This window comes from Rutidosis leptorrhynchoides, chromosome 3 (assembly GCF_046630445.1).
Source record: "Rutidosis leptorrhynchoides isolate AG116_Rl617_1_P2 chromosome 3, CSIRO_AGI_Rlap_v1, whole genome shotgun sequence".
NCBI lineage: Eukaryota > Viridiplantae > Streptophyta > Magnoliopsida > Asterales > Asteraceae > Rutidosis > Rutidosis leptorrhynchoides.
Window position 1 is genome coordinate 568,254,517 of NC_092335.1, and position 72,089 is coordinate 568,326,605.

General features: G+C 33.9%; 1 long non-coding RNA gene across 1 annotated transcript; it reads right to left on the reverse strand.

Moving 5' to 3' along the window:
* Nucleotides 1-26,779: 26,779 nt before the first annotated feature.
* On the reverse strand, nt 26,780-28,410 carry LOC139898626 (uncharacterized). The gene is made up of 3 exons (XR_011777080.1): nt 27,994-28,410; nt 27,498-27,596; nt 26,780-27,104 (listed from the first exon to the last, which is right to left on the reverse strand). It is a non-coding gene; the product is annotated as an uncharacterized lncRNA (long non-coding RNA).
* Between the last annotated feature and the right edge of the window lie 43,679 nt (nt 28,411-72,089).

Below are 72,089 nucleotides of genomic sequence, written 5' to 3' on the forward strand. Positions count from 1 at the left end.
CAAATAAAAAGTGACATTTATATAAATAGTAAAACAATTGAGAACTAAATAAAAAATAAATACAAGTCATGAATTAGTAAAAAGAAAATAATACTTATCATGTAGTAAATGTAAAAAAAATATAATAATAATAATAATAATAATAATAATAATAATAATAATAATAATAATAATAATAATAATAATGAGATTAAAGAATCTTAAACAAATACATCCTTATGTTGACTAAAAATAAAATATATATAAAAAAAGTATAAACTAATACCACCTATTGTTGACTAAAAGAATTATAAAATAAAATAAAATCATAAATTAGAACATCCTTATGTTGACTAACACTCTAATACTTGCACTATATAAACACCCCTAGACTCCTAGTTTCTCATTCACAAATCACGCTAAAATTCCATCTCTAAAAACTTTAAGAACTCTTGAGGTAATATTTCCTTTTCATTTTCTTATTTATTTTTATTCATTTTATTTATTTCTTGTATTTTTACCCAATTATTATTTTAAATTGTTAATAAATATTCACATCAGTAATATTTGTTTGGAAATTATTTAGAACAGTAGTAGTACTTATAAAAATAATTACGATAAGTTTTGGAATATTATTTGTAGTTAATTACGAATTAAATACTAATTAAACACGAAAACCATATAAAATTTGTAATAAAAATATACACAGTAAATAAAAATAAATAAATAATTTTTATGGGTTCATAAAATTTTTCTAGGTCTAAGAAAATTATAAAAATTAATTTATGGGTCAAATCAATAATTATTACATAATTAAACACTATTATTATGTAAACAGGAGTTAAATAAGGAAATAATTGTAAAAATAAAGAAATATTTTTCTACAGGTTATTTAACTGTAAGAAACTTATAAAAAATTTAAAAATAATTATTTATGTTTATTTGGTATTTTATGTAGAATTAAACTTGTTTTATGATTAAATTAAGAATAAAAAAATATAAATACAAAATTTTAATAAAATACTTTCTTAAATTTTTCTACTGATTTTTATAATTAACTAAGACTATAAAAATTATGTATATGATTATTAGGTATTTAATTAATTATTTACATATTTATGGATAATATTGGGTTAATAAAGTACTATATTATTAAGTATCTTGTAAATTAAATAACAAATAGTATAACCAATTATGTTATATATTGTATGTGTTAGTAATTAGTATATTATAAATATTAAATTAATCTAAGTCTATATATTAATTATAGCTTGAATAATAATGCGTATATAATTATAAAACTATTAATAATTATGTAATACTAATAGTAATATATATATATATATATATATATATATATATATATATATATATATATATATATATATATATATATATATATATATATATATATATATATAATTAACTTAATTATATAATAAAAGTTTATACACATATAATATGGGAAAGTTATAATCAAGATAACGTGCACTATATACGAACCTCACCGCTACATATGGACTAGGGTGGTCCTTGTTGCCTTATGGGAACTGCTTGTGGATTTTGAATGCCATGACATAGATTCTGGTCAAGAATCCTGGGCGTCCGGAAACAACTGATCATTCAAGTGACTTGTATGATAGCAACGAGATTTGAGATAGTCGTATAACGTCTTGTTAAAGATTATAACCCGAACTTTCTATAATTGGAAAGTTACTAAAAGTGGGAACTTTCCATAGATAGTAACCTTTCCGAAAATGGAATTTCTTTTAGAAAACCATTGTCATTAGTATAGTTACTATACTTATATATATTAGACAACATCTGATCGTACATTCTATCTCTAGGTTGAGATTTCCGATCTAATTCAATTACAGCTACTTCCTAGTAAAATCTTTGTTGTGTTATTGTTAGGTGAGTTTCATTTGATCCTTTTTACTCTTTATATTTTTAGGCTGAGAATACATGCAATGCTTTTATAACTGTTTTACTAAATGGATACAAATACTAAAACTGATTTTGATTGAGTTTTCATAGCTCTCTTTTTATCTATATTTTTGGGCTGACAATACATGCACTGTTTTATAACTGTTTTATGTAATGAATACAAATACTAAAACTGATTTTGCGTGAGTTTCATTTGCTCCCTTTTTATCTACATTTTTGGGCTGAGAATACATTTACTATTTTATAATTGATAGACACAAGTACAAACTATTATGCGACCAACATGTGTATTTTTATTGTGTTCATTTGAAACATGCAAATCTCTGCTTTGTAATATCATTAATTGCTAGATGAACTAAAGAGGCAAAAGGAATTATTATAAATAGCGCTATTGGGAGTAACGTCCTGCACTATTGACCTCAGGTTAATTGGTGATATAATAATGATCTCGACAATTACATGTATTGTTACGGGGTAAAATCGTTTAGTTTTGAAATTATACGCTCTTGGCATACTTTTGATATATATGATATATCGTCTTTTATTATATTAAATCTTGTGATCTAAACTGAAATTATTATTTATGATAAACCTATGAACTCACTCAACCTAGTGTTGACTTTTTAAGCATGTTTATTCCCAGGTACTTAAATAATGCTTCCGCTGTATATCTGCTTTGATGATGATTGCTTGTAATGCTTGAAGTCTTCATGCATTACTTACCAATTCATTTAAAAACATTTAATGCTCTAAATACAATGTAATCTATTTATCTTCCGCTGCAAAAACTCAATAAAACGTCTCATATAGAGTCGTTCTCGTTTATACAACTGTGATTTGGTATAATTAGTCACAAATACCCCAGGCCCTATTTGGGGGTATGACAGAAATGGTATCAGAGCAGTTTGTTATAGAGAACCAGGATTGCATTTTATGTGTGCCTTATACAATTAGGTACCTTAGTAATGTTGGACTACAACGTTCCTTGACCATAGTGCATTTAATTGTTGCCTTTAATTGATAAATGCTACACTATACCTTAGAAACTATGCTTATTAAATTCTTTATTCTTCCTTAGAATGCCAAGCCAATCTAAGAACTCTGCTCACTCTCCTAAGTACTATCCAATTCCGCCACCACATTTAAATGCGACACCAAGATTTCTGAAATTCTTGACATTCCTATGTCATCTATCATGGTTTTGTGTATTACATATGTATTACATGAAATATTATCCATGATTTTTGAAACTCCTATGTTTGTTACTACTCATACTCAAACGTATATAACCTTCCTGTTATATCACGTACCTATATGCCTTATGCCCTTATGCATCAGTTTGCAAACCGGAAAATGTCATTGAGTTATCGAGAATCTCAAAGACATTATAATGTCATCACTATTCCTATTCATTACTTTCAAAATCTTTGCTTTCTCGTTATTTTGATCATTGAATTTTCTTGACGAGTGGCGTTTACAAAACTCTAGAATGTAAGAGTTTGGATTACCGATCTAAAGGATCCTATAGCTCAAGCCCCTAGACCTGAATAGGCCATTACGAATTGAAAGTCTTTAATCGAAAGATTATCATATTACATACTTATCATTTTATTATCTCGACACGTCATACTGCCATTATTGCATAAATGGAGTATAGACACATCATATCTTATCATATCTTATCATATCTATTCCAATAGACTTTGTCTAATACTTTTCCTAAATTTTCTCCGTAAATTACGAAAATCTTTTTGCTATATATACTTATTCAAGGAGACGAATATATCATTCAATATTCAACACCCATTTTATATCAAAAACCCTATTCCAAATCACATAATATGGATTACTCACTTGATTCCTCAAGTTCCACAAGCAGCGTAACTGGAACGAACGAACCAATCATTCATCATCAATTCTGGATGGATTGGGGATGGGTTTGTAGCCGACTCAATCAATGGAGAAGTGAAGAAGGTGATCCTTTTCACCCACCACATTGCCCTATTGGCGAAGAACCTGAAGCGCTTACTGCCGAACCAGTCCAAAACACTATTTTCTCTCTTATTTCCAGGGTATCCCGTCACGACTATATAATATCGAAAATTCTAGACCTTAATCATCCGCTTGTCTGAACCGCCAATCATCCCGGAATAATAGCAGAAGTCAACGAGCTCCGCGCTCGAGTGGTGGCTCTAGAGAATATGGTGCAAAACCTAAGAGCATCAGCAGCATAACCAACACCGACAGCACCACCAGTATCAACAACAGCAACACCACAGCCACCAAGGAATATTATTAATAATGAGTTAAGATGTATTGACTCATTCTTCCTGAAGAATTATATATATATATATATATATATATATATATATATATATATATATATATGGTTTGGAACAATAATAAATCTTTTCGTACTAAGCTATTACGTGTGAATCTTAACTGATATGTACTACTTGGTTAATTCATATCACTAATATGCTATGATGTACATCTTTCGTTAATGACTTAGCAATCGTTAATCACTACTTCAACACAATAAACTCCATTTCATAATAAACCAAGTGTATTATTCGAATACATGTTTGATTGTATACTTCCATTTTTGATGCACTCGAAACTTTCTAGAGAACATTATTTGTGCCGTGCGAAGTTCACATGGACTCCACGAGCATTAACATCATATACCGAGGTATATCAATAACAATGAACGATGAAGTACTGATTCATAACTTCATTAAAGAAATATTTCGCGACAATTATGTAATCTCTAAAGTTTTGGAGATTATTTATTCTCGTTTCAACAGTAAATTAAATGAGTTTAATATTATATTAACTCATAAAATCCATAATTACATCCGAAGGAAGATATATATGTATGTATATTTTCATAAAGATTGTAATTAAAAATTCTTTTGCACAAACTGTTGATTGAGAAAATATTTTAACGGGTAGGTAAAACCCGAGAAATATTTATATCTCACATTAATATGTTACCATGTACATTCTTCAAAATTCTTGAAAATATCTCGGATTGATAACCAATGATTCAGACTCGTTAACCTTAATAATGCTGATGAAGCAGCAAAAGCTATAGATAGTCTTAATAGCCAAAAGCTTGATAATAAAGAATTGTGTGTTGGAAAAGCTCAAAAGAAAATCTGGTATTGAGAAATGGATTGAGCAAAATATGAAGGAAGCTGTGGACAAATCCCAAGGACTAAACCTGTAGTGACCCGAACTTTTCCATGTTTATATATATATATATATATATATATATATATATATATATATATATATATATATATATATATATATATATATTAAATGAAATTGTTATTTACATGATTAAGTGTATCCAACATGTTAAGCAATCAAACTTGTTAAGACTTGATTAATTGAAATAGGTTTCATATAGACAATTGACCACCCAAGTCGACCGGTGATTCACGAACGTTAAAACTTGTAAAAACTATACGATGACATATATATGGTTATATATATAGTTAACATGATTTTATTATAAGTATGTATCTCATTAGGTATTTTAACAATGAGTTATATACATAAAAATGAGACTATTAATTTAAGAAACTCGAAAACGATATATATAACGATTATCGTTATAACAACGTCTTACTAGGTACATATGAATCATATTAAGATATTGATACACTTGGTTAATTATGTTAAATGATAAGTAAATATATTATTAAGTGTATTAACAATGAAATACATATGTAAAAATAAGACTACTAACTTAATGATTTCGAAACAAGACATATATTTAACGATTATCGTTGTAACGACATTTAACTGTATATATATCATACTAAGATATATTATATATCATAATATCATGATAATATAACAATTTAACATCTCATTTGTTATAATAAACAATGGGTTAACAACATTCAACAAGATCGTTAACCTAAGGGTTTCAAAACAACATTTACATGTAACGACTAACGATGACTTAACGACTCAGTTAAAATGTATATACATGTAGTGTTTTAATATGTATTCATACACTTTTGAAAGACTTCAAGATACTTATCAAAATACTTCTACTTAACAAAAATGCTTACAATTACATCCTCGTTCAGTTTCATCAACAATTCTACTCGTATGCACCCGTATTCGTACTCGTACAATACACAGCTTTTAGATGTATGTACTATTGGTTTATACACTCCAATTATCAGCTCTTAGCAGCCCATGTGAGTCACTTAACACATGTGGGAACCATCATTTGGCAACTAGCATGAAATATCTCATAAAATTACAAAAATATGAGTAATCATTCGTGACTTATTTACATGAAAACAAAATTACATATCCTTTATATCTAATCCATACACCAACGACCAAAAACACCTACAAACACTTTCATTCTTCAATTTTCTTCATCTAATTGATCTCTCTCAAGTTCTATCTTCAAGTTCTAAGTGTTCTTCATAAATTCCAAAAGTTCTAGTTTCATAAAATCAAGAATACTTCCAAGATTGCAAGTTTACTCCAAGTTTTCTAAATCCATTCCAAGTAATCATCCAAGATCAAGAAACTTTTGTTACTTACAGTAGGTTATCTTTCTAATACAAAATAATATTCATATTCAAACTTTAATTCAATTTCTATAACTATAACAATCTTATTTCGAGTGGAAATCTTACTTGAAATTGTTTTCGTGTCATGATTCTGCTTCAAGAACTTTCAAGCCATCCAAGGATCCTTTGAAGCTAGATCCATTTTTCTCATTACCAGTAGGTTTATCCAAGGAACTTGAGGTAGTAATGATGTTCATAACATCATTCGATTCATACATAAAAAGCTGTCTTATTCAACGTTATAAACTTGTAATCACTAGAACATAGTTTAGTTAATTCTAAACTTGTTCGCAAATAAAAGTTAATCCTTCTAACTTGACTTTTAAAATCAACTAAACACATGTTATATATCTATTTGATATGCTAACTTAATGATTTAAAACCTGAAAATACGAAAAACACCGTAAAATCGGATTTACGCCGTCGTAGTAACACCGCGGGCTGTTTTTGGTTAGTTAATTAAAAACTATGATAAACTTTGATTTAAAAGTTGTTATTCTGGGAAAATGATTTTTATTATGAACATGAAACTATATCCAAAAATTATGGTTAAACTCAAAGTGGAAGTATGTTTTCTAAAATGGTCATCTAGACGTCGTTCTTTCGACTGAAATGACTACCTTTACAAAAATGACTTGTAACTTATTTTTCCGACTATAAACCTATACTTTTTCTGTTTAGATTCATAAAATAGAGTTCAATATGAAACCATAGCAATTTGATTCACTCAAAACGAATTTAAAATGAAGAAGTTATGGGTAAAACAAGATTGGATAATTTTTCTCATTTTAGCTACGTGAAAATTGGTAACAAATCTATTCCAACCATAACTTAATCAACTTGTATTGTATATTATGTAATCTTGAGATACCATAGACACGAATACAATGTTTCGACCTATCATGTCGACACATCTATATATATTTCGGAACAACCATAGACACTCTATATGTGAATGTTGGAGTTAGCTATACAGGGTTGAGGTTGATTCCAAAATATATATAGTTTGAGTTGTGATCAATACTGACATACGTATACACTGGGTCGTGGATTGATTCAAGATAATATTTATCGATTTATTTCTGTACATCTAACTGTGGACAACTAGTTGTAGGTTACTAACGAGGACAGCTGACTTAATAAACTTAAAATATCAAAATATATTAAAAGTGTTGTAAATATATTTTGAACATACTTTGATATATATGTATATATTGTTATAGGTTCGTGAATCAACCAGTGGCCAAGTCTTACTTCCCGACGAAGTAAAAATCTGTGAAAGTGAGTTATAGTCCCACTTTTAAAATCTAATATTTTTGGGATGAGAATACATGCAGGTTTTATAAATGATTTACAAAATAGACACAAGTACGTGAAACTACATTCTATGGTTGAATTATCAAAATCGAATATGCCCCTTTTTATTAAGTATGGTAATCTAAGAATTAGGGAACAGACACCCTAATTGACGCGAATCCTAAAGATAGATCTATTGGGCCTAACAAACCCCATCCAAAGTACCGGATGCTTTAGTACTTCGAAATTTATATCATATCCGAAGGGTGTCCCGGAATGATGGGGATATTTTTATATATGCATCTTGTTAATGTCGGTTACCAGGTGTTCACCATATGAATGATTTTTATCTCTATGTATGGGATGTGTATTGAAATATGAAATCTTGTGGTCTATTGTTACGATTTGATATATATAGGTTAAACCTATAACTCACCAACATTTTTGTTGACGTTTAAAGCATGTTTATTCTCAGGTGAATACTAAGAGCTTCCGCTGTTGCATACTAAAATAAGGACAATATTTGGAGTCCATGTTTGTATGATATTGTGTAAAAACTGCATTCAAGAAACTGATATCGATGTAACATATTTGTATTGTAAACCATTATGTAATGGTCGTGTGTAAACAGGATATTTTATATTATCATTATTTGATAATCTACGTAAAGCTTTTTAAACCTTTATTTATGAAATAAAGGTTATGGTTTGTTTTAAAAATGAATGCAGTCTTTGAAAAACGTCTCATATAGAGGTCAAAACCTCGCAACGAAATCAATTAATATGGAACGTTTTTAATCAATAAGAACGGGACATATCAGTTGGTATCCGAGCGTTGGTCTTAGAGAACCAGAAAATTTGCATTAGTGTGTCTTATCGAGTTTGTTAGGATGCATTAGTGAGTCTGGACTTCGACCGTGTTTTCTTTAAAAATGATTGCTTAACATTTTTGTTGGAAACTATATATTATTAACATGTATATATTATGTGATATATTAATCTCTTAACATGTTTGATATTGTGTGATAGATGTCTACCTCTAGCACAAATCCCATTGACTCACCTAATAATAACGAAGAGTCAAATATATATTGGACTGATTCACAAGTTCCCGAAGAAGAACCGGAAGAAGAATCAGAACCGGAAGAAGAATCAGAACCGGAAGAGGAGGAACCGGAGGAGGAAATAGAACCGGTGGGGGAAATAATAAAACGGTTAAGTAAAAGAAAATCCTCAACCAACCGACCAAGGTTAATTATGGTCAATGGTGTTTCCGCCAATGAAGCAAAATATTGGGAGGATTACCAATTCTCCGATGAATCGGATTCCGACGAGAATTCCGATGATGTTATAGAAATTTCCCCAACTGTATTTAAAAAGGCAAAAGAAAATAATAAGGGAAAGGGCATAAAAATAGAGAAATCTAATTCCAACCCCGATGAACTTTATATGTATCGTCAACCCCCGAAGCCCTTAAGTTGTAACAATGACCCGGGAACCTCTAAACCACCAGGTTTTTCTAAACCATTGTGGAAAACGACAGCTTGTATTAGGGGAACATCATATATCCCTAGAAACTTGGCAAAACGAACCAAAACTGAAGAAGAAGAAACGAGCGAGTTAGAATAAGATAGTTGTATTCGTGTGGTGTAATATATGTAATATAGTGTGCTTATGCTTTATGATATATGTAAAAATTGCTTGTATTAATAAGTATTTTTTTTTATGAATCTAACTCTTGTCTATTTTACAGTATAAAAACACAAAATGGATAGACAACCCAATATTTTAAGAGACCTACCCGGAGACATGATTGATGAAATCTTGTCTAGAGTCGGTCAGAATTCCTCGGCACAACTATTTAAGGCGAGATCAGTTTGTAAGACATTCGAAGAACGTTCCAAGAATTCCTTGGTTTATAAAAGGCTTTCGTTCGAAAGATGGGGGATATCACATTGGGAAATCCATAAGTTACGATGTGTTTACTTTCACGCATATATTGCGGGGAACCCAAATGTTATTTTACGCAACGGGTTAAGAAATTATTTTGACTCAATATATCCGAATATAGGACTTCGTGATTTAGAAAAAGTGGCTAACATGCAACATAAAGAAGCATGTTATGCTTACGGCTTAGTAATGTTCGCTTCTCTCCAAAGTGAGAACAAGAACATCGGGCTACAACTATTAAACAAAACGTTCCCACAAGTGACGGAGTCGGTAATTGGGGTAAGAAATGAGGTTTTTAGATTGTTAAGGGACTGTTGGATATTACGTAACCCTCGTCCCTTTGACGACGTTACAACACGCTGTCTTATCAACGGCCATAACGGTTATGTTCCACAAGACCAAGGATGGGAAGTAGTCCTAGTAAAACCAGAATGCATGACTTGTTTCTGGACGTATGAATTACGTGTCTTTATTGCCTTTGCTGAACGACTTGTGTACTAGCTAGAATTATCTTGACAACTATCATGTATGAAAGTTATTGTGTGCTATATTTCATGCTTTATGTAAAATAAGCGGTATTGTAAGTTTGTAAAATATTGTATAAAAGTTTGAACGCGAAATATTATTATAATCAGTTTTTCATATAGAATTGTAGTAGTTGAATTGTATATTAGCTACTAAGTATGAACTTAACGGGTAGGTACTACCCGAATTTAAACTTATAAAACGCTAATATGAAGAAAAAGCTTTTATAAATGAGTTCATATTATGCTACGAAATACTATTAACTACATATTCTGTATGATTAACTTGTTCCATTTAACTATTTTGAAGGAAATGGCACCGACTACTCGACACACCGTGAATATGAATGAAGAGGAATTCCGTACTTTTCTAGCTTCAAACATAGCCGCAGTACAGGCTACGCTACATACCAACAATAACCTTGGATCTAGCAGTATAGGAAATCGTGTAGGATGCACCTACAAAGAATTCACTGCCTGCAAACCTTTGGAATTTGATGGAACCGAAGGACTGATCGGATTGTAACGGTGGACCGAGAAGGTCGAATCAGTGTTTTCCATAAGTAAGTGTACTGAAGAGGACAAAGTGAAGTACGCTACGCATACCTTCACAGGTTCTGCGTTAACATGGTGGAATACCTATCTAGAGCAAGTGGGACAAGATGATGCGTACGCACTACCGTGGTCAGCATTCAAGCACTTGATGAACGAGAAGTACCGTCCCAGAACCGAGGTCAATAAGCTCAAGACAGAACTTAGAGGGTTACGAACCCAAGGATTTGATATTACCACGTACGAAAGACGATTCACAGAATTGTGCCTATTGTGTCCGGGAGCGTTTGAAGATGAGGAAGAGAAGATCGACGCGTTTGTGAAAGGATTACCTGAAAGAATCCAAGAAGATATAAGTTCACACGAGCCCGCCTCCATACAACAGGCATGTAGAATGGCTCACAAACTAGTGAACCAGATTGAGGAAAGAATTAAAGAACAGACGGCTGAAGAGGCCAATTTGAAGCAAGTCAAAAGAAAGTGGGAGGAAAACAGTGATAAGAATCACCAATACAACAACAACAGCAATTACAATAATAATCGCAACAATTATCCCAACAATCGCAACATCAATCGCAACTACAACAAACGGCCCAACAACAACAACAACAACAACAACAACAACAACAACAACAACAACAACAACAACAACAACAACAAAAACAACAACAGCAACTACAACAATCATCCGAACAACAATAACAACCGCAACAACAACAACAATCAGAAGCAGCTATGCCAAAGGTGTGAAAAGTATCACTCGGGGTTCTGCACCAAATTTTGCAACAAGTGTAAAAGAAATGGTCATAGCGCGGCGAAGTGTGAGGTCTACGGACCAGGGGTTAATAGAACGAAAGGAACAAATGGTGTCGGAACGAGTAATGGCAGAGCAAGTAGTGTCGGAGCAAGTTATGCCAATGTAGTTTGTTATAAATGTGGAAAACCGGGCCACATTATTAGAAATTGCCCGAACCAGGAGAACACGAATGGACAAGGCCGCGGAAGAGTTTTCAATATTAATGCGGCAGAGGCACAGGAAGACCCGGAGCTTGTTACGGGTATGTTTCTTATTGACAATAAATCTGCTTACGTTTTATTTGATTCGGGTGCAGATAGAAGCTATATGAGTAGAGATTTTTGTGCTAAATTAAGTTGTCCATTGAAGCCGTTGGATAGTAAATTTTTACTCGAATTAGCAAACGGTAAATTAATTTCAGCAGATAATATATGCCGGAATCGAGAAATTAAACTGGGTAGCGAAATATTTAAGATTGATTTGATACCAGTAGAGTTAGGGAGTTTTGATGTAATAGTTGGCATGGACTGGCTGAAGAAGGTGAAAGCAGAGATCGTATGTTATAAAAATGCAATTCGCATTGTAAGAAGGAGAACCCTTAATAGTGTACGGAGAAAAGGGCAACATGAAGCTACATCTTATTAGTAATTTGAAGGCACAAAAACTAATAAGAAAAGGTTGCTATGCTGTTCTAGCACACGTCGAGAAAGTACAAACTGAAGAAAAGAGCATCAATGATGTTCCCGTCACAAAAGAATTTCCCGATGTATTTCCGAAAGAATTACCGGGACTACCTCCACATCGATCTGTTGAATTTCAAATAGATCTTGTACCAGGAGCTGCACCAATAGCTCGTGCTCCTTATAGACTCGCACCCAGCGAGATGAAAGAACTGCAAAGCCAACTGCAAGAACAATTAGAACGTGGTTTCATTCGACCAAGCACATCACCATGGGGAGCCCCTGTTTTGTTTGTCAAGAAGAAGGATGGTACATTTAGGTTGTGTATTGACTACAGAGAGTTGAACAAACTTACCATCAAAAACCGTTATCCACTGCCGAGAATTAACGACTTATTTGATCAACTACAAGGCTCGTCGGTTTATTCGAAGATCGATTTACATTCTGGATATCATCAAATGCGAGTAAAGGAGGATGATATTCCAAAAACTGCTTTTAGGATGCGTTATGGTCATTACGAGTTTATGGTTATGCCGTTTGGATTGACTAACGCACCAGCTGTGTTCATGGACCTTATGAACCGAGTGTGTGGACCATACCTTGACAAGTTTGTCATTGTTTTCATTGATGACATACTTATTTACTCAAAGAATGACCAAGAATACAGTGAACATTTAAGAAAGGTGTTAGAAGTATTGAGGAAGGAAGAATTGTACGCTAAATTTTCAAAGTGTGCATTTTGGTTGGAAGAAGTTCAATTCCTCGGTCACATAGTGAACAAAGAAGGTATCCAGGTGGACCCGGCAAAGATCGAAACCGTTGAAAAGTGGGAAACCCCAAAAACTCCGAAGCATTTACGTCAATTTTTAGGACTAGCTGGTTACTACTTTTCCAGAATAGCAAAACCCTTGACTGCATTAACGCATAAAGGGAAGAAATTTGAATGGAAGGATGAACAAGATAAAGCGTTTCAGTTATTGAAGAAAAAGCTAACTACGGCACATATATTGTCATTGCCTGAAGGGAATGATGATTTTGTGATTTATTGTGATGCATCAAAGCAAGGTCTCGGTTGTGTATTAATGCAACGAACGAAGGTGATTGCTTATGCGTCTAGACAATTGAAGATTCACGAACAAAATTATACGACGTATGATTTGGAATTAGGCGCGGTTGTTTTTGCATTAAAGACTTGGAGGCACTACTTATATGGGGTCAAACGTATTATATATACCGACCACAAAAGTCTTCAACACATATTTAATCAAAAACAACTGAATATGAGGCAGCGTAGGTGTATTGAATTGTTGAATGATTACGACTTTGAGATTCGTTACCACCCGGGGAAGGCAAATGTGGTAGCCGACGCCTTGAGCAGGAAGGATAGAGAACCCATTCGAGTAAAATCTATGAATATAATGATTCACAATAACCTTACTACTCAAATAAAGGAGGCGCAACAAGGAGTTTTAAAAGAGGGAAATTTAAAGGATGAAATACCCAAAGGATCGGAGAAGCATCTTAATATTCGGGAAGACGGAACCCGGTATAGGGCTGAAAGAATTCGGGTACCAAAATTTGGAGATATGAGAGAAATGGTACTTAGAGAAGCTCATAAAACCAGATACTCAATACATCCTGGAACGGGGAAGATGTACAAGGATCTTAAGAAACATTTTTGGTGGCCAGGTATGAAAGCCGATATTGCTAAATATGTAGGAGAATGTTTGACGTGTTCTAAGGTCAAAGCTGAACATCAGAAACCATCAGGTCTACTACAACAACCTGACATCCTAGAATGGAAATGGGAAAACATTACCATGGATTTCATTACTAAATTGCCAAGGACTGCAAGTGGTTATGATACTATTTGGGTAATAGTTGATCGTCTCACCAAGTCAGCACACTTCCTGCCAATAAGAGAAGATGACAAGATGGAGAAGTTAGCACAACTATATTTGAAGGAAGTCGTCTCCCGACATGGAATACCAATCTCTATTATCTCTGATAGGGATGACATATTTATTTCAAGATTCTGGCAGACATTACAGCAAGCATTGGGAACTCGTCTAGACATGAGTACTGCCTATCATCCACAAACTGATGGGCAGAGCGAAAGGACGATACAAACGCTTGAAGACATGCTACGAGCTTGTGTTATTGATTTCGGAAATAGTTGGGATCGACATCTACCGTTAGCAGAATTTTCCTACAACAACAGCTACCATTCAAGCATTGAGATGGCGCCGTTTGAAGCACTTTATGGTAGAAAGTGCAGGTCTCCGATTTGTTGGAGTGAAGTGGGGGATAGACAGATTACGGGTCCGGAGATAATACAAGAAACTACCGAGAAAATCATCCAAATTTAACAAAGATTGAAAACCGCCCAGAGTCGACAAAAGAGCTACGCGGACAGTAAAAGAAAAGATATAGAGTTTGAAATTGGAGAAATGGTCATGCTTAAGGTTTTACCTTGGAAAGGCGTTGTTCGATTTGGTAAACGGGGGAAACTAAATCCAAGGTACATTGGACCATTCAAGATTATAGATCGTGTCGGACCAGTAGCTTACCAACTGGAGCTACCTCAACAACTCGCGGCTGTACATAACACTTTCCACGTCTCAAATTTGAAGAAATGTTTTGCTAAAGAAGATCTCACTATTCCGTTGGACGAAATCCAAATCAATGAAAAACTTCAATTCATTGAAGAACCCGTCGAGATAATGGATCGTGAGGTTAAGAGACTTAAACAAAACAAGATACCGATTATTAAGGTTCGATGGAATGCTCGTAGAGGACCCGAGTTCACCTGGGAGTGTGAAGATCAAATGAAGAAGAAATACCCGCATTTATTTCCAGAAGATACGTCAGCACCTCCAACTGCTTAAAATTTCGGGACGAAATTTATTTAACGGGTAGGTACTGTAGTGACCCGAACTTTTCCATGTTTATATATATATATATATATATATATATATATATATATATATATATATATATATATATATATATATTAAATGAAATTGTTATTTACATGATTAAGTGTTTCCAACATGTTAAGCAATCAAACTTGTTAAGACTTGATTAATTGAAATAGGTTTCATATAGACAATTGACCACCCAAGTTGACCGGTGATTCACGAACGTTAAAACTTGTAAAAACTATACGATGACATATATATGGTTATATATATAGTTAAAATGATTTTATTATAAGTATGTATCTCATTAGGTATTTTAACAATGAGTTATATACATAAAAATGAGACTATTAACTTAAGAAACTCGAAAATGATATATATAACGATTATCGTTATAACAACGTCTTACTAGGTACATATGAATCATATTAAGATATTGATACACTTGGTTAATTATGTTAAATGATAAGTAAATATATTATTAAGTGTATTAACAATGAAATACATATGTAAAAATAAGACTACTAACTTAATGATTTCGAAACGAGACATATATTTAACGATTATCGTTTTAACGACATGTATATATATCATACTAAGATATATTATATATCATAATATCAATATAATATAACAATTTAATATCTAATTTGTTATAATAAACAATGGGTTAACAACATTCAACAAGATCGTTAACCTAAGGGTTTCAAAACAACATTTACATGTAACGACTAACGATGACTTAACGACTCAGTTAAAATGTATATACATGTAGTGTTTTAATATGTATTCATACACTTTTGAAAGACTTCAAGACACTTATCAAAATACTTCTACTTAACAAAAATGCTTACAATTACATCCTCGTTCAGTTTCATCGACAATTCTACTCGTATGCACCCGTATTCGTACTCGTACAATACACAGCTTTTAGATATATGTACTATTGGTTTATACACTCCAATGATCAGCTCTTAGCAGCCCATGTGAGTCACCTAACACATGTGGGAACCATCATTTGGCAACTAGCATGAAATATCTCATAAAATTACAAAAATATGAGTAATCATTCATGACTTATTTACATGAAAACAAAATTACATATCCTTTATATCTAATCCATACACCAACGACCAAAAACACCTACAAACACTTTCATTCTTCAATTTTCTTCATCTAATTGATCTCTCTCAAGTTCTATCTTCAAGTTCTAAGTGTTCTTCATAAATTCCAAAAGTTCTAGTTTCATAAAATCAAGAATACTTCCAAGATTGCAAGTTTACTCCAAGTTTTCTAAATCCATTCCAAGTAATCATCCAAGATCAAGAAACCTTTGTTACTTACAGTAGGTTATCTTTCTAATACAAAATAATATTCATATTCAAACTTTAATTCAATTTCTATAACTATAACAATCTTATTTCGAGTGGAAATCTTACTTGAAATTGTTTTCGTGTCATGATTTTGCTTCAAGAACTTTCAAGCCATCCAAGGATCCTTTGAAGCTAGATCCATTTTTCTCATTACTAGTAGGTTTATCCAAGGAACTTGAGGTAGTAATGATGTTCATAACATCATTCGATTCATACATAAAAAGCTGTCTTATTCAACGTTATAAACTTGTAATCACTAGAACATAGTTTAGTTAATTCTAAACTTGTTCGCAAATAAAAGTTAATCCTTCTAACTTGAATTTAAAAATCAACTAAACACATGTTCTATATCTATATGATATGCTAACTTAATGATTTAAAACCTGGAAACACGAAAACACCGTAAAATCGGATTTACGCCGTCGTAGTAACACCGCGGGCTGTTTTGGGTTAGTTAATTAAAAACTATGATAAACTTTGATTTAAAAGTTGTTATTCTGAGAAAATGATTTTAATTATGAACATGAAACTATATCCAAAAATTATGGTTAAACTCAAAGTGGAAGTATGTTTTCTAAAATGGTCATCTAGACGTCGTTCTTTCGACTGAAATGACTACCTTTACAAAAACGACTTGTAACTTATTTTTCCGACTATAAACCTATACTTTTTCTATTTAGATTCATAAAATAGAGTTCAATATGAAACCATAGCAATTTGATTCACTCAAAACGGATTTAAAATGAAGAAGTTATGGGTAAAACAAGATTGGATAATTTTTCTCATTTTAGCTACGTGAAAATTGGTAACAAATATATTCCAACCATAACTTAATCAACTTGTATTGTATATTATGTAATCTTGAGATACCATAGACACGTATACAATGTTTCAACCTATCATGTCGACACATCTATATATATTTCGGAACAACCATAGACACTCTATATGTGAATGTTGGAGTTAGCTAGGTCGTGGATTGATTCAAGATAATATTTATCGATTTATTTCTGTACATCTAACTGTGGACAACTAGTTGTAGGTTACTAACGAGGACAGCTGACTTAATAAACTTAAAACATCAAAATATATTAAAAGTGTTGTAAATATATTTTGAACATACTTTGATATATATGTATATATTGTTATAGGTTCGTGAATCAACCAGTGGCCAAGTTTTACTTCCCGACGAAGTAAAAATCTGTGAAAGTGAGTTATGGTCCCACTTTTAAAATCTAATATTTTTGGGATGAGAATACATGCAGGTTTTATAAATGATTTACAAAATAGACACAAGTACGCGAAACTACATTCTATGGTTGAATTATCGAAATCGAATATGCCCCTTTTTATTAAGTCTGGTAATCTAAGAATTAGGGAACAGACACCCTAATTGACGCGAAAGATAGATCTATTGGGCCTAACAAACCCTATCCAAAGTACCGGATGCTTTAGTACTTCGAAATTTATATCATATCCGAAGGGTGTCCCGGAATGATGGGGATATTCTTATATATGCATCTTGTTAATGTCGGTTACCAGGTGTTCACCATATGAATGATTTTTATCTCTATGTATGGGATGTGTATTGAAATATGAAATCTTGTGGTCTATTGTTACGATTTGATATATATAGGTTAAACCTATAACTCACCAACATTTTTGTTGACGTTTAAAGCATGTTTATTCTCAGGTGAATACTAAGAGCTTCCGCTGTTGCATACTAAAATAAGGACAATATTTAGAGTCCATGTTTGTATGATATTGTGTAAAAACTGCATTCAAGAAACTGATTTCGATGTAACATACTTGTATTGTAAACCATTATGTAATGGTCGTGTGTAAACAGGATATTTTATATTATCATTATTTGATAATCTACGTAAAGCTTTTTAAACCTTTATTTATGAAATAAAGGTTATGGTTTGTTTTAAAAATGAATGCAGTCTTTGAAAAACGTCTCATATAGAGGTCAAAACCTCGCAACGAAATCAATTAATATGGAACGTTTTTAATCAATAAGAACGGGACATTTCAAAACCTATAACCAAAGAATCTAGATGATTCGATTTCTGAAGGAAATCATAGAAGATCTTTTTACGCATTCTAAATCTTTATAGAAAAATTCCCATCATTATCCTTCGATTTTAAATATTTTCGTATTCTTCGTTATAAATATCCTCAATATTTCTGAAGATATCTTCATAACGATTCTTGTCCGCAATTAATTATCTCTTTGTGATATCTTTATTACATCATAAAGGAAACTGTTTTAGTTTCTATATTCTTTAAAATTCAAGTTTAAATTATAAATGTTTTGAAGTGGTGTTGGGAATTGAAACATGAGTTAGTATAATATAATGACGTCGGGCCAACATGGTTATATTACAGTAAGTCATGCTAAATTTTTAATGGAATATGAAGATTCACAGACTTTATAATCAACATTTACCATGTTACACGACTCTTACATTCTACTTAACCTCGAACATATCAAGAAAATATATTCTTGATAGTTCTATCCTCAGTAATTCTGGTAATTTAACAAATCAAATCATGATATTATGTTTCTTTCCACTTAGAACATTATGTTCATTTAAAACTTCATACCTACGAATTCTGGACCATTATTCGCTTTACTTAAAGTCGAGAAGAGAAAACAAGAGCAAAGAGCTCCGACATATAAGGGAAAATATAAAGCCTGATAATAACACGGAAATTACAAATTGTGTATATCAATACGTATTACAATAAAGACACGGGAGAATTAAAAACATTATAACCCCAAGGGAATAGTAGAAGAAAACAAATTTCTCTGGTGGTAAATAAAAAAGAAGAATGACTGTATATATGGTCAATATAATAACAAGGATCAATACGGGATTGAGCATATTAACAAATCTTTTGGAAGTATCAATTGAGGAAGAAAGTATAGAAGTGGTGAAGATAATGAAACGGAAGAAGTTAATTTATAGCGAAATTCTAGACACGAAAATCAAGGCAATTCACCGCATTTAATCAAAGAAAATCCTAATTTCCTTAATTACCGGAGAATCAAATCTTATAAAGATTTTGAAGATTTCTTTAAATCCCTTGAATTCCGAAAATCAACTTTAGCTATGTCAAAAGTTAAGGTGAACATTTAATTTTCTCATTTCACACTTTTACGATAGCTTCGTTTATACTCTTCCTGTAATCGAATCGTTTTATCTATATTACTCAATAGTGATAAAACTCTATTTATCAACTCATATTCGTCACGAGAACATTTTTATTGTTAGCCATGATGACCACAAACAAATTTCGGGACAAAATTTCTTTTAACGGGTAGGTACTATAACAACCCAGAAATTTTCGACTAAATTTAAACCTAACTTTTATATGATTCTGACGATTCACGAACAGTTATTCGTAAATAATTATGCATTTCTGTAATATTATAACTATTAATCTATAAGTAATAAATAAAAAGTGACATTTATATAAATAATAAAACAATTGGGAACTAAATAAAAAATAAATACAAGTCATGAATTAGTAAAAAGAAAATAATACTTATCATGTAGTAAATGTAAAAAATATATATAATAATAATAATAATAATAATAATAATAATAATAATAATAATAATAATAATAATAATAATAATAATAATAATAATAATAATAATAATAATAATAATAATAATAATAATAATAATGAGATTAAAGAATCTTAAACAAATATATCCTTATGTTGACTAAAAATAAAATATATATAAAAAAAGTATAAACTAGTACCACCTATTGTTGACTAAAAGAATTATAAAATAAAATAAAATCATAAATTAGAACATCCTTATATTGACTAACACTCTAATACTTGCACTATATAAACACCCTTAGACTCCTAGTTTCTCATTCACAAATCACACCAAAATCCCCTCTCTAAAAACTTGAAGAACTCTTGAGGTAATATTTCATTTTCATTTTCTTATTTATTTTTATTCATTTTATTTATTTCTTATATTTTTACCCAATTATTATTTTAAATTGTTAATAAATATTCACATCAGTAGTATTTGTTTAGAAATTATTTAGAACAGTAGTAGTACTTATAAAAATAATTATGATAAGTTTTGGAATATTATTTGTAGTTAATTACGAATTAAATACTAATTAAACACGAAAACCATATAAAATTCGTAATAACAATATACACAGTAAATAAAAATAAATAAATAATTTTTATGGGTTCATAAACTTTATCTAGGTCTGATAAAATTATAAAAATTAATTTATGGGTCGAATCAATAATTATTACATAATTAAACACTATTATTATGTAAACAGGAGTTAAATAAGGAAATAATTGTAAAAATGGAGAAATATTTTTATAAATATTTTTCTACAAGTTATTTAACTGTAAGAAACTTATAAAAATTTTAAAAATAATTATTTATGTTTATTTGGTATTTTATGTAGAATTAAACTTGTTTTGTATTTAAATTAAGAATAAAAGAAATATAAATACAAAATTTTAATAAAATACTTTCTTTAATTTTTCTACTGATTTTTATAATTAACTAAGACTATAAAAATTATGTATATGATTATTAGGTATTTAATTAATTATTTAGGTATTTATGGATAATATTGGGTTAATAAAGTACTATATTATTAAGTATCTTGTAAATTAAATAACAAATAGTATAACCAATTATGTTATATATTGTATGTGTTAGTAATTAGTATATTATAAATATTAAATTAATCTAAATCAATATAGTAATTACAGCTTGAATAATAATGCGTATATAATTATAAAACTATTAATAATTATGTAATACTAATAGTGTATATATATATATATATATATATATATATATATATATATATATATATATATATATAACTTAACTATATAATAAAAGTTTATACACCTATAATATGTGAAGGTTATAATCAAGATAACGTGCACTATATACGAACTTCACCGCTACATATGGCCTAGGGTGGTCCTTGTTGCCTTATGGGAACTGTTTGTGGATTTCGAATGCCATGACATAGATTCTGGTCAAGAATCCTGGGCGCCCGGTAACAACTGATCATTCAAGTGACTTGTATGATAGCAACGAGATTTGAGATAGTCGTACAACGTTATGTTAAAGATTATAACCTGAACTTTCTATAATTGGAAAGTTACTAAAAGTGGGAACTTTCCATAGATAGTAACCTTTTCGAAAATGAAATTTCTTTTAGAAAACCATTATCATTAGTAGAGTTACTATACTTATATCTATTAGACAACATCTGATCGTACATTCTATCTCTAGGTTGAGATTTCCAGTCTACTTCAATTACAGCTACTTCCTAGTAAAATCTTTGTTGTGTTATTTTAAGGTGAGTTTCATTTGATCCCTTTTACTCTTTACATTTTTGGGCTGAGAATACATGCAATGCTTTTATAACTGTTTTACTAAATGGATACAAATACTAAAACTGATTGTGCGTGAGTTTTCATTGCTCCCTTTTTATCTATATTTTTGGGCTGAGAATACATGCGCTGTTTTATAACTGTTTTATGTAATGAATACAAATACTAAAACTGATTTTGCGTGAGTTTCATTTGCTCCATTTTTATCTACATTTTTGGGCTGAGAATACATTTACTATTTTTATAATTGATAGACACAAGTACAAACTATTATGCGACCAACATGAGTATTTTTATTGTGTTCATTTGAAACATGCAAATCCCTGCTTTATAATATCATTAATTGCTAGATGAACTAAAGAGGCAAATGGAATTATTATAAATAGTGCTATTGGGAGTAACGTCCCGCACTGTTGACCTCAGGTCAATTGGTGGTATAATAATGATCTCGACAATTACATGTATTGTTACGGGGTAAAATCGTTTAGTTTTGATATTATACACTCTTGGCATACTTTTGATATATATGATATATCGTCTTTTATTATATTAAATCTTGTGATCTATTACTGAAATTATTATTTATGATAAACCTATGAACTCACTCAACCTAGTGTTGACTTTTTAAGCATGTTTATTCCCAGGTACTTAAATAATGCTTCCGCTGTATATCTGCTGCTTTGATGATGATTGATTGCCATGCTTGAAGTCTTCATGCATTACTTACCAATTCATTTAAAAACATTTAATGCTCTAAATACAATGTAATCTATTTATCTTCCGCTGCAAAAACTCAATAAAACGTCTCATATAGTGTCGTTCTCGTTTATACAACTGTGATTTGATATAATTAGTCACAAATACCACATGCCCTATTTGGGGGTGTGACACTAGGCACCTATCTTAAGTCGCCTAAATCCATTTGACCATGCTCTGATACCACTTGTAACGACCCAACTTCGTTTTACCAAAAATACGCCAATTTTTTTTAACAGTTCAGTTCATTTGGACAGCGTCCAGTTTCAAAGGCCAGGACGGCTTCCCAAATATTAGACGACGTCCAGTTGTTCTAAAAAGCTCTGTGACAAAAACTCACCCAGCCCAGGCTAGACGGCGTCCAGATGTCTGATCAGTCCTAAAACCTTAACATTTTATATCAACACTTCCAAAGCAACACCAAAGTGATTTATAACCAACGCCCCAAGTTTAATTACATCCAATACATAAATTAGAAATGTTTAGACATCAAAATGGGCAAGACGACCCTTGGGACTCCAACGACCCATTAAGTACATTAGTGTAGCAATTTTGACCCAAAAGTGTTTAGTTTCCAAACAAACGATGAGCATGGTGTTTGGGATTACACTACCCAAACCTAAGTCGAAATCCAAAAGCTATCAACCACAACAACAATGGGGAAATCCTCTAGTCCCCTAGCTTACACTTGCCCTTCTCCGCACATGCAACTAAAAATATAAACAACGAGAGGGGTAAGCATAAGCTTAGTGCATGCAATAATTATACACATACATATATAATATACCTACTAGCAAACACTTACTCATATACAGCATACGTGCTAGCAATAATTAGCATACTAACTCCAAGTATAAAGCTAATAACCTCAAATACCGCAACTACCATACACAATAGCATATACGCCAAATAATATAATATACTACACTATAATACGTGCACAAATTATATGGTTAACCATAAACGCTATGGTGCTACCGGCTCATGGTTTACACCATACGAAATGCTATGACGCTACCGGATTCTTGGTTCACGCCACTACGCATTTGAGTCACACTCCTTTATAGTGTTACCGGCTCATTGGTTCACACTTCATTTTATAGTGCTACTGGCTCGTGGCTCACACTTTAGTGTTACCGGCTCGTGGTTCACACCTCATTTTATAGTGCTACCGGCTCATGGTTCACACCTCGATGCTACTGGCTCGTGGTGCTCGCATCAACTCAAGATACCAAGATGCTACCGGCTCGCGATTTACATCATGACACCCGTACATACTATGGCACTTCCGGCTACGTGGATCATGCCATAGCATACAAGTAAATACACTATAGACGTACGTACATAATTATTCCACTCACCTTAACGCCTTCGGTGAAATGATGAATCAAGCTCGCAAACTTCAAGATAACGTACCTATTATATTATGTACATATATCAATCATACATTCAAGTTGGTGAACCAACTCACTCACCACCCCATTGTCATTTTGACCCGTAGTGCAAATGTGACCCATTTGCACCATTAACTCTATCACTAGGTCGGGATTATGCCAAACCCCTAACATTAATTCGATTATGGTCTTAATACACTTTTTAACACAAGGTTATCGCATTTTCACACTCATTAGACAACTTAGGTCACCCAAGACTCATTTGACCCATTTCAAAGTCAAGACACCCATTTGGGTCACCAACATACCCAAATAACACCCATTCATTTAATATCTAGGTGTGCTAGTAATTAACTAACCAATTAAGACTCAATAACCTCAATTATCACTTGAAACCCTAGGTTAGTCATTCTTGAGTCCTCATGACTCAATCTTACCCAAAACCCCCAAATCGCTAACAAATGGGTTTTATGTTCATCACTAACCCAAACCCTAACCCTTAAGGAACTTAAAATAAGGAAATCAAGGTTAAGACTTACCACCACAATCACTACGTAGCTAGAGACTAGATGAACAACTTTAACACTCGAGCTTTGGTGAGAATCTCACTCCTTCTTCTCCAATCAAGTTCTCTCTCACTAAAACCAAGGTTTCTCTCACTAAAAAGGGTTGAGAGTATTTGGAGAGGTGGAAGATAAGATCCAAATGAGTTTGGATCAGCTTTTGTGGCCTCAAAATGTTTGACAAGTGAATTTACCATAATATCCCTTTAATAAAGCAAAATCCCAAAGCTGGCCCGTCAGTACGTTTGGACGGCGTCCAGAATATGAGACGGCGTCCAGCTTCAAAAGACAGGACGACATCCAGTAACTGGGATGGCGTCCCGATACACTGAAACAGAAAACAGGGTCTTACACGGTTGAAACACTACAATAAAAATGTCACCGTCGTTGATAAACAAAAAAGCAACTACGTTCAGGAATATATAAGAAAAAGCAGAATTATAAAATTGGCAAAAAAAAAAAAAAGATAGAATACTCACTCTCAATTTATCATGAAATGCACAGCTAGCCATAGTCGTATACACACACCTTCAGGTAGGCATCGAGCATCAGGAAATTCAATAAGATAATATAACATTAAACCAAATTAGTAAGCAATATTAAATAGCCACCAACTAAAAAAATTAAATTACTTTGAAAATCAAACTTGGCAACAGAATTAGAAAATTTCGCATTTATTCATCATATAACATTGGACCTAAAATTCAGTTAATCAAATATAGGCTCAAATAAGTGGGTGAAATCAAACAAAATAGTGGGAATTGTACCGGTTGCAAACTGTAAGTTGCCATGCCAAGGTACAAAACCATTCTAACCCATTTGTTGACCCAATTCCTACCAATTAATCACCAAAACCTTTTTTAGTAACCTTCTTTCTAGAAAAACCATAAGTTTCTATTCGGAGTTGTGAGAGTCATCAGGCACAATCATTAATACAATTGTGCCATATGACTAAAGAGAACCACTCAAAAAGTGTGTTACTAATCTTCGTGGTCCCCTTAGTGGCTCAGACATATACATTAACGAAGCAACCGAAAGTAAATCGACATGGTTGCAATCCAGAGATTGCCCTGCTAAGATACGAAAACATTTATTCAAGTTGCTCAGCTCTTGGGCAATATGTTTACCATCACAGCCTACTTCTTAGCAACAAATTTGTTGGCTGCAACCCATAGGTTATGATGCCAATATATGTTCCTTCTTTTTCGATGTTAACTCTTAAGTTAGGCCTTGCGTATAGTTCTGCAAACAAATGACACATATCAATAGTAGCCCTGGAACATATATTGCTAATAAATATGCATGAAAAACAGAAAGTCATACGCGATGCAAGTTTAGAACTTTATCTATTCATTCAATTCCATTTTTATTTAGTTACTTTTCATCTTTTTGAAAAAGAGTAGCCTTTCTAGATTTAACTTTTAAATATCTATAGATGATAACTTAAGTCTTTAAGCTCATTTCTAATTGTAAAGTACACAATGCAATGCTACACACACCAAAATCATCTTATGTTGTAGCTCGCAGTGACCAAGATCGTGTCTATATTTTTGTAACTAAATTTATGATGTAGCTAGATAAGCCAAGTAGATAGCTTTGCTATGTAGCGACAATCAACAATTGAAAACAGAGACAGAACAAATCGATAGCCATCATATAAAATGTAAGCGAAACAAACGAAAAAAAATCGTAAAGAGAGCCATACCAAAGTGTTTAAGCCGTCGTTAAACATCAAGTATAAGCAGGAAATTATAATAATCAGATATTTCAGCAAAATTAATCAGCATGTGAACTGACCATAAACAGCGAATTAATAACAAATATGAATGGAGCATCTCCCAAAAGGAAGAAACTGTGAACAAAATTGTTAATACAGATCTATCTTCCAATTGAACAATAACCACGACTGATATATACAATAATGGCCAACAAAAAAACAATTTCGCATCACAATTGCAAAGCCATGACCACAACGAAAGCCTATCCCAGAAAATAATTAATAAAGACACTGAATAAAAATCCATAAAAACTTACAGTTTAAACAATGAAGATATATGCGGCGTTGGCCATAAGGCTTATAACAACAACAACCGGAAACAACCTGTCAGGTAAAATGTGTGCACATGGCTCACACCAATAATTGTATACATTTGGGAGAAGACTGCAGTCACTCACTCAAAATCAAATGAAATAAAAAAGTACAAAAACCTACATAATGAATGTATAAATGTAGACCATACTAGTGTTGCCATAGTGATAGACAATTTGAACTCATTAAAGCGCCAACGTAGATGTATGACCATGTATGTTCATTTTGTCCCACGGAGATGGGTTATCGGGTAGTAAACACTGCAATCAACCAAAAAAGTCACACACATTGAAACTCAAATACATGAAGTAATCGTAAATAAACTAAATTCTTCTATGATGAAGCAACAATTCAGTAATTACCAATGAAGTCAATAATTAATGATAACTATAAAAAATAATATAGCAATCGAAAACAGTGCAATAGAACAGTACATTGGTGTTTTTATCAAACAATTGTTTTTAATATTTCGAAAAAGGGACAAAAGAAGATTTGATGGGTCTATCCAAAACCTCATTAAGATCTAAGTTGGTTTACTTAGATCATCAGACACATACATAGTTTATGACCCATTGTGTCCAGTGTTTTCATCACATCTATCTTTGTTAGTAAAGCAGAGTAAACAACATGGAATAAAGGGAAAGCGTCAACACCATAATTGAAGTCTTGTTCAGGAAATTTCAGAATTTGTCGAATGCACTGGTACAAAGATGGCCATACTCTACCATTAGAGTTGCTGGCACCATACAAAACTGCAAGTGTGCAAAATAAACGCAATAATTATTTTAAAAGGTAAATAAACATTATAAAAGTTAAAAATAATCAGAATTTAAAAACTGAAAGCATGGTAGAAATCAACTGATGCATGGAAACAAATTTCCTAATTAAAAAATATCGCAGTTTGATTTTATGAAATCAAAAGCCTTAATTTAAATGTTTAAAAATTTAAACGCATTATAAGCCAAAAGATCACAATTAAAACAAAATTCGAGTATAAAAATAAAGTAGGATAACAGATTTAAAGTGTTTACAACAAAATTAGAATTCCTAACAAAAATTACACTGTGGCATGATTTCGGAAAGTAAAAACCGAGGAATTTGTGGAGCGATTGCATAAAAATCGAACATAATAATAATTTTGAAACTTACAGATCTATTGGATGAGAAACCCATCAAGAATTTCGTTGATGTCAACATTTTTCTTGATAATCGGAAGATAGTTTCACCGCCCGGTACTCGAATGATTAAACGGCGATTCAGTATTGTGAAAGTATTTCATACCCTATAAATTGAATCAATTGAGTTTAGGATGGGTTTGATTGCGGAAACGTTGTTAGAGAGATCACCACATCAACGACGACAGTTGTAGCTTTATCGCTAGGAACCCTAACTTTTACCCCAAATAAACAATTGATTGTGGGTGATTTTTCCAAATCAACAATTGATTGTGGGTGGCGGTGGAGTGGAAGCGCTATTGTTGGCGTACTGTATGATGAAGATGAATAGATGATTATGATGATGAAGATGAACGATGATGATGGTTGAAAACAAACTATTGAAGGAAAAATCGATTGTACAAAATTTAAGAAAACAATTGGAGAATGAAAGAGAAAGAGATAGGTTTTTTTTGAATTGATAGCACCAATAAGAGAGCGACAGATGGCGTGCTGTCAGGACATAAACTGATTAACCAATCTGTAAATGACACGTGGCATAATGGAATGGACTAATAAGGCTGCTGTTGACACGTAGGAAAAGCCATCTGCTTTATAAAATGTTATAGATAGATAGATAGATATATAGATTTAAATTCTATACAACAGTTACGAAGTATTATTATAAAAAATTAATATTTAATATAAGAATCTAATATATGACGTCAATTGGAATCAACCATACAAATTACCTTATACCTATTTATGCCCGGAAAACAGGCCTCCCATTGGCCCAATTTTACAGTTCAACTTTGTCAAAAAAAATTTCCTTTTTCTTTTTTAAAAGGTTAATTCTTTGGAAAACCCATTGGCCCAATTTTACTGTTCAACTTTGACAATTTTTTTTCTTTTTCTTTTTTAAAAGGTTAATTCTTTGAAAAAAATTGTAGCCGACTATGTTATTGTTTTCTACAACAGCCAAGGATCAATTTTTTGGTCAAGAATTGTACACGATTATATTATTGATTCGGAGTATATATTTTTTTGTAGCTCTAAGGGTGAATTCTTTGGTCAAAAATTGTAGGCGACTATATTATTGGTTTTCGCAAACTCTAAGGGTGAACTTTTTGATCAAAAAATGTATACGATTATATTATTGATTTCAGAGTATATACCACGTATATATTACTTATTTGAGGTTAAAATTTTTTGTTGTCAGAACATTAGAAAACATGCATAGCAAATATGTTTGATATTTGATACTTCATTTTTATTTTGCAACTAAATAATTTTTTTCTTAATTTTAATGAGTAACATTTTAACAAGTTATATGTTAATTATTTATGAAAATTTAATTTAATACATTGAAAAATGTTACTCCATACATTTTAAATATGAATATCGAACGATTTGATAATTTTTGCCCAGCGTAGCGGGCACACTATTCTCTTGTAACAGCTAAAGGTGCAATATATTAGAATTTGAACCGATTAAACTTGGTGATGTCAGTATTATCACCAAATTATATATAAGTAAGAATTTTTTTTTTCCCGAACAGTAGAAGCAATTTTATTAAAAAGAGCTAAAAGCTTGCACAATTTTTGAGATGCCAATTGCCGAGCATGGACCCAATCAAAATCAGGCTTAAACTAAGCCCAAAATTTCTCTGCATTTAAAGTAACTAATAAAAAAGCTTCACTTTTTCACAAATTTTTTGTAAGCCTTTTTAATGTGACAATGAAATTTTTTAGGCACTAGCTAAATTTTATTTTTAACAAAAATTTTATTGTTTTTGAGGTTTAAATTCAAACAAAATTTTTTTATTAGAACTTCTAAGAAAAAACATTACTGCATTTTTAAAGTTGTATTAATGCTTAACTAGCTCCTGGGTCAATTGCCCAACAAATCTGCTAGTCTGTTACAAATATTATAAGACCGATTGTATCGGTTGTATGGCCACACCATTGCAGCCTATGTGGCAAGCAACCAACGCAAGTTTGTTTCGTATCGATGCGTGGGATGGGCTAAAATTTGAGCTGTGTGTTGCCAAACAACGGATCAAGCAACGGTGTTGCTTTTACTTTTTTAATTTTTTATTAATTTTAAAATATTATTTTATCCCCTTTTTAATACTTACTCAATTATATTTTAACACATCATCACAATACTCATAATCAACACTAAAAATCAACACCATCAATACTTCACACAAAAAACTAACACATCTTAATCATCAAAAAGTGCAAAAAAACGACTCACACTAATAATTCACGCCCTCAACCACTGTAAATAGTGAGATTGGTAGTCATTATGTCCATACAAATATTGCGGATGGATATAGAAAAGGTTAAAAGTGGATTGACACTTGACAGAGTGTATAAAGCTAATATATAAAACTAGTTTGATGCTCAACGACATCAAAGTAACACATAAAACTAGTGGGATCTATTTTAATTCTAAATCTAGTGGATCTCTCAAAATTTCAAGTGAAAATATTAACTCCCTAAAAAATTGCGTTCTAGGCAGTATTTGTAAATCTCGTTATTTCTCCTTGAGATCTCGTTTTGAGAAGGCAGCCGAGATGAGATGTCTATTTCTTGAGATTTCTCGGTCAACGGGGTCAAACTTGGTTAAAGCCACGATTTCTCGGATTTTATCGCTCATTTCTCGATTTTTTTCGTAAAATCTCGGATTTTCACTTTCATTTTCTCAGATTTTCTTGTAAAATCTCGTAAAAATGTATATAACTATACATATATTTAGTTATTTTTATATATTTATATTAAAAGAACTAAAAAGTCATCGTAAGTCAACGTCGGATATCTCCCCGAGAATTTCTCGAAATGCCGAGATCTCCCAAAAAATGTCCAAACGGGATCTTCCCGAGATCTGAGTTCTCCAACCTTTATTCTAGGTATACACGATATACACAGTCACCACTTACTATATATATCCCATATCATTGAGTTTTGTTTTTATTTTTGAGTCAACGGCAAACTTCGATTTATTGGCGTGTTGACTGGCGTTTAGAGCCTAAATTGAATTCCAGGAAGGATTTTAAAACTCTTAGAAATTTACTTTTTTTAATTTTTTCATAGCTTCTCAATTTTATTTTTAATTTTATTTTACTATTTTAAAAAAAAAAACATTTCCTACTTATTGGTCGGATGTTCACTCGGAAGCAATCTCTTTATCCATCGAATAAAGAGAGGAATAACGTTCTCTACTTTTGAGAGTTTTTCACTGTGTGTAGAGAAATGACTTGTTTTTATTCTCGAATAGGACAAGGATTGTCTATATCTCACATCCCCATACACCACTCATGTGGTATTGAGTTTTGTTGTTATTGTATTGAGTTTTGTTTCTGATTTTGAGACATTTTCTTTTTAAAAGCGTATCTACAGTTTATATTAAAATCCTACAATGATGATGTCATTATTAGGCTAATTCATTTGTTAATAAAAAATTAAAAATAAAAAGAAAAAAATCTAGATAACTTAGATGATGTCATTAATCTTAAGTATTTTATTATTAAAAAAGTTCTACTTATAGTAACTAATTATTTAATAACTTAAATAATGATGTCATTATTAATTTATATATTAATTACTTAATTAAAAATTAGAAAAAAACAACATAAAAACAAATAATATTTTTTAATTCTGTTGAAGTATTTTTAATCGAAATATTAAAGTTATATTTTTATTCTAATTCATCTTTAATTATTTTTTAATTAAAGATATGTAATATATTATACGGAGTGTATATATATTAGATATAAATAAATAAACCCCACGGATTTTCTTGATGTGTGAGGTGTAAAAGATGAGCAAAAATAAAAGGTCAAGTTTTAGTATTTTTTTTTTCGTTCGATAAAGATAAGATATACGGAGTATCTGTTTTTGTACAAAAAAAGGTACTGTAATAAGTTTTACTTCGATTTTCAAAGTTACAAACAATATTGGATATTGTTTTCGGTTTATATACGGACTAACATCCGAATAGTGTTGTGGTTCATTTATTCTTACTAAGTTAAGTACATCAATATGTTTGTAAAAACAACGACCAGTTTCTTAGTTGGAATCCGTGATTCCATGGGTCATTAAACTAAATGACTTTAACATTTACATTTACTTAATAGAGGAATATTCATTTGAGTCCATAAATTAAGTTGAGATTCAAGGGACCAATGAGAAAGCGACATATGTCGCGAAAATCACATGTGATTGGAAAAAAAAATTCAAAAATTTTATTTTGAAAAAAAAAAATTTAATTTTGTTTCAAAATTTTTTAAAAAAAATTTTTTTTTAATTTTTTTACAATCACATGTGATTGAAAAAAAAATTTAATTTTTTTTTAAAATTAAAAAAAAAAAATTTAAATTTTTTTTTTTTACAATCACATGTGATTTACCTGCACAATCACATGTGATTGAATTGTACAATCACATGTGATTGAATTTGCCATGCATAATCACATGTGATTGGGTTTACAATCACATGTGATTGACATGCATAATCACATATGATTTTTTAAAAAAAAAATTCGAAAAAAAATTTCGGAAAAAAAATTCGAAAAAAAAAATTTTTAAAAAAAAATTAAAAAAAAAAAAAAATTTCGAATTTTTTTTTTTCCAATCACATGTGATTTTCGCGCCACATGTCGCGTTTTCATTGGTCCCTTTGTTTTCAAGCAAATTTATGGATTCAAGTGATTACAACTCTTACTTAATAACTAAAATACATTGAACTATTTCGTTTAAACAAACCCGTTATATCACGGGTCATTTAACTAGTTTAATATAAAAGCGTTCACTTTTTTTTATAAAAAAAAACAGACAAAACTATATCGTCAATATACATATCCACGTACTCTTCCTCTAATCAATGTGTATATATATATCAATTGATCGGAACATGTAGATGCCCAAAATACCTGAAAAAGTCCATTAAAGTAACTTGTAATCTAAAAGCAATCTTTGAAAAAGTCGTCAAGGACAAAAACCGGATAGGTACAAATGTACAATTGTCCGCTAGGTCTTACATACCTAGTCCATGAATTACTAGCACCAAATGATAAAATTGATGATGTTGGTTATTGGCTGCATATCAAAAAAGAATATTATTATTATTATTATTATTATTATTATTATTATTATTATTATTATTATTATTATTATTTTTTTTATTATTATTATTATAATAATAAAAAAACTTAAAAGTTTTAAAACTTACAAAAAATTAGTGGGAAGCCTAGAGACAATCTGGGCCCCCACACCTCTAGCAATAGCAAAACATATCCTAGTAAAAATATTAGCAGCAGCACCGGCACTAATATCTAGCGCCATCGAACTCTTCTGAACCCGCTTTAGCAAAGAAACAGCCTCCTTCTCTAATTCCCCCAGGGAAGAAAATGAGAAAGGAATGAAACCATAACCAATCGCCTGACAGCTAGATTCGTACTTGACCCGCTTCCGACGAGCCGCATCAACCACAGCACGTCCAGGGACAAAGTCAGAAAGCCCAGACTGCGTCAAAGGAGAAGACCCTGTCAAGTCAACACAAACATCGCGACCACAATCCCAGGAATAAAGTAACACATCTGCAGGTCTGAGGGCCCTGTCGTTCCCTCCAGACAACCCAATGTCAACCTCCTTTCTCGCTGAAATCCCAGAGCGATAACAAACATCAACAAGGGAATCCCGAACAATATTATGTCGATGCTTAATACCCACCATACCAGCACAAGACACGGCGTGATCCCCGAAAATATCCTCAGTAAAAACCCTTGAACAGGCAGAGCATGCCGTCGAGATAGAGAACAATGGAACACCTAACCGGTAGCACAACACACATCGGTAAGTCTTTGCGTTCATCATCTGACCCAACCCCAAAATAGGGACTGCCCTTAGCCAAGCAGATGTGTGATCACCCTGCTGTGATTTCCATAAGGCCGATTGTCGGGGAGATAACGAAAAAGTGGACTCTGCAGAAGCGGTAACCTTTGTGAAATAAACATCTGCCAATTTCTTCATGAGTATTGGGGCAGCGACCTCACTCGGATTACCTAAAATATCAAACCCAACCGTATTATTAAACAGACCCAATGCATCTTCAAAAGCACGACCAAGACCAACAATACCCGTATGACGTAAGAGCTTGGTCTGCAACCCAGCAGACTGTAATCGAGAAGCCAGAAAAGCATAATGACGAACATCTCCCGCAGAATAAACACCAAGCCCTCCAAATGCAAATGGCAAGGTGGCAAGCCGCCACTGCCAATCACCAAACTCAGGCCCTGAAGCAGTAACAATACGCTCCAAGGAAGATCGAAGGGCTCCATCGAAAGCGCGTTGAGCAGCCTCAAATATACTAGGAGGACAAGTACGCAAGGTAAAGTAGAGTTTAGAAACTCCCGTACATGCCCTAAGCAACAACAACTCACACTGAGGATCATCAAGCTTAGCAACCTTATCCATAAGCGCAATGGACTTGGTCACCCTTTGCATCACCAGTTCACTACTAAAACCAAGATCGGAAGTTGCGGGGGCCCCTAGCAACTTAACACCATTTAAAGGCCGAGCAATATTAGGAGGAAAGACACCTACTTTCCTGCTGCGAGGGTCCTCCGTAGGCCAGAAAATTTCTGTTTTTTCAACGTTGAGATGTAGCCCAAAACGAGGCCCATCCTCCATAATCAAATGCAAAACCTTCCCCACCACCAAAGTGTCCCCAATAATAGTGCCATCATCCAAATACCACGCCTGAAGACAAACCTCAAAATTATCTCTGATTTTAGAAACCAAGGGTTGTAAGACCAAAGCAAAAAGCAGCGGACCAAGGGGATAACCCTGTTGCACCCCCTGAGAAGACCATAAGGTGTGGTTCTCATAATACAATCTGGCTGGATTAGAGTAGAAAAATTCAACCCACCGAGAAATGCTCGGACAAAGGCGGCGAACTTCACGTAACATGACCGTACGATCAACTAGATTGAAGGCATTTTGAAAATCAACTAATAACATAGAGAGGCCAACATCAGAGCCACGATCCTCAATCAACCGATTCACAGCATGAAGAATTTCCTCACCACCTGAAGAAACACCACTACCAAATTGAAGACCATCGAAGTAACTTCCCAAAGACTGGCCAACCATAGCAGCGCCAACCTTCGAAACAAGACGTCGCCAAACAGTACCCACAGCTATTGGACGAAGACCACCGCCGGGCTTGACAAACGGTGTGAGGGGATCACTAGCTATATACTCTCCTAATTCCATAGGGCACCTACCAGCTAGAAAGAGATTAACGACCCCGGTAATAGAGCCAACCAACTCATCCGAGACTGCCACAGCAGCACCACCCAAGCAATCCATAAGGTTTTGTGCACGTAAACCATCCCTACCACATGAAGTGCCCCGAGGAAAACTTTTAATCTGGCCCAAAATAACAGCAGAAGTCGTAACGAGGTGAAAGTGATCAACCGTCATATCAGGCAAGGATGGAGCTATAGAAGAAGGGTGCTTAGACAGCAATTGAATTAAATTAAATCATGAGGTACATACATTTGTGTACATTTGGGCCAAGATAGCCCATCAAACTATCGCTAATAACCTGTACACAGACTAACAGAAAGCATTCCATGAGAATTAAGGAAAACAGTAGCAATGCAGTTGAAAACATTTAGCCTGCATTGCCACAGACCTGAACACGATCAGTATCTATCTTAGAAATAGTTACCCGACCCCTGTTTGGGTTGATGTAAAACCACACAAACTAGGATCAGTCAGCCACTGTTGCCATACGAACTTGCATCTCTTCGACCTCTTCGTGACCCAAAAAAACTCTTACTTTGGATTTCATTTAAGATTACCGAACTAGGAGATAAATTCCTACCGAATACTTTATGATTACGATTTTTCCATATCATGTATCCGCTAACCCACTTAACCGCTTGCCAAAGACCACCATTACCTTTCGATCGTGGATATGGAGCATCATCTATGAACATGTCATTGATGGGGAGGGTGGAAACATTACCCAAACCCCACCACTGAAAAACACGCGACCATACATTCATAGCACATTTGCAAAATACAATTGCATGTTCAACCGTCTCTAAGTCTTCATCGCACATCGGACACCTCACCGAGTTGAGATCGATACCTTTTTTTATCAAGCTCCACCCGGGTTGGAATCCTTTTGTGAATCGCTCTCCACACAAATATTTCGATTTTTCTAGGAATTAGACTATTATAAACAGTTTCCTGGCCATGAAATGAGTTATGTAATAATTTTTCATCAACAAGTGCAGACATGATACTGCTTTTAAACAGCCTGCTGCCATCCAAGTGCCACCTCCAACAGTCCTTTTCGTTGGGCCCGAAGGAGGTTGAGTTTAATGTGTTTTGAAGCTCTTGTAGATCAGATTGAACTCGACCAAATAGCTCCCGCGACCATTCCCATGAACACTTTATTCCAGAATCCAGTTTTTTGACCCTATCACCTACACACACATCCTTCCTTGACTCGAGTTGATAAAGTCTTGGAAATTTTTCTGTGAGTCGTTGTTCACCGAGCCAGAGATCGTCCCAAAACAATGTGGCCCTACCACTTCCAATAATCCTTACAAAAGATTGATTAAGATCCAGACCAAGATTAGAAAACAAGGGACCAACACGAATAATGTATGACCAAACGGAGTTCGAATTAGAATTGTACGAGAGTCCCAACCCACCTGTAACACCGGCAATTTTTTTTTTTTTTTAAAACACAGCGGAAGACTTTATTAACAAACACACTATAAGTCGCGTCATTACATTAATCTGAGTAATTAAGTTTAAGTTTACACAACGGTGTTACGTTATCACAAAAAATTATTTATACAAAAGTCCACATCAGAGTTGGGTTGTCAAACATGTCTTTTGCAACAGCACCCATCCCGACTAGCAGTACGTAAACCTGCAAGGGAAGAATATGTGGGGGATTAGCGCACCGCTAAGTGAATGGAATCTATCTAACAGATATAGCTTAAGTCACACACAAGCTATATACTAACAACAACACATGCTAACTATCAACTAGCATACAATAAGACAATACGAGGATCGACGGCTTGTACGAGCACACGACTCCTAGCTGATCGGACTTGAGTCTACCGATAGTCCCTGCTACTCAATTCACAGTATAGTTATCCAGATGCAGGGGATGCATCATTCACACTATACTCTACAATCAGTAGCCTATGGACCCAACCTCCCCTAGGCATGGTTGACCTCATACGGACTCTAACCTCTCCTAGGCACGGTCTCGAGTCCCCAGTCTCCCTAGGTCCGACTGGTGCCATTCACACAGTGTACACATAATTCACATACAACATCAGGCATACTATATTATTCTAACATGACAATTTCTACACTATTCATGGTAAAAGAGTCAACCACAGTAGCATGATATGCTACTTAAACTCTATCCGGAGATAGACCCACTCACCAATTACCAGCAACTGCTCAGTTATTATTTCTGAGCTTCCTCCTTGTCCTTATAACCTGAGAACAACACAAACAAAGTTAATGTACATATCCAATAAATAATATAATCATTTCATACAATTAACTAGGTCATAACACCATATATTCATAATTTTATGAGTCTACATCATGACTCCATTCAATAATGGCATACAGGTGCGTGCAAAACATGACATACACACTAAAACTCCTTTTCCGGCCTAAAAACAGTTTGATCTAGTTTCTTAAAAGTTCACCATTGAAAAGTATTCTTTATTACGATTCTAACGATAGTTTATTCATCAAAAACGGAGATACGTTTTGAAAGTTACGTCCGTTTCAATTTCATTAAAGTACTGTAGCAAATAGCGACACTGCAGCAACTCGGTACTGTAGCAAATAGTGACACTGTAGCAACTCGGGGGCACTGTAGCAACTCGGATACTGTAGCAAATAGTGACACTGTAGCAAATAGTGACACTGTAGCAAATAGTGACACTGTAGCAAATAGTGACAATGTAGCACTCGGTACTGTTGCAAATAGTCACACTGTAGCAACTCGGGAACTGTAGCAACTCGGGCACTGTAGCAACTCGGGCACTGTAGCAAAATACTGTAGCAACTGGTTCGAACACATTCGCTGATTTCGTGATTTTTTCCCCAAAAACTCGATTTTTGAGCGATTTTGATCAAATTTTAAGCACATGGAAGCTACTAAACATATATACAACCTATTTCTAATATCAATTAACACATACAAACACATAATATGAAGATTCAAGCTCAAAATTCATCAAAAACCCATTTACACCCAAAACCCAATTTCTATGAATTAAAGCACGAATTCAAGCTAACAAACCTGGATAAATGATCACAAGGATGATATGAATAAATCCTTAAAGCCTCATAATCCAATTTAAGACTTAGATCAATTAGGGTTTGAGTGAGAAAAGTCTAGAAATGAGAAAATAGAAGCAGTTTACACTCTTAAGTGGGTATTAAAACCCATACCCCACAACACACGGGTATTTACCAGTTATCTTATCTGATAACCTTTCGTATCTCCTTAGGCGGTCCTAACGGAGTCCAAATTAAATAAACCAACATGTTCTGGGACCCTTGTCACAAACTGGTCACAACACAATTATAATAAAACACTAATAAAATAATTAAAATAAAAGCACTTAAGACTAAGCACAAACCCTAAGGGCAAAATAGGCAACTTACAACTAGCCCGGGTTTCAGTCTGTTACAAATCCACCCCCCTTAAGAAGATTCCGTCCTCGGAATCCGGTCTTGGTCAAACAAATGAGGGTAACGTTTTCTCATCAACTCTTCCGTTTCCCACGTAAGATTAGAACCCAAACTGTGTTTCCACTCAATCAACACCATCGGAATCTCTTTCTTTCTCAGCTTAGTCACCTTTTGGTCAACCACACGGACCGGCTCTTCCACCAATTTCTTATTCAAATCGACCCTTAAATCTTCTAAAGGAAGAAGTTGTGTTTCATCGTCGACTTTACACTTACGAAGATAACATACGTTGAATGTATTATGAATACCAGCTAACTCTGGCGGAAGATCTAACACCACAGTCTGATCATTCAACACTTCACTGATCGGAAACGGACCAATAAATCTCGGTGCTAACTTACCACGTTTACCGAATCTGATAACCCCTTTCCACGGCGAAACTTTCAGATACACTCGTTCACCCACATTAAAGGTTACCGGACGTCTACGCGGATCAACATACATTTTCTGCCTATCTCTAGCGGCTTTCAACTTTTCTCTCGCAATTGCAACTTTTTCGGCTGTCATTTGAACAATTTCGGGACCTGCAAACAGTTTCTCCCCGGCTTCTAACCAACAAGTCGGAGTTCTGCAATGACGACCGTATAACATTTCATAGGGCGGCATCCCTATACTCGAATGATATGAATTATTATACGCAAATTCGACCAACGGCAAATGTGTATCCCACGAACCACCGTATTCTAACACACAAGCCCTTAACATATCCTCCAAAGTCTGTATCGTTCTTTCACTCTGACCGTCTGTCTGAGGATGATAAGCTGTACTTAAATTCACACGTGTACCCAAATTCTGTTGAAGACTATTCCAAAAATTCGACACAAATCTGGAATCTCTGTCTGAAACGATCGATAATGGCACACCATGTCGACTAACTATCTCGTTTATATACAATTCGGCTAACTCACTTAACGAAGCTGTTTCACGAGTAGCAAGAAAATGAGCACTTTTAGTTAGGCGATCCACTATTACCCAAATCATATCATGTCTTTTCTGAGTTCGAGGTAATTTGGTCACAAAATCCATCGTTATATGTTCCCATTTCCACTCTGGAATCTGTAACTGACGTAACGAACCATAAGGTTTCTGATATTCGGCCTTCACTTGAGCACATATATGACACTTTTCGACATAACGGGCGATATCTGATTTCATTGTTGGCCACCAATACACTGTTTTCAAATCATGATACATCTTATTACTACCCGGATGTACTGTCAATCTGGATTTGTGAGCTTTCGTCATGATTAAATCCCTCAAATCTCCAAGCTTAGGCACCCAAACACGATTGTTTAAGGTCTTTAGTCCACAGTGAGTCATCAATTAAGTCCACTTTTCGTTTGGTCATTTGTTCAGATTTAATATGTTCGTCCTCTAAAGCACAGGCCTGAATGGTTTTTAAGCTGTTAATCAAATCTGAAGTTATATTCAAACGAAGAAATTTCACATTTTCACTTGAATTTTTACGACTTAGCGCATCTGCAACCACATTTGCCTTACCCGGATGGTATTTAATTTCACAATCGTAATCTTTGATCAACTCTTGCCATCGTCTCTGACGCATATTCAATTCTTTCTGTGAGAAGATATACTGCAAACTCTTGTGATCTGTACATATAACACAATGGGTTCCATACAAATAGTGTCTCCACAGTTTCAAAGCAAACACTACTGCAGCCATTTCAAGATCATGCACTGGATAATTCTTCTCATGAACTTTCAACTGTCGCGAGGCGTAGGCGATTACTTTATCTCTTTGCATTAATACACAACCCAACCCGGCATATGATGCATCACAGTATACCACGAAGTCGTCTGAACCTTTTGGTAAAGCTAACACTGGTGCCTGACACAGTAGCTGTTTCAAAATCTGAAAAGCCTTTTCCTGTTCATCAGTCCATCGAAAGGCTACATCTTTACGAGTCAACTTAGTCAACGGACCCGCTATTTTCGAGAAATCCTTGATAAATCTGCGATAATAACCGGCTAATCCCAGAAAACTCTTAATCTCAGTCGGAGTCTTCGGAGAATTCCAATTCATTACCGCTTCTATCTTTGTCGGATCAACTTTTATACCCTCGGCACAAATCACATGACCCAAAAACTGCACTTCACGTAACCAAAATTCACACTTTGAAAATTTTGCAAATAGTTGTTCACGTTTCAACATGTTCAAAACCTGTCTCAGATGTTCAGCATGTTCACTTTCGGTCTTTGAATACACTAGTATATCATCTATAAACACAATCACAAACTTATCTAAGAACGGGCGACACACTCTATTCATTAGATCCATGAAGATTGCTGGCGCATTTGTCAACCCAAACGGCATGACAAGAAATTCATAATGACCATACCTAGTTCTGAACGCTGTTTTCGGTATATCTGATTCAGCAACACGAACCTGATGATACCCGGATCGTAAATCTATCTTGGAAAAGAATGAAGCACCCTGTAACTGATCGAACAAATCGTCTATTCGAGGTAATGGATACTTATTTTTCACTGTTCTTTTGTTCAATTCACGATAATCAATACACATACGCATTGACCCATCTTTCTTTTTAACAAACAATACCGGAGCACCCCACGGTGAAGAACTCGGTCGGATAAACCCACGATCTAATAACTCTTGAATCTGTGACATCATTTCATGAATTTCAGATGGCGCTAATCGGTATGGAGCTTTTGCAACTGGAGTTGTTCCAGGAACCAACTCAATCTTATATTCGACTTCCCTTACCGGCGGTAGACCTGGTAACTCATCTGGGAATACTTCGGGAAATTTTGATACTATCGGAATATCGGCCACTGTTTTCTTTTCTTTCTTCGCATCAATCACATATGCAAGAAATGATTCACAACCCTTTGCCATCGACTTTTTCGCTTTCATCATGGTTATCAACGAAAAATTATACCCACCCCGCTCCCCTCGGGCCACAACACGGGTTCCATCGGTCGAACGAAAGGTAATCATTTTCCTATCACACTTAATATTAGCCCTAAGCGAGCTCAACCAATCCATTCCTAGTACTACATCAAAGCTAGGAATAGGTAACACTAAACAAGTCACCGGGAAAGACTTCCCTTCGATCTCTATACAAACCCCAGTCACATAGGTTGTGACGGGTGTGGTCTTACCATCGGCTACTTCTACACTAACCGGCTTAGGTAACACAGTAGCTGGTAAATTCAACTTAGCACAGAAATCTAGGGACATAAAACACCTATTGGCACCACAATCAAACAATACGCGAGCAGGTATTGAGTTGATTAGAAACATACCGGTGATCACTTCGTCGGTTGTCACAGCATTCTCAACCGACATCTGAAAAGCTCTAGCCTCTTCTGTTGAAGGGTTCTTCCTCTTCTGCCCACGCGAGGCAGTTGACCCTCCAGCTGATGCTGAACGCACCCCTGACCCTACCCCGGAACTACCACTCTTCGACGGACAACTAATTGCACGATGCCCTGGTTTGTGACAACTCCAACACACACTATTTGGATACGGGCATGCTGAAGACTCATGCCCAACAACACCACACTTTAAGCATCTTCTTGTAGCCTCAGAACACTGACCAATGTGAGAAGATCGACATGTGTGACACCAATTCCCTTTACCTGATCCAGATCCAGTACTACTCTGACCACTTTTACCCTTCGATTTAAACCCACTAGACTTCTTGGATTTAGATCCTGATTGACCAGATACTTGCCCACCTTGTTGTAGCACATTACCAAACATTCTGTTTCTGGCAGCCTGAACATCACTTTCTACCATCTTAGCCATCACAACAGCTTGAGACAAGGATGTAGCTGTTCTAACAAAAGTTCGGTACTCTGGCAGAATGATATTAACAAAATGCTGGATACGAGAAGCTTCGTCTGGCACCCACTGTTGTAAAAATCTCAGTTTATCCATATACTTCTCTATTACTTCATCAATCGTCATTTGAGGTGTCATCTTCATTTCAAGAAACTCGGTCTTGATTCGGTTCATATCAAACAGATTACAATACTGTTCACACACCTTCCCATAAAACTGCTCCCATATGATCATACTCACTTGCTCTTTCGGTATACTGGAAATCAAAGAATCCCACCAAATCATAGCCCTACCTTTCAACAGTCTACTAGCATATGTTACCTTCCGCTCAGGTTCACACTGACATGCTTCAAATACCCTTTCAACTTCTCGCAACCAATTGAGAGTTACAGTCGGATCAGTACTTCCAGAGAACTCGGAGGGCTTGCAATCACGGAAGTTCTTATAAGTACATCTTTTGGGTGGTTGCATGTAAGGTTGATGGAACATTTGCATTTGGTATGGATTCATCATCATGGGATTTTGGTAAGTAAAGGTGTTTTGTGGTGGCATATAATATTGGTTAGGTATTTGATTCTGAAACTGGTTCTGGGGCACATTAGGTATCGTTTTGGATTGCGCTGTTGGGAATCCAGGTGGTGTATCATCATTTCCAGAATGCCTCGCCAATTCAAGCTCATTAATTTTGTCCTCAGCCTCTTTTAGCTTGCTTTCTAACTGAAGGATGTAACTACTCTGATCATCATCCGACTCAACACCCTCTTCTGGTGCTCTGAATGTTCCGGGGTTGGATGGGCCAGTTACGTTTCTATCAACCATACCTGTGCTACAAAACAGCTCACACAAAAGCTTAGTGGATAACAGTTAGTTCAATCACAACTAACACACGTATATCCTATTTTCACTTAGCCCCCACTCCCACAGACATGTTTGACTTGCCTCAGGGTTTGGGAACAAAATACGCGTACGTATTTGCTGCCAAACCATGCTCTGATACCAACTTGTAACACCGGCAATTTTTTTTTTTTTTTAAAACACAGCGGAAGACTTTATTAACAAACACACTATAAGTCGCGTCATTACATTAATCTGAGTAATTAAGTTTAAGTTTACACAACGGTGTTACGTTATCACAAAACATTATTTATACAAAAGTCCACATCAGAGTTGGGTTGTCAAACATGTCTTTTGCAACAGCACCCATCCCGACTAGCAGTACGTAAACCTGCAAGGGGAGAATATGTGGGGGATTAGCGCACCGCTAAGTGAATGGAATCTATCTAACAGATATAGCTTAAGTCACACACAAGCTATATACTAACAACAACACATGCTAACTATCAACTAGCATACAATAAGACAATACGAGGATCGACAGCTTGTACGAGCACACGACTCCTAGCTGATCGGACTTGAGTCTACCGATAGTCCCTGCTACTCAATTCACAGTATAGTTATCCAGATGCAGGGGATGCATCATTCACACTATACTCTACAATCAGTAGCCTATGGACCCAACCTCCCCTAGGCACTGTTGACCTCATACGGACTCTAACCTCTCCTAGGCACGGTCTCGAGTCCCCAGTCTCCCTAGGCCCGACTGGTGCCATTCACACAGTGTACACATAATTCACATACAACATCAGGCATACTATATCATTCTAACATGACAATTTCTACACTATTCATGGTAAAAGAGTCAACCACAGTAGCATGATATGCTACTTAAACTCTATCCGGAGATAGACCCACTCACCAATTACCAGCAACTGCTCAGTTATTATTTCTGAGCTTCCTCCTTTTCCTTATAACCTGAGAACAACACAAACAAAGTTAATGTACATATCCAATAAATAATATAATCATTTCATACAATTAACTAGGTCATAACACCATATATTCATAATTTTATGAGTCTACATCATGACTCCATTCAATAATGGCATACAGGTGCGTGCAAAACATGACATACACACTAAAACTCCTTTTCTGGCCTAAAATCAGTTTGATCTAGTTTCTTAAAAGTTCACCATTGAAAAGTATTCTTTATTACGATTCTAACGATAGTTTATTCATCAAAAACGGAGTTACGTTTTGAAAGTTACGTCCGTTTCAATTTCATTAAAGTACTGTAGCAAATAGTGATACTGTAGCAACTCGGTACTGTAGCAAATAGTGACACTGTAGCAACTCGGGGGTACTGTAGCAACTCGGGTACGAGATAAGTAAGGGGAAGTGAACTGCATGTAGCAACTCGGTACTGTACCCAATTTCTATGAATTAAAGCACGAATTCAAGCTAACAAACCTGGATAAATGATCACAAGGATGATATGAATAAATCCTTAAAGTCTCATAATCCAATTTAAGACTTAGATCAATTAGGGTTTGAGATGAGATAAGTTTGGTACGTACTTATTTGAGAAAAGTCTAGAAATGAGAAAATAGAAGCAGTTTACACTCTTAAGTGGGTATTAAAACCCATACCCCACAACACACGGGTATTTACCAGTTATCTTATCTGATAACCTTTCGTATCTCCTTAGGCGGTCCTAACGGAGTCCAAATTAAATAAACCAACATGTTCTGGGACCCTTGTCACAAACTGGTCACAACACAATTATAATAAAACACTAATAAAATAATTAAAATAAAAGCACTTAAGACTAAGCACAAACCCTAAGGGCAAAATAGGCAACTTACAACTAGCCCGGGTTTCAGTCTGTTACACCACCCTCCCGCTTATATATGCTTTTAATTATTTTTACCCAATAAGCATCACTTTCAACCTAGAAACGCCACCACCATTTGCTAAGTAAGGCAAGATTCTTCACTTTTAATGACCCAATATTTAAGCCCCCAGCCCCATATGGAACAAGAATATCTTCCCATTTAACCCAAGCCATTTTAGTATTTTCCCCGGACCCGCCCCAAAAAACTTACGACGTAAACTCTCGAGAAGGTTGATGGCACAAGAAGGAGCTCGAAAAAGTGAGAAGTAGTACAACGGTAAGCTTGAGAGGACCGATTTAATTAGGGTTAAACTTCCACCGAACGACATAAACCTAGACCTCCACCCCGTAAATTTTTTATTAAACTTTTCCACCACCGGTTTCCAATCATTCATCTTGTTCATTTTTAACCCAGCTGGAAGTCTGAGATAAGTAAGGGGAAGTGAACTGCATGTACAACCAATTCTTGTTGCCACCTCAACGGTTTCAGCCTGACTAACTCCTATACCATAAAGTGTACTTTTTGAGGTGTTTACCTTAAGCCCCGATGAGAGTTCAAACATTCCAATAATTTCATCACGTTTCTAGAGTTTCTCATATCCCATTTACCAATAAAGATCGTGTCGTCTGCGTATTACAACTGGGTAAGGATGAATTTGTTCAACCCGACTTTCACACCTTTAATATGTCCATGGTTACATGCGGCCTTTGCAAGAAAAAGAAAAGGAGACAGTGGGTCGCCTTGTCTTATCCCCCTCTCTAATGAAAATTCAGCCGTGGTGTGACGACCCGGGAATTTCCGACCAAACTTAAACTTAATCTTTTATGATTTCGACACGATAAGCAAAGTCTGTTGGTTGAATCTCAAAAATTTTGAAACTATTTCATATATGCCATTGAACTGTGACTATCCCCGACGATTCACGAACCTTTAATCATAAATAGAAATGTATATATATAAATAACTATACATGTAAATAATTATATATCATAAACTTAAAATATTAATGAAATATTATGTGATTTGATTATTATGAAGAAAACCTAGTCATGTATTTTAAACTGTTATTTAAAAAGAGAAAAGTAAATTGAATGTATATAAAGTGTCAATATTAACAAGCTATTAAATGTTATATTTTGAGTTTATTTGTTACAATATATGTAATTACATGTTAAAACATAGTTATTATAACCTTTGTTATCATTAACATAAATATTAACAATAATAATAATAATAATAATAATAATAATAATATCAGTATTATAAATGATATTATTTTAATATATTATATATAGATATAAAAGTTGATACATTTGATATATTATTGCTATTACTATTAATATCATCATTTTTATGACTAGTAGTAAAGTGATAATGTTAGTTACTATGATTAATATTAATATTGTTAATAGACATTATTATTATTAATATTATTAGTATTACTATTAAAATATTTAATTGTAAATTATTAATTATTAGAAATATTGATATTATTATCATTATTAGTATTAATACATGTATATATTTAATATTACAGATTATAATCAGGTACATATACATATACATATACATATACATATACATATACAGAGTTATATTTATATAAAAACGGTATATACATTTTTTTCGGATAAAAATATAATTAAATTATAGGATCCAAATCAGAATCAATTTGCCAATATGACTGTGTATGATTGATTACACAGTACAAATATGTTATACTACAAACAAAAATTGTTATCGATCATAATCAATCGTACCAATCAAGAATCAATCACAGAATATGAACAAATTCTGTTTGAAGTCTTTTTCTACTTTTGATTGTATCTTTTTTTTTTTCTTTTCTTCTTCTCTGAATTTATTCTTCCTGTCGATCTTCATTAATAAAAAGGAACCATCTTCTTTCTCATTTGAGAAAACACACAACCCATTAGTCATCACCATTAACAAACCATTGAAGCTACATACAATGTTTCTCTGTTTCGATCATCATCATGATGCACCATAAACAAACACACACGCCACCTTTATTACTTCATTCACGTTCAAATCACAATAAAACAATCAAGACTACTACTATGAAGTTTTCTGTTTTCTTCGAGCACCATCATATGTCACGCACACATACGTTAGGAGGAAACTCCTTACACACCATCGCGCAATGTATACCCGGTTTGCTTTGGATTAAATCGAGCGGCTTACACCAATTGTTACGCTATTGAAATAAGATCTTATCTAAATTTCAAATCCAATGGAGTCGATTTCGATTAAGCTAAAGGATTCGGCTTTTATGAGGTGTATTCATACGGTTATTAAAGAAGAGGGATTTGAAGGTGTGGACATTAAATACATTGGTGGTCTTTGGCTTTGGGTTTCATTCACTTTTTTTTTTTTTTTTTTTTGTTTTTTTTTTTAAAGGCAAACTCACACACCCACCTAAATCTAACTCGAATCTATACACCACGAATTGTCCTAAACAGGACTCGAACCCTCAACCTCAAGGTTGTAAAGGTGACCTCGATGCCGCCAAACCATTGGCTCTTTGGTGTTTCATTCACTTTGTTGGATGTGTGTTCCGTGTTTAAGGTTAATACAATGTTAAGAACTTTGATATCGTTTATTAGACTTATTGCAAAGAATTTCGTGGTGGATGAGAGGATGGCATGGATGGAGATTACGGGCATGCCATTGTGTGCATGGAAACCGTCTGCTTTTAATAAAGTAGCTAACACCGTAGGTAGATTCATGTACATCGATGTGGATAAGAATGGTATGGCTAGTCTCGGAAAGGTTTGTGTGGCAACTATATTGAATGGGATGATTTCCCTCGAGTTCATGGTTGTCATCAACAGTGTTACTTATGTGGTTTAAATTAAAGAGAGAGGAACTTGGCAGGCTTCTTGGATGAAAAGACGGATGACTCTAGATGATGAGTCAGAGTCGATACCATCCATGTATGAACATGATTTTGGGAAACAAATGAATGATTAATCCAAACCTGAGGTAGTCCATAATAATGCATTGGAGGAAGAGGTTTTCGTAAATAATGAAGATATTAAAGAAGATACCCAAAAGGAAGAGGAATGTAAATCATGTTGTTTCTCTTTTACTTTTGTAAAATAAATTAATGACGTTTCTATAGCTGCATCGAAGGTACGCTTAGATGAGTTAAAGATTAAGCAATTATTTGCACAATTGATTGATCAAATTGGAGTTTTGATAGGTAATCAATGAATTTACTATCCCTAAATATAAGGGGTTTTCGAAATAGGAGAAAACGAGTTTGGGTTAAGGAGATGTGTTATGCAAATAACATTCAATCTGTGGGATTCAAGAATCGAAAATGAATCGTTTAGAGCAAATTCACATAAAATCTATGTAGAGGAATTTTGCTTTTGATTATGCATGTAGTATGTCTAGAGGTTTTTCAGGGGGGCTCAAATTTATTGGGATCCCAACTTTTTTATAAAGAATAACATATGGAGTGATCTGTACTTTCTAATAGTGAAAGGCCGATGGGTGAATTTGAGTTCAACTTTCTATATGGTCAATATTGACGGGACTAGTACTACGACTTTAAAGAGAGGATTGTGGGATTGTTTGAGCTCTTTTATGAATGATCATGAGGGTGAATATGTTTTGTTTGGGGACATGAACGAAGTTGTAGATGAATCGGAAAGGTTGGGTTCGAACTTTAATGTTGAGGAAGCCAATACGTTTCAGACTTACATTAGAAATAATAGTTTAGTTGATGTACCGTTAGGCGGAGTGGATTAACAAAGCCGTATCGAATATGAGTAGACTCGACAGAGTTATGGTATCTTCTAACGTGTGCAATGTTTTGCAAACTTGAAGTTGGTTACATCAGGTAAAGTTTGGTCCGATCATTTGCCATTATTGTTCCATAGCGATTAAAAAGACTTTGGCCTTATTCCATTTAAATGCTACACTTCTTGGAATCTTTGTGAGGAGTTCGATCATATTTTAACTAAGGAAGCTAATGAAATTTTTGTTGAATAGCATCCACTTTACACAAGAAAATGAAGCACATTAAGAGTAAAATCAAAGTTTGGGCCAAGGCAAAAAAGGAGGTAGACTCTAACAAGAAAGTTGCCTTCTTGGGTCGAATTGATGAAATTGCATCCAAGATTGAGTCCAGTAGCGTTGTTCAAGCAGAGATAGAGGAAAGGTTATTCTTGTTTCACGAAATTGAAAAGTTATATGCTATAGAAGATGTAGACATGATACAAAAAGCACGATTCAAATGGGACGCAGAGTGGGATGAAAACTCAAAGTTTTTTCGTTTTATTCTCAAACAACGGCAAAATATTCAAATGGTAAAAGGTATCTCCATCAATGGCGAATGGATCACTAAACCGTCCACCATTAAAAACGCATTTTTTTATTTTTATAATGAGAAGATTTCGGTTCCTGGTTCTCCATTTGTTAATCTTGGATTCAGTTCGATTGTGGCTTTATCGGATGAGGATCAATTGGTGTTAGAAGAAAGGGTCATGGAGGAGCAAATAAGTCAAGTGTTTGGGATTATGGTAACAATAAAGCTTCCGGCCTCGACGGGTTTTCCTTCGCGTTCATTAAAATGTTTTGGCGTATCCTTAAAGATGAGTTCGTGAAAACTATAATGGATGAATTGTGTAATAATGTCATGCCAAGGGGTGCAGGTTGAAATGTCCCGTTCATATCGATTATAAACGTTTCATATTAATTGATTTCGTTGCGAGGTTTTGACCTCTATATGAGACGTTTAACAAAGATTGCATTCGTTTTTAAAACAAACCATAACCTTTATTTTATCGATAAAGGTTTAAAACCATAACGTAGATTATCAAGTAATGATAATCTAAAAGATAACGTTTTACACACGACTATTACATAATGGTTTACAATAATATTACACATCGATTTAAATCTCCGAATGCAGTTTTTAAACAATATATTACAAGCATGCTGACTCCAATTCTTGTCCTTAAATTACAATACAACAGCGGAAGCTCTTAATAATCACCTGATAATAAACATGCTTTAAACGTCAACAAAAATGTTGGTGAGTTATAGGTTTAGCCTATATATTTATCAAATCGCAATAATAGACCACAAGATTTCATATTTCCATTTCTCATAAACATCATACATGCATATAGCCATCTGCATAAAAATCATTCATATAGATAGAACACCTGGTAACCGACATTAACCATAATGCATAGAATATCCCCACAGACATCGTCGTCTGTATAATAATAATCTCGAAGTACTAAAGCCATCCATAGATATGAATGGGGGTTGTTAGGCCCAATAAATCTATCTTTAGGATTCGCGTCAATTAGGGGTCATTTCCCTAATTCTTAGGTTACCAGACTTGAAGGGCGATATTCGATTTCGATAATCCAACCATAGAATGTAGTTTCGCGTACTTGTGTCTATTTTGTAAAACATTTATTAAACTGCATGTATTCTCATCCCAAAAATATTAGATTTGATTTCAAAAGTGGGACTATAACTCACTTTCACAGATTTTCAAATCGTCGGAAATAAGACTTGGCCACGGGTCGATTCACGAACCTATAACAAATATATACATATATATATCAAAGTATGATCGAAATATATACACAACATTTTTATTACGTGTTGATGTTTTAATTTATTAAGTTAGCAGTCCAACGTTAGTAGTCCACAATTAGTAGTCCACAGTTAGTAGTACATAAATGAATCAATATATTTTCTCGAATCAATCCACGACCCAGTGTATACAAGTCTCAGACTCGATCACAACTCAAAGTATATATATTATTTTGGAATCAACCTCAACCATGTATAGCTAACTTTAGCATTACCGCATATAGAGTGTCTATGGTTATTCCAAATAATATATATAGATGACGTCGATATGATATGTCAAAATATTGTATACGTGTCTATGGTCTATCAAGATTACATAATATATGTTAGACTACATGATAAGTTAGTTAAGTTATGGTTAGTATAGATTTATTACAAAATTTCACGTAGTTAAAACAAGCAAAATTATCCAATTTTGTTTTACCCATAATTTCTTCGTTATAAATCCGTTTTGGGTGAATCAAGTTGCTATGGTTTAATAATGAACTGAAATTTATGAAACTGAACAGAAAAAGTATAAGTTTATAGTCAGAAATACAGGTTACAAGTGGTTTTTGAAAGAGGTAGTCATTTCCGTCGAAAGAACGACATCTTGATGACCATTTTGAAAAACATACTTCCACTTTGAGTTTAACCATGATTTTTGGATATAGTTTCATGTTCATAAGGAATATCATTTTCACAAAAGAACAACTTTTAATTCAAAGGTTATCATAGTTTTTAATTATCCAACCCAAAACAGCCCCTGGTTTTACTACGACGGCGTATATCCGGTTTTACGGTGTTCTTCGGGTTTTCAGGTTTTAAATCATTAAGTTATCATATCATATAGATATAGAACATGTGTTTAGTTGATTTTAAAAGTTAAGTTAGAAGGATTAACTTTGTTTGCGAACAAGTTTAGAATCAACTAAACTATGTTCTAGTGATTACAAGTTTAAATCTTCGAATAAGATAGTTTTATATATATGAATCGAATGATGTTATGAACATCATTACTACCTCAAGTATAGTAGGTAAACCTACTGGAAGTGATAAGAAATGATCTAGCTTCAAAGGATCTTGGATGGCTTGGAAGTTCTTGAAGTAGAATCATGACATGAAAACAAGTTCAAGTAAGATTATTACTTGAATTAAGATAATTATAGTTATAGAAATCGAATCAAAGTTTGAATATGAGTATTACCTTAAATTAGGATGATAACCTACTGTAAATAACAAAGATTTAGTGAAGTTGGATGATCACTTGAAATGGATTTGCAAGATTGGAAGTAAGTTAACAAACTTGAAAGTGTTCTTGACGTGTTCTTGAGTTGTTGTTTTGTAAGTTGGTTTATGTATGGATTTAAGAGCTAGATTGATGTAGATTTTGATGAAGATAATGAATAACACTTAGAACAATATGAGAGAACTTGAGAGAGAATAGTTTGATGCATAAAAGTTGGAAAATGAAAGTGTTTGTGTGTGAGGAGATTCACGTGAATATGCATCATGGATATAGGCTCCATAAGTTTGTATTTTTGTTAGATATTTCATGCTAGTTGCCAAATGATGGTTCCCACATGTTTAGGTGACTCACACCAATAGTATGTATATTTAGGAGCTGTGTATTGTACGAGTATGAATACGGGTGCATACGAGTAGAATTGTTAATGAAAATGAATGAGAATGTAATTGTAAGCATTTTTGTTAAGTAGAAGTACTTTGATATGTGTCATGCAGTCTTTCAAAAGTTTATTATTACATCTTAATACACTACATGTAAATGCTTTTTAACGGAGTCGTTAAGTCATCGTTAGTCGTTACATGTAAGTGTTGTTTTGAAACCTTTAAGTTAACGATTTCGTTAAATGAAAATAATCCCATTGTTAATATATCTAATGAGATGTTAAATTGTTACATTATCATGATAACATGATGTACTAATATATATTAATATGATATATAAATATTAAGACGTTATTACAACGATAATCGTTACATATAGATATTGTTTTGAATTTCTTAAGTCAGTATTCTTGTTTTATGTATATAGTTTGTTGTTAATATACATAATGAGATACTTAAATATCATTTCATCATGTTACATATATCTATATGTCCATATATATATATATATATATATATATATATATATATATATATATATATATATATATATATATATATATATATATATATATATATATATATATATATATTAACATGTCATATACGAGTTATAACGTTCGTGAATCATCGGACAAACTGGGTGGTCAAATGTTAACACAAAATCTATTTCAGTTAATCAAGTCTTAACAAGTTTGATTGCTTAACATGTTGGAAACATTTATTTATGTAAATATTAATCTCATATAATATATAATCATGGAAAAGTTCGGGTCACTACACATGTTCAACTTTTATTACATTTATACCGAAAGTTTCTAATCTAACTATCCTTAAGGACTTCGTCCTATTTCTCACATCGGTGTGACATATAAGGTGAATGCAAAGCTATTTGCTTCGAGGATGGCTAAAGTTATAAACAAAGTTATTTGTATTGAACAGTCGGCGTTTATTTCTGGTCGTTGAATTCTAGGTTGACTTTTTATACTTAACGAGACCATTGGTTGTTATAGTAAATTGAAATAGAAACTCTTAAATTTCAAGATTGATTTCAAAAAGGCGTATGATACGGTGCGATGAGATTTTCTAGATTAGATGTTATAGTTGTTGGGGTTTGGATCAAAAGGAAGATTGTGGGTGCGTAAGTGCTTGGTGACAGCTACAACATCGGTCTTAATCAATGGTAGTCTGACAAAGGAATTTTGTGTCAAACAAGGACTTAGGCAAGGTGACCCGGTGAGTTCTTTCTTATTTATTATCGTAATGAAATGCCTACATGCTTTTATTAAACGAGAAGTGGATTCGGGCAGCTTGTTTGGGGCATCGGTTCGGTCTCCTTCGGTAAAAATCTCACATTTATTTTATGAATGGCGCTCTAATCATCTCTAAATGGGACAAGACTAATTTTGATTGCATTCTGCACTCTCATATTGTGTCATGAGAGCTCTGGACTGTCTATTAATGTATTCAAGTCTTCGTTATACCGTGTTGGAGTCTCACCTTTCGAGCTTGACAGTTTCACCTTATTTTCCCGTTGCGTATAAGGTAGTTTTCCTTTCTCCTATTTAGGACTACCTATGGGTGTTTCAATGCAAAGGGTTAGTTTTAGGAAGGTGTTGGCAGATCGGTTCAAAAAGAAGTTAGCTGGTTGGAAAGCGAATATGTTGTCGATATGTGGAAGATTAACGCTTACTTAGTCAGTTTTTGGATCATTGGGTGTTTATTTTCTATCGTTGTTCAAATGTTCGGAGACAGTCTTGAATGATTTAGAAAGCTTACGATCCATGTTCTTTGGGGGTTCTACATTGGATAAAAATAAAATGCATTTGGTACGTAGGGAACAAGTAGTGGCTTCTCGAAATTAAGGTGGTTTAAACATCAGTAGCATTTGAGCATTTAACTATGCTTTGTAATTTAAATGGGTATGGAGGTTTGTATCTTGTACTGAAGCTTTTTGGTACGTGTAAGGTATTGAGAGATATTCACGGCCAAACAGGAGGTCTTGATGGGCATTTCATTTCCGGATTTAGTACTTGGAAGAATATAGTTAAACAGTTTTTAAGGTGAAAAGCAAAGCTAGAGTCTCTACTAATGTGTTACGAATTAAGATAGAACCTGGTAGTGCGACTCGGTTTTGGAATAACAACTGGCGAGGAGATGGTAAATTATGTTATTAATATAGAAAATTATATCACTTAGACTCAGACCTCAACTATCTTCTAGCTGACGGAATTGAAAACAGTGGATGGGTGGTCATGGTTTCGACAACAGACTGGTCCACTGATGTGTTGCGAGTAGGGTACGAAATACTATTATATTTTACTACAAAATAAGACGAAATATTACACAAGTTTTATTAATTTAACGGATGGGTATACCTAAACCTTGCTACAACACTATAGGCAGTGTACCTAATCGTAGAGTAGTGTAGTTTTTAGTAAGTCCGGTTCGTTCCACAGGGAGCTGGTGATTACGTACTATATTTTTAAGCGACTATATTTATATAAAATATATAATTATATATAGTAATATTATTATTATAAAAAGGGGGTTTTACCGTTTAATGACTGGTTTGTCGAATTTATATTTTAAACGTAAAGATAAATGACGATAATTAAAGTGCGTAAAATAAATAACAATATTTAAATGACGTTAAATAAAATTGCGAGTAAATAAAATGACAGTAAATAAAATAACAGTAAATAAAAATACGATGAGATATAAAATAGAACAATTATGCTTATTTAAACTTCCGTAACCATGATGTTTGACGTTTTGATTTTAATTTATTACTTTGGGTTAATTGTCCTTTGTCCTGGATTTATTTGGAACCTATCTGGTTTTTGTCCATAATATTTCATCGGTCATAATTATAAAATGATCGTCAAATTAACCTTATTCCCGAAGTCAAATATTCCAACTAATTAGGGATTCGAACTGTAACAAGGTTTTAATACTTTGTTTAATGATTACACCAGGTTATCGACTGTGTGTAATCCAAGGTTTTAATACTTTGTTAACAATTACACCAATTACCCTTGAATGTAATCCACCCCTGTTTTAATTATTCCATGATTATTAATTTTACCACTTGATCAGAATGAATAATCAATTACCCAACCCAATTGATTAATTAAATGATTGTTAAAGATGTCGTATAAACGTCACTAAATAGGACATGCATAATCATTTAATAATTATTAGATTAATTAATATGAAGATAGGTTCGACAGGCTCCAAAGAATTATCATTCAATTAGACAATATCCCCCATCTATTAATGGTCCATGGTCCAATTAAAACAAGTGTCGGTCTTTTGTCCATACCCTAATTATGGTACAAAATTTAATAACCCAATCTTAATATTTAGTCTAACATCACGATTACTTCGGCTCAAATAAGCATAATAATAACTTAGTTACGAGACATTAATTTAAAAAGGAAAAACATAGCTTACAGTGATTATTTATCGCGTAGCGTTACCCGGACAGAGTTCCGACTTAAAACCCGTAAAACATTTCTTACAATAACCCAATTATTATTAAACTTAAATTAAAATTAAAATTATAAATATATATATTTATGTTACAGAGTAAGAAAGAAAATATGGTGCCTAAAACTCTCGAGCAAACTGTCTTTTTATAGAATGTTGGCCTGCTACAGTAACCCATGCGATCGCATGGGTTTTATGCCTATTTCCCATGCGATCGCATGGCCGCCAGATCCAGCTCACATATTTTTGTCTTTTAATTTGCCGACGGTTTTAATAAATATATATAATATATATATATATATATATATATATATATATATATATATATATATATATATATATATATATATATATATATATATATATATATATATATATATATATATATATAATTTTAAGAATTATTTATATATTATATTATATTTATGTGCATAGTTGACTTGTAATTTTAGGTCCGTTGCGTCGCGCATTGATAGTTAGCTCAGGTCCCGGTTCCGGATTTTCGAACGTCCTTTCGTATAATTTAATATCTTGTACTTTGCGTTCCGCAGCTTGTACTTTTGTAATTTTGAGACGTTTCTTATCAATAAATTGAACCACTTGGATTGTATCTTGTACATTTAAGCTTTTTGGACGTTTGCGCCTTCAAATCTTCATTTTCGCCTTTTGTCTTCGCACTTATTTATTTAAACGAATATTACTTGAAAATAGAACAATTGCAACTGAAAACTTTACATATTGGAAGGATATTGCACCTAAATATATGTTCATTTAGAGCATTATCAAATATCTCCACACTTGAACGTTGCTTGTCCTCAAGCAATACAGAACTTGAAATTAAATCACACGAATCACTTCTTTATTCTTCACACTTTATACATCAGTGATTTTGATATGGCGGTATGAACAATGATAGTAACAGTAGAACCATGGTTAAAGGTGGGTGTGCCATCCACAGTTGCCTCGGGTTTAGGTCAACGACACTTGCAATCAAATAGCCGATTTACTTTCGGTTTCCAAAGTAAAGTGCACATTTGAAAGGCGGTTTACAGTCCCACATGACTATGAAAATGTAGATCCTTAAGGAAATTGGATCTTTATGAAAACATTTGATCTTTTGAAAATTCAATCTAGCTTTTACCCTAGATAAGTTTTCCGGAATAACCCTTCACCGGTGTTTGCAAATTATTTTTGTGGGTTTTGTGGGTTTCAAATTTGAAAATTTTAGCGCAAAACTTGCGGTTTTGTGTCACCCACTTGCTAACCTTGTATTAGGAAAACAACACGTCCAGTTTACTTGTTCCGTATATTACCTTTTGGTAAACTACCATCCGGTTGTAAAGGAAAGCGATGAACAAGAAACTGTTAAGGCAATGTCTAATGACATGCATTTGTTCATGGTCTAAAACGTGTCGGATGCTATTACTATCCTTTGTAGGAGCAATAGTAAAGATCATCCTATAATTTTTCGGTCTGGCATAAGGTCCTGTCTTCGACCATGCTATGCAACCACCGTTCTTACGGTTGACACCCGATTTGGTTCAGGTGACCTAATGAATTCTAGGTGAATTCTTAGGATTTTACGTTCAATGGTAATGAAAGCATTGAAAATGAGTTTTTAGAAAACAAATCGGTTTGTATTTTGATCAAAATATTTTCTCGTTCAAGCTCGAGTTTAGATATCATTGAATTCCATGAGTTTGTAATTCTCAATCTTTAAGGTCAATCTCTAGGATTGAGTAATATCAGGCTTAAAAGCTAATTTTTAATCTTTAAGGAGATTATCCTTTCTGGGGGTCTGATTCATTAGTCTTATCAAGCTAATTTGCACGGCGCTCTCCCCATTTTACGAGACAGATCCTCTTATGGTTAGGATAATTCTGACCACTTGGCGACCCTGTTTGATGCTGAGGTCCGTAGATTTTCTGCTGATTTTAGAGATGACTTTTCTAGATTTTTCGTCAACCTACAGCTGGTCTGGACGACAACTTCTTGACCTAAATCAAGAAGCGCGTGTCTTTTTCGGAAGACTTTACTTCCTTTTAATGATGGAATTGATTCATCGTGTAGATCCATCTTTCTTTCAATAAACTGGGTAAAACAGTTAATTTAGTCCAAAATAAAAGTACCTGCAATAATCTTGTACAAAAATATGTGATATATGTTTTAAAGAACTTTGGTGAATTTTTCCCACACTTAGCTTTTATTTATTTTTTTCTTTGCCTTTTTATTCTCCTTTATTCCTTTTTAAATGAATTCTAGCGTTTTGTGCTGTTTCTCAATTTATGTCCTTTCCGAGGTAACAATAATTTCGGCATTAACACCTAGTTGTATCGTTCATAAATATGTATAAACATGATTTTGAGTTCATTTAGTTGAAAATTTTTCAAATTTTCACAAAATTTGACAATTAAACCAAGTGTAAACCCGAGAGAATTTATAACCCTTCCCCACACTTGAGATCTTGCAATGCCATCATTTGCAAGAAATTAGTAAAAATTTAAATTCATGAGGGTGATTAGCGTAGAAAAATGATTAAAAATACCGAGTTTGCAAACATATTGTTGTTATATCACATTTGATATTTTGCGTCTTGTCGTCAAAATTAGTACATTTTGCTGAACTTAACGACAGTCTTTGAAAATGCGCTGTTTTACCCTGTTTTTTACATAAGATAAACTACAAACATATATATATATATATATATATATATATATATATATATATATATATATATATATATATATATATATATATATATATATTTAATTCTTTATTTATTAAAACAATTTAAATGAATAATTTTTTAAAATTTTGTTTTCTTTTACTTTAGGTAGTTTCGGTATGTTTACCTATTCCGTCCCTCAACAAAATTTAAAATTTTTCGTTTTGAAGCGATTGTTTTTAAAAGCAAAGATTTTTGGGTTTTTTAATTTTTTTGGCATACTTTAAATTAATAAGATTAAAAATAATGATAATAAAATTTCTCGTCCCTCCCTTGGGTAAAGCAATTTCGATTCAACGACCTAATCTTCAACTCACGACGAATTTTAGAAATCATTTTTTTGTTTTTAAATTCACACAAAACTTAAATTTAAAAAGCATATTAATTTCATACAAAACCTATAAAACAAAAAAAAAATTCAGAATGGAGGGAGAAAAGTAGTTCTTTAGTGTCTGCTAGTGGAAAAGACCAATCGGATTCCATGCTCGGAACTACACGAGAACAGAACAACTAACTCCAGATAGCATTTTCTTTTTAGAACATTTGAATCTCCCCACACTTAGGTAGCTGTGGTGTCGAAATTGTGATTAACTTCATCGTCAATTTCTCTTGGACCATAATCAACTTGCATATCTGTGACTTTTTCTTTAAGCCAGTGACCAGCTTCTTCCGTAATATCCACAAATTCAACTAGTTTCGCCTTTTCTTTAGGTGACAGATTGGATACTAACCGGTTACATAACTTAAAGTTCCCCTTACTTCTAGCATCATAAACCCGTTTAAAAAGTTTCTTCATTGAACTGTTAATAACGGGGTCATTTAATTTCGTATCAACTATGGGGTTCTTTGTTATCAGGTCATCATTAGGTGTTGCTTCATTTTTCCCACACTTAGGCGTTTTATTATTATTAAGCACTACCGTTGGAGTTGGTAAAACAACATGGTTCTTACCAATCGTTTTTGCTGGTTCAACGGTTTTGGTTGGTGGAGATTTAGACTTTCGAATCATAAAGGTGATCGATTTCTCATTATTACTAAGTGTCATTCTACCCTTTCTTACATCAAATAATGCCCCGGTGGACGATAAGAATGGTCGACCTAAAATTAGAGGAATGTTTGGGTCCTCTTCTATGTCAATGACAATGAATTCGACTAGAAAGGTTAAATTACCTACTTGAACGGGTAGGTTGTCAGCAATTCCAACTGGGTGCTTAATAGTTTGATCAAGGAGTCGAACACTCATATCCGTTGGAGTTAACTTACCTACTCCTAATCTATTATATAATGAAAGAGGCATAACACTCATACTCGCACCTAAATCTGCTAGTGCATCATACATGACACAATCACTAAGTCGACAAGGAACAATAAATTCACCCGGATCACCCACCCTGGGTGGAGGTTTTGGTGGAACTGTCTTCACCGGGTTTATTTTTAAGGTTTTTGTTTCTTGCACTTTCTTATTCTTCTTCTTCTTCTTTCCAGAGGTATCACAAACTTTATTACCTATTACTTGCTCATACTCAACTCCTTTTCTTGGAAACGGGATGGGTGGTTTGTATGGTGCCACCACTGGCTTTACATACTCAGGTGGTGGTAGTGGTGTAACTTCTTCATTGTTACTCACATCTAAAACCTTCCCATCTTCTGATGCTGGTTTTTCAGAATTTGTTGACACCATGTTAACATTCTCATTCCGAGGATTTACTTCAGTATTACTTGGTAGCTTTCCTTGTTCCCTTTCACTCATCAATCTAGCAAGAGTACCTACTTGTTTTTCTAGATTCAAAATGGAAGCTTGTTGAGTTCTAAATGACTGATCAAACCTCTCATTCGTTTGGGTTTGAGTTTCAATAAATTGTGTTTGAGATTCAACTAGCTTAAATACCACTTCTTCCAGATTTGACTTTTTCTCTTCGGTTTATTGTGGTGGTTTATACAAGCTGGGTCTTTGTTGATTGAAAGTGTTGTTTTGAGTTGGTTGGTTATTCGGACCTTGTTGGTTATACGAGTTATTGTTGTAACATCCCGCCTTTTTCCGTTTACTTTCCCGTTTAATTATTTAAAGTCCGTTATATGTTTATAACACCTCCCGTTAATACACATTTTAAATTATCTCGTTTAGGTAATTCACGCACCCGATTATAACTTGAGGGACCAATCTTGCCATGTGACCAAACTTTTGACTAGGTCAAAGTGGTCAAACCACTCCCATCCATTCATCTTTTTCATTTTCATTTTTCCTTTTCTCTTCATACTTTCCATTTTTCTTTCAATTCTCCAAACAAAAGAATCATCATCTAAATCCAAGCTAGCGGGTGTCTCACAAAACAAATTACATATTTGGAATCCTCGCAACTTCCTCTTCGATTCCATACCGATTTCATCAAGTTTGGGTAACTTTCTAAAATCACTAGATTTTGTTTTCTTGATGTTTTTAACTTATAAAGTTGTTAATTAGTGTCTATGGCTCAAGTCTAACATGAATATATGATTTATATGTTCGATTTTGTTATTTGAAGTAACTAGCATGAACATAAACTTTGGTGTGTTTGATTTGGTGATTTGGTTGTTTGAATGATGTTAAATGTTATAAATGCATGTATTAAATGTGTTCCTAACATCACTAGCTTCAATTTGATGTGTAGGTTGTTTTAGAAAACTTCATAAACATGATTAGTGATTTTGATGTTGTTGGTTAGGGTTTGATAGAATTGAATGTGAACATTTAATACATTGAAAGCCATGAATTATTGTTAGTAAGTAGTTAGTTGTATTGTATGATTGATTATCTACAAAACGGCGTGTTTTATGTATGCATTAAATGCCTGAATCATAAATGTGCACTTGTAAAATTTGAAGCATTAAATGTGTGCATTGATTGATCATTTGATTTGAAAAGTCGATTATTGCAAATAATGTTTTCGATTTGTAAAATATGCTTGAAAGAGTTTTAATTTCGGACTTGAACAATTGAGACTGACCAGGTACCAGCACACGACCAATGCCGCGGCGCGGTAATCCTGGGTCGCGGCGCGACCTAAACCGTGTCCAGGTTCTGACCTCCTTGGTCAAAATAAGAAAAATGTTTGGCACGCTATGGACCTCCGATTCACATGAGACTTATTCTAACATGCTTATATATGAATAAAAATCTCAGAAAAATAGTTCGGGACCCGACTCGAACGTTTTGACTTTTTCGTTGACTTTGACCGACCAAAGTTTGACTTTTTGTCAAACTTAACCAAATGATTATGCAACCTTCCTAACTTGTTTCTATACTTGTATCTTGCATGAAACTTGACAAATTGATTCACATGCTATATAATCGAGTCGTAACGAGCCATAGGACTAATTGAACATCTTTGACCTATCGTGTTTACCGTTATTGATACGACCTATTTGTTTAGGTCAAGACTAGCATTATCCTTTGCACACGTTACTTTGTGAAGTACTTTTCATACGTGCACTCAAGGTGAGATCATAGTCCCACTTTTACTCTTTTGAACTTACATTTGGGATGAGAAAACATAAACATTTCTTTTTAACTAAGTGAACACAAGTAGAGGAAAACAAACATTCTACATACGAGTTTAGAACAAAATCCTTAATTCGATTATCATTAGTTACTCTTGCAGTGTGTAAGTGTATATGGGTTTGACAAACCCTCATCTCGGACAGTTCGCTACCGTCTACGGATGAAATATATTTTCGAGAAACAGTGTTGTTCTAGCACTATTAATGGGGTTCAACGGACGGAATGTTAAGCCTTGATAATTGGGTGCTCGTGAATATTAACTTTTAGAATATATTACTATTTTATCAATGTGCAAATCTTGTGGTTCGATTTACATTTACTCACTTACTTAATTAAACCTATGATTTCACCAACGTTTTCGTTGACAGATTCCTTATGTTTTTCTCAGGTCCTTGATCATTAGGTGATACATGCTTCCGCACATTCTTTTTGATACTTGCTTGGATGTCGAGTATACTTGCATATGTGGAGCGTCTTTTGACTACTTTAAACTGTGTCGCACGTGTTTCATTTGTACTTTAAACATCGTTATGTACTAGTTATGGAAACTACTTTTGTAAACTTTGAAACATCCACACTTATGAAATGAATGCGACATATTTTCGGTCAAACTTTGTCTTAAAGACTTATGACCATGTAATGGGACCTACGTAGATGGTGCCGTCAAACATGATTTGGTTGGGTCGCTACAGATGGTATCAGAGCATTGGTTGTAGGGATTTAGAGTTCATTGGTGTCGACCCCGAGTCATAGGTTACATTGGTGAGTCTAGACTACAACCGGCATATAGACTTGACGTAGGAATTACTTGACTACTTGTGCATTTATACTCGAACTCTCCTACTCATATCTATTCTTATTCTACCTTAATCTCACGTTGACTAATTTGATTGACACGCCACCTTGACTATATGAAGTAATGTCGAATGCATATATGAATTAGGGTAATATAATTTCCGGGATTATATTACGGTGACTCATTTGAACGTTTTGACATTATGACATAAAGAATTTAAGGCGAGTCAAGGAAAATTTTCTCTCTATCTTTATTCCATATCACGGTTAGTATTATTTAGAATACTAACCAATGGTATTATTTTGATTTGAAGGAACAATGCCTCCTCGCCGTGTGCCACGCCGTGAAACTCCCGAACAAGCACTACAACGAATGGTGGCCACCGCCGTAGAAGCGGCCATGGCCGGTTACTCCTCCAACAACAACAATAACAATAACAACAACAACAATCAAGGTATAGTGACCCGAACGTTTCCATGTTTATATATATTAATTGAGATTGATATTTACATGATTAAATTTTTCCAACATGTTAAGCAATCAAACTTGTTAAGACTTGATTAATTGAAATATGTTTCATATAGACAATTGACCACCCAAGTTGACCGGTGATTCACGAACGTTAAAACTTGTAAAAACTATATGATGACATATATATGGATATATATATAGTTAACATGATACTATGATAAGTAAACATATCATTAAGTATATTAACAATGAACTACATATGTAAAAACAAGACTACTAACTTAATAATTTTTAAACGAGACATATATGTAACGATTACCATTGTAAAGACATTTAATGTATATATATATATATATATATATATATATATATATATATATATATATATATATATATATATATATCATATTAAGAGATATTCATACATGATAATATCATGATAATATAATAATTTAAAATCTCATTTGATATTATAAACATTGGGTTAACAACATTTAACAAGATCGTTAACCTAAAGGTTTCAAAACAACACTTACATGTAATGACTAACGATGACTTAACGACTCAGTTAAAATGTATATACATGTAGTGTTTTAATATGTATTTATACACTTTTGAAATACTTAAATACACTTATCAAAATACTTCTGCTTAACAAAAATGCTTACAATTACATCCTCGTTCAGTTTCATCAACAATTCTACTCGTATGCACCCGTATTCGTACTCGTACAATACACAGCTTTTAGATGTATGTACTATTAGTATATACACTCCAATGATCAGCTCTTAGCAGCCCATGTAAGTCACCTAACACATGTGGGAACCATCATTTGGCAACTAGCATGAAATATCTCATAAAATTACAAAAATATGAGTAATCATTCATGACTTATTTACATGAAAACAAAATTACATATCCTTTATATCTAATCCATACACCAACGACCAAAAACACCTACAAAAACTTTCATTCTTCAATTTTCTTCATCTAATTGATCTCTCTCTCAAGTTCTATCTTCAAGTTCTAAGTGTTCTTCATAAATTCTACAAGTTCTAGTTACATAAAATCAAGAATACTTTCAAGTTTGCTAGCTCACTTCCAATATTGTAAGGTGATCATCCAACCTCAATAAATCTTTGTTTATTACAGTAGGTTATCATTCTAATACAAGGTAATAATCATATTCAAACTTTGGTTCAATTTCTATAACTATAACAATCTTATTTCAAGTGATGATCTTACTTGAACTTGTTTTCGTGTCATGATTCTGCTTCAAGAACTTCGAGCCATCCAAGGATCCGTTGAAGCTAGATCCATTTTTCTCTTTTCCAGTAGGTTTATCCAAGGAACTTAAGGTAGTAATGATGTTCATAACATCATTCGATTCATACATATAAAGCTATCTTATTCGAAGGTTTAAACTTGTAATCACTAGAACATAGTTTAGTTAATTCTAAACTTGTTCGCAAACAAAAGTTAATCCTTCTAACTTGACTTTTAAAATCAACTAAACACATGTTCTATATCTATATGATATGCTAACTTAATGATTTAAAACCTGGAAACACGAAAAACACCGTAAAATCGGATTTACGCCGTCTTAGTAACACCGCGGGCTGTTTTGGGTTAGTTAATTAAAAACTATGATAAACTTTGATGTAAAAGTTGTTATTCTGAGAAAATGATTTTTATTATGAACATGAAACTATATCCAAAAATTATGGTTAAACTCAAAGTGGAAGTATGTTTTCTAAAATGGTCATCTAGACGTCGTTCTTTCGACTGAAATGACTACCTTTACAAAAATGACTTGTAACTTATTTTTCCGACTATAAACCTATAATTTTATGTTTAGATTCATAAAATAGAGTTCAATATGAAACCATAGCAATTTGATTCACTCAAAACGGATTTAAAATGAAGAAGTTATGGGTAAAACAAGATTGGATAATTTTTCTCATTTTAGCTACGTGAAAATTGGTAACAAATCTATTCCAACCATTACTTAATCAACTTGTATTGTATATTATGTAATCTTGAGATACCATAGACACGTATACAATGTTTCGACCTATCATGTCGACACATCTATATATATTTCGAAACAACAATAGACACTCTATATGTGAATGTTGGAGTTAGCTATACAGGGTTGAGGTTGATTCCAAAATATATATAGTTTGAGTTGTGATCAATACTGAGATATGTATACACTGGGTCGTGGATTGATTCAAGATAATATTTATCGATTTATTTCTGTACATCTAACTGTGGACAACTAGTTGTAGGTTACTAACGAGGACAGCTGACTTAATAAACTTAAAACATCAAAATATATTAAAAGTGTTGTAAATATATTTTGAACATACTTTGATATATATGTATATATTGTTATAGGTTCGTGAATCAACCAGTGGCCAAGTCTTACTTCCCGACGAAGTAAAAATATGTGAAAGTGAGTTATAGTCCCACTTTTAAAATCTAATATTTTTGGGATGAGAATACATGCAGGTTTTATAAATGATTTACAAAATAGACACAAGTACGTGAAACTACATTCTATGGTTGAATTATCGAAATCGAATATGCCTCTTTTTATTAAGTCTGGTAATCTAAAAATTAGGGAACAGACAACCTAATTGACGCGAATCCTAAAGATAGATCTATTGGGCCTAACAAACCCCATCCAATGTACCGGATGCTTTAGTACTTCGAAATTTATATCATATCCGAAGGGTGTCCCGGAATGATGGGGATATTCTTATATATGCATCTTGTTAATGTCGGTTACCAGGTGTTCACCATATGAATGATTTTTATCTCTATGTATGAGATGTGTATTGAAATATGAAATCTTGTGGTCTATTATTATGATTTGATATATATAGGTTAAACCTATAATTCACCAACATTTTTGTTGACGTTTTATGCATGTTTATTCTCAGGTGATTATTAAGAGCTTCCGCTGTCGCATACTTAAATAAGGACGAGATTTGGAGTCCATGCTTGTATGATATTGTGTAAAAACTGTATTCAAGAAACTTATTTTGTTGTAACATATTTGTATTGTAAACCATTATGTAATGGTCGTGTGTAAACAGGATATTTTAGATTATCATTATTTGATAATCTACGTAAAGCTTTTTAAACCTTTATTGATGAAATAAAGGTTATGGTTTGTTTTAAAAATGAATGCAGTCTTTGAAAAACGTCTCATATAGAGGTCAAAACCTCGCAACGAAATCAATTAATATGGAACGTTTCTAATCAATAAGAACGGGACATTTCAGTTGGTATCCGAGCGTTGGTCTTAGAGAACCAGAATTTTGCATTAGTGTGTCTTATCGAGTTTGTTAGGATGCATTAGTGAGTCTGGACTTCGACCGTGTTTACTTGAAAAATGATTGCTTAACAAATTTTGTTGGAAACTATATATTTTTAACATGTGAATATTATGTGATATATTAATCTCTTAACGCGTTTGATACTATGTGATAGATGTCTACCTCTAGAACAAGTACCATTGACTCACCTAATAATAATGAAGAGTCAAATGTAAACTGGAATGATTCGTGGACTGATTCACAAGTTCCCGAAGAGGAACCGGAAGAAGAGTCGGAACCGGAAGAAGAATCAGAACCGGAAGAAGAATCGGAACCGGATGAAGAAATAGAACCGGTGGGGGAAATAATAAAACGGTTAAGTAAAAGAAAATCCTCAACCAACCGACCAAGGTTAATTATGGTCAATGGTGTTTCCGCCAAGGAAGCAAAATATTGGGAGGATTACCAATTCTCCGATGAATTGGATTCCGACGAGAATTCCGATGATGTTATAGAAATTACCCCAATTGAATTTAAAAAGGCAAAAGAAAATAATAAGGGAAAGGGCATAAAAATAGAGAAATCTAATTCCAACCCCGATGAACTTTATATGTATCATCAACCCCCGAAGTCCTTAAGTTGTAACAATGACCCGGGAACCTCTAAACCACCAGGTTTTTCTAAACCAATGTGGAAAACGACGGCTCGTATTAGGGGAACATCATATATCCCTAGAAACTTGGCAAAACGAACCAAAACCGAAGAAGAAGAAACAAGCGAGTCAGAATAAGATAGTTGTATTCGTGTGGTGTAATATATGTAATATAGTGTGCTTATGCTTTATGATATATGTAAAAATTGCTTGTATTAATAAGTATTTTTTTTATGAATCTAACTCTTGTCTATTTTACAGTATAAAAACACAAAATGGATAGACAACCCAATATTTTAAGAGACCTACCCGGAGACATGATTGATGAAATCTTGTCTAGAGTCGGTCAGAATTCTTCGGCACAACTATTTAAGGCGAGATCAGTTTGTAAGACATTCGAAGAACGTTCCAAGAATGCCTTGGTTTATAAAAGGCTTTCGTTCGAAAGATGGGGGGATATCACATTGGGAAATCCATAAGTTACGATGTGTTTACTTTGACGCATATATTGCGGGGAACCCAAATGCTATTTTACGCAACGGGTTAAGAAATTATTTTGACTCAATATATCCGAATATTGGACTTCATGATTTAGAAAAAGCGGCTAACATGCAACATAAAGAAGCATGTTATGCTTACGGATTAGTAATGTTCGCTTCTCACCGAAGTTAGAACAAGAACATCGGGCTACAACTATTAAACAAAACGTTCCCACAAGTGACGGAGTCGGTAATTGGGGTAAGAAATGAGGTTTTTAGATTGTTACGGGACTGTTGGACATTACGTAACCCTCGTCCCTTTGACGACGTTACAACACGCTGTCTTATCAACGGCCATAACGGTTATGTTCCACAAGATCAAGGATGGGAAGTAATCCTAGTAAAACCAGAATGCATGACTTGTTTCTGGACGTATGAATTACGTGTCTTTATTGCCTTTGCTGAACGACTTTTGTACTAGCTAGAATTATCTTCACAACCATCTTGTATCAAATTTATTGTGTGCTATATTTCATGCTATATGTAAAATAAGCGGTATTGTAAGTTTGTAAAATATTGTGTAAAAGTTTGAACGCGAAATATTATTATAATCAGTTTTTCATATAGAATTGTAGTAGTTGAATTGTATATTAGCTACTAAGTATGAACTTAACGGGTAGGTACTACCCGAATTTAAACTTATAAAACGCTAATATGAAGAAAAAGCTTTTATAAATGAGTTCATATTATGCTACGAAATACTATTAACTACTCTTAATATTCTGTATGATTAACTTCTTCCATTTGACTATTTTGAAGGAAATGGCACCGACTACTCGACACACCGTGAATATGAATGAAGAGGAATTCTGTACTTTTCTAGCTTCAAACATAGCCGCAGTACAGGCTGCGCTACATACCAACAATAACCTTGGATCTAGCAGTACAGGAAATCGTGTAGGATGCACCTACAAAGAATTCACTGCCTGCAAACCTTTGGAATTTGATGGAACCGAAGGACCGATCGGATTGAAACGGTGGACCGAGAAGGTCGAATCGGTGTTTGCCATAAGTAAGTGTACTGAAGAGGACAAAGTGAAGTACGCTACGCATACCTTCACAGGTTCTGCGTTAACATGGTGGAATACCTATCTAGAGCAAGTGGGACAAGACGATGCGTACGCACTACCGTGGTCAGCATTCAAGCACTTGATGAACGAGAAGTACCGTCCCAGAACCGAGGTCAATAAGCTCAAGACAGAACTTAGAGGGTTACGAACCCAAGGATTTGATATTACCACGTACGAAAGACGATTCACAGAATTGTGCCTATTGTGTCCGGGAGCATTCGAAGATGAGGAAGAGAAGATCGACGCGTTTGTGAAAGGATTACCGGAAAGAATCCAAGAAGATATAAGTTCACACGAGCCCGCCTCCATACAACAGGCATGTAGAATGGTTCACAAACTAGTGAACCAGATTGAAGAAAGAATTAAAGAACAGACTGCTGAAGAGACCAATCTGAAGCAAGTCAAAAGAAAGTGGGAGGAAAACGGTGATAAGAATCACCAATACAACAACAACAACAATTACAACAATAATCGCAACAATTATCCCAACAATCGCAACATCAATCGCAACTACAACAAACGGCCCAACAACAACAACAACAACAACAACAACAACAGCAACTACAACAATCATCCCAACAACAATAATAACCGCAACAACAACAACAATCAGAAGCAGCTATGCCAAAGGTGTGAAAAGTATCACTCGGGGTTCTACACCAAATTTTGCAACAAGTGTAAAAGAAATGGTCATAGCGCGGTGAAGTATGAGGTCTACGGACCAGGGGTTAATAGAACAAAAGGAACAAATGGTGTCGGAACGAGTAATGGCAGAGCAAGTAGTGTCGGAGCAAGTTATGCCAGTTTGTTATAAATGTGGAAAATCGGGCCACATTATTAGAAATTGCCCGAACCAGGAGAACACGAATGGACAAGGCCGCGGAAGAGTTTTCAATATTAATGCGGCAGAGGCACAGGAAGACCCGGAGCTTGTTACGGGTACGTTTCTTATTGACAATAAATCTGCTTATGTTTTATTTGATTCGGGTGCGGATAGAAGCTATATGAGTAGAGATTTTTGTGCTAAATTAAGTTGTCCATTGACGCCTTTGGATAGTAAATTTTTACTCGAATTAGCAAATGGTAAATTAATTTCAGCAGATAATATATGTCGGAATCGAGAAATTAAACTGGTTAGCGAAACATTTAAGATTGATTTGATACCAGTAGAGTTAGAGAGTTTTGATGTGATAATCGGTATGGACTGGTTAAAAGAAGTGAAAGCAGAGATCGTTTGTTACAAAAATGCAATTCGCATTATACGAGAAAAAGGAAAACCCTTTAATGGTGTACGGAGAAAAGGGCAACACGAAGCTACATCTTATTAGTAATTTGAAGGCACAAAAACTAATAAGAAAAGGTTGCTATTCTGTTCTAGCACACGTCGAGAAAGTACAAACTGAAGAAAAGAGCATCAATGATGTTCCCATTGCAAAAGAATTTCCCGATGTATTTCCGAAAGAATTACCGGGATTACCCCCACATCGATCCGTTGAATTTCAAATAGATCTTGTACCAGGAGCTACACCAATAGCTCGTGCTCCTTACAGACTCGCACCCAGCGAGATGAAAGAACTGCAAAGCCAATTACAAGAACTTTTAGAGCGTGGTTTCATTCGACCAAGCACATCACCGTGGGGAGCTCCTGTTTTGTTTGTCAAGAAGAAAGATGGTACATTCAGGTTGTGTATCGACTACCGAGAGTTGAACAAACTTACCATCAAGAACCGCTACCCACTACCGAGAATCGATGACTTATTTGATCAACTACAAGGCTCGTCTGTTTATTCAAAGATTGACTTACGTTCCGGGTATCATCAAATGCGGGTGAAAGAAGATGATATTCCAAAGACTGCTTTCAGAACACGTTACGGTCATTACGAGTTTATGGTCATGCTGTTTGGTTTAACTAATGCACCAGCTGTGTTCATGGACCTTATGAACCGAGTGTGTGGACCATACCTTGACAAGTTTGTCATTGTTTTCATTGATGACATACTTATTTACTCAAAGAATGACCAAGAACACGGTGAACATTTAAGAAAGGTGTTAGAAGTATTGAGGAAGGAAGAATTATACGCTAAGTTTTCAAAGTGTGCATTTTGGTTGGAAGAAGTTCAATTCCTCGGTCACATAGTGAACAAAGAAGGTATTAAGGTGGATCCGGCAAAGATAGAAACTGTTGAAAAGTGGGAAACCCCGAAAACTCCGAAACACATACGCCAGTTTTTAGGACTAGCTGTTTACTACAGAAGGTTCATCCAAGACTTTTCCAGAATAGCAAAACCCTTGACTGCATTAACGCATAAAGGGAAGAAATTTGAATGGAATGATGAACAAGAAAAAACGTTTCAGTTATTGAAGAAAAAGCTAACTACGGCACCTATATTGTCATTGCCTGAAAGGAATGATGATTTTGTGATTTATTGTGACGCATCAAAACAAGGTCTCGGTTGTGTATTAATGCAACGAACGAATGTGATTGCTTATGCGTCTAGACAATTGAAGATTCACGAACAAAATTATACGACGCATGATTTGGAATTAGGCGCGGTTGTTTTTGCATTAAAGACTTGGAGGCACTACTTATATGGGGTCAAAAGTATTATATATACCGACCACAAAAGTCTTCAACACATATTTAATCAGAAACAACTGAATATGAGGCAGCGTAGGTGGATTGAATTATTGAATGATTACGACTTTGAGATTCGTTACCACTCGGGGAAGGCAAATGTGGTAGCCGATGCCTTGAGCAGGAAGGATAGAGAACCCATTCGAGTAAAATCTATGAATATAATGATTCATAATAACCTTACTACTCAAATAAAGGAGGCGCAACAAGGAGTTT